Here is a 72,089-nt window from a genome sequence, read left to right on the forward strand (position 1 = left end):
GAGGCTGATAAACTCTGCTGGCCTTTCCCTGAAAACTCTCTAAGACCCAACCCACCAGAAGGTCTGTGGGCACTCTAGGTGTCAGCTAGACTTGGGGTACCCTGGAATTCGGCTGAGTTGCCTCAACCCAACACTGGGATCAAGTTTGAACCTATAATAATCTGGTGAACACTACTTGCCCCTATCTGGTGACTCACTGAGAACGTACCCCTTGCAACTTGAGTACTGCCAGAGGCTTTTTCAGTGACTGAGCCTCACATGAAGGCAGGCTGGAGGCCTTGGGCCTTTAGCTCACCTTCCCCTGGTGCCTGTGGAAGCAAAACTTGACACACAGCTTGCTCTTTCCCACATAACCCAGGCCCAGCAAAGACAGCCAAAAACAGTGGATTGCCTTGTACATCTAAACAAGTTTCCCAAAGCGAATCATAGTCAGTTTCTGATTTTGACCTGCACCAGAGATCCTCCCCAAAGTCTCTGAAACCAACACACCCAATTGCCAGTTTCAGAAAACATCAGAGCAGGATCCAATTAGTTTAACAAGCAACATTCCAAAGAGTGATCTCAGCAGGCACAGAACCCTGTGAAAGGCAAAATAGGCTCTGTGTAGTCAGCACTTGCACAGCAACTCATACACTGCCGTGAAAGCCAGTCCTCACAATCAGCCAGCCTAAGCTAAGGGTCCTCTTCACACACGAACAAGCCAATAGCAATAGAGACTCAATTACAACAGGAAGGCTCACATAATCCACACAAGGGATGTTCTCGGAGCACCCAGCTTAGGTGATCAAAGAAGAGTGTGGCATAGGGTCCCACAAGACACTACATAAGACAAACCTACCAAGACCTGGAGACATGGCAAATATATCTAATACATAGAAAGAAATAGAAAGAAGCAATACAAATAGGGAGACAAAGAAACATGCCCCAAATGAAATAGCAGGAGAAATCTCTGGAAAAAGAGCTAAATGAAAGGAAGACAAACAATTTACCAAATATAGAGTTCAAAAAATGTTTATAAGATTGCTCAAGGAACTTAGTGAGAACTTCAACAACTTAAACAGGACATAGAATCCATAAAAAATAACCAATCAGAAGTGAATACTACACTAATCAATGGGATTTTTATGTAACTGCAGTCTTGAATTCTGTGTCATAATTTACATCACATATTTCCATGTGTTCCAGTTTGCTTTAGGAGATTTTTCATTTTCTTTTCGAGCTGCTTCACTGCCATAGTTATTCATGGCATTTGCTGGTCTCCTCTGTGTAGGCATCTATTTATAACTGGCCCTTCTCTAGCAGCTTTCTCTGAAGAGGTCTTGCTACTATTTTCCACTAGATGACACTGGATCACAAGATTTTTTACCTCTGCGACCTCCCACCCTTGGCCTCCTTGGCTGCCATCAGACCATACAGCCACACTGCTTGGGGTAGGGTTTCTTTTTGCCCTCACCATAATGGTGACCCTGGACCTCCACAGGTTCCCCCTCCCCATGTGCCTCAAAGGAGGATTAGTCACAGAGGGAAGCAGGGGCTCTGCTGCATTATCTCTCAGTTTGCAGATAATGTGCTCCTCAACCTGACACCAAGAGGGACAGGAGGTGAGTTTTGGGAGTTCAAGGAGGCAGCAGGGCTGTGTGGCTCCATTTCTTTGTCTGAAACACCTACCACCCAACAGTGGACAGCCACAGCAGAGCCCCTGCGCTGTGTCCTTGGCCCAGTCTCTCAGCTGGCTCGGCCACTGTTTGCCGTGTTCACCTTGCTGGAGTGCCCACCAGCACTCTCTATACACCCAGTGGAAGGACCCGCTGGCTCCCACTGGCTTACTCCACTCACCAGGCTGAGCTGGCCATGGGCTCCCACTGCAGGGCTGCAGAGTAGCCAAGGTTACTTTTTTTCTTGCCTCCCCCTTTCTTCCCATGCCCCGCTCCAGCCTTGCCACTCCCCCCCCCCCCTCCCCACCCCCATAGGTGCTTCAATGCCCAGGTCTCTCAGATGTGCCTCTATATTGAGCAAGGACTCCTTTGTTGAGTTATAGTTGATCATCTTATTAATGTTTCAAGGGAATCGCTCATGCCACCATTCCTCTGACTGCTAAAGAAGATGAAGAATATTTTAATCAAAGGGTGTATTCCCTTGTGTCACTCACTTTCCTGGCCTAGGCAATCACAGGGCCTGTAGTTCTCTTTCACTGTGTTGTCTTTATCTGGTTTTGGTATTAGGGTAATGTTGGCTTCATAGAATAACCTTGAAAGTGTTCTTTCCTCTTGAATTTTTTGGGATAGTCTGAGGAAGATAGGTTTTAGTTCTTCCTTGAATGTTTGGTAAAACTCCCTTGTGAAGCTGCCTGGCCCCGGGCTTTTGTTTGCTGGAAGCTTTTTGATGACCGCTTCAATTTCTTCCATAGTTATCAGCCTACTCAGATTTTTTGAGTCTTCCTGATTGAGTTTTGGAAGGTTGTATTTTTCTAGGAATATGTTCATTTCCTACAGGTTGTCTAGTTTGTTGGAATAGAGTTGTTCTTAGACTTTTTAAGAATCCTTTGTATTTCTGTAGGGTCGGTTGTTATTTCGCCTCTTTCATTTCTGATTTTGTTTATTTGGGTCCTCTCTCTTTGCTTCTTGGTAAGCCTGGATAGAGGTTCATCAATCTTGTTTATCCTTTCAAAGAACCAGCTCTTGGTCTCATTGATCTTTTGTATTGTTTTTTGGTCTCTATGTCATTTATTTCTTGCCATTTTTTCTTGGTTTTTTTTTGTTTGTTTGTTTGTTTGTTTTCTTTTTTTGAGGTAGACCTGTAGAGCTATAATCTTCCCTCTCAGGTCTGCTTTCATTGTGTCCCATAGGTTTTGGATTGTTGTGTTTTTATAGTCATTAGTTTCCAGGATGTTTTTAATTTCTTCTTTGATCTCATTGGTAACCCAATCAATATTTAATAACATGCTATTCAGCTTCCAAGTGTTTGAGTATTTTAGGTTGTTTTTATTGTAGTTTATTTCTAATATTATGCCATCGTGGTCTGAGAAGATGCTTGGTATGATTTCAATCTTCTTGAATTTGGAGAGACTTTGCTTGTGACCCAATATGTGGTCTATCTTTGAAATGTCCCATGTGCACTTGAGAAGAAGGTATATTCCATGGATTTGGGGTGAAATGTTCTGAAGATGTCAATTAAGTCCATCTGGTCTAGTGAGTCATTTAGGACTGCTGTTTCTTTACTGATTTTTTTTTTTTGTCTACAGGATTTATCCAGTGATGTCAGTGGTATATTAAAGTCCCCTACTATGATTGTGTTGTTGTCATTGATCTCTCCCTTGTTATCTTCTAGGAGTTTTTTTTATGTATTTGGGTGCTCCTGCATTGGGAGCGTATGTGTTTATCAGGGTTATATCCTCTTGTTGTATCAATCCCTTTAGTATTATGAAGTGGCCTTATCTCTTGTTATGGCCTTCACTCTGAAGTCTATTTTGTCAGATGTAAGTATTGCTACCCCAGCTTTTTTTTTTTTTTTTCATTTCAATTTTTTGAAAGATATTTTTCCATCCCTTCACTTTCAGTCTGTGTGAGTCCCTTCTTCTGAGGTGGGTCTCTTGTAGACAGTATATATATGGGTCATGTTTTTTTAATCCATTCTGACACTTGATGTCTTTTGATTGGAGCATTTAGTCCATTTATGTTTAAAGTTATTATTGATATGTACTTGTTTGTAGCCATTTTTATTTTTTGTGCTTGTGTTCCTTCTTCCCTTTATATTTCTTCTTTTTACACCAGTCCATTTAGCATTTCTTGCATTGTTGGCTTGGTAGTGATAAACTCCCTTAGCCTTTTTTGTTTGGTCTGTGAAGCTCCTTATTTCCCCTTCAATTTTGAATGATAGCCTTGCTGGACAGAGTATTCTTGGATTAAGACCCTTGCTTTGCATCACTTTGTAAATTTCCTTCCATTATTTTCTGGCCTGATGTGTTTCTGTTGAGAAATCATTTGATAGTCTAATGGGAGATCCCTTGTATGTAACTTTCTGTCTCTCTCTTGTAGCCTTTAAGATTTTCTCTTTGTCTTGAACATTTACCATAGTAATTATGACATGTCTTGGTGTGGGTCTTTTCAGTTCATCTTGTTTGGGACTCTCTGTGCTTGTGTGACTTTTTTCTTCCCCACATCAGGGAAGTTTTATGATATTAGTTCTTCAAATAGGTTTTCTAATTCTTATTCCTCTTCCTGTTGTTCTGGCACCCCTCTTATTCATATGTTGCTTTATTTCATGTTGTCCCAAAGCTCCCTTGGACTCTCTTCCAGTCTTTTAATTTTTTTCTCCAACTGAAGTTCAATTTGTGTGTGTTTTGCTTCCCTGACATCTAATTCGCTAATTTGATCCTTTGCTTCTCCTAGTCTTCTGTTGAAACTTTCCATGGTGTTTTTTATTGCAGCTATATCAGTCTTTATTTCTTCTTGATTTTTACATAATTTGTTGATTTTTTCACCCATCCAGTTTATGCACTGTATGACCCTTATTCTGAATTCTTTTCTGACATATTGCATGCCTCCATTTCACTTAGCTGCCTTTCTGGCAATTTCTCCTTTTCTTTCCTTTGGGGGTTTCTTTGTCTACCCATTTTTGCTCTCACCTGAGGACCTAGGTGTGGAGTCATGCAGGGGCTGCTCCTTGGGTGGCAATGCCTCCTCAGGTGGCGGCTGCTTCTCAGGTGGTCACAATATAGGCTGCTCCTTAGTTGGCAGCAGCTTCTCTGGTGGGTGCTATTTGCAGCAGTTCCTCTGGTTGGTGGTGGGAGGCTGCTGCTCCTGGGATGGGGGCAGGCTGCTCGCACAGCTGTTGCTCCTCAGACAGGGGTGGGCTGCTCATAAGGTTGCTGTTCCTCGGATGGGGATGGGCTGCGCACGAGGCTGGTACTCCTCATAGTGGGGAGGGGTGCTCGCAAAGCTGCTGCTCCTCAAATAGGGGCAAGCTGCTCATGCAGCTGCTGCTCCTCAGGTGGGTCTGGGCTGCAAGCGGCTATTGCTCCTTGAGTGGGGTTGGGCTGCTCCTTGGACCGGGGTAGGCTGCTCAAGCAGCTGCTGCTTCTCGTATGGCGGTGGGCTGTGCACACGGCTGCTGCTCCTTTGACGAGGGCAGGCTGCTTGCACGGCTGCTGCTCCTCGGATGGGGGGTGGGTCGCTCACACTGCTGCTGCTCCTTGAACAGGGGCAGGGCATGTGAGGCTGCCACTTCTTGGCCTGGGGTGGGCTGCTCTTGGGGTTGCTTTTCCTCAGACAGGAGCGGCTGCTCACGTGTCTGTGGCTTGTGTGGTTGCCATGCCCTGGGCTAAAGTGTTGGGCCAGTGAGAAGGGAATGCTCTCCAGAACTCACAGGAGCCTGCACCTGGGGTGGCTGGAGTCTCGGTGATTGTGGAACCACAGCTGAGGCAGCAGATCCCGGCGGGGGTGGCTGTAGAGTCCCGGGTGTTATCTGAGGGCACCCTTGGTGGAGGTGAGGCTTAGCTTCAAGTCACAGCAGCTCTCCCCTTCAAAAAGGTGAGGCCTCTGAGGAAGAACTGGCTCCTCTGGGAGTGTTTGCAATGATAGCAGAGGCTGGCTAGTTAGGTAAGCCTGTTCAGCCTGCCCCCAAGGGTCCTGCGGGATCTAAGTGTGACACACACACACACACACACACACACACACCATATGACCAGACATTCTTCATTTGCTCCCTCATTCACTCACTCTCTCTCCCTCACTGCTGCCTTCTTCCTGCCTCTGTAGTTGGGTCTGGAGTGTTATTGATCCGTTCGTGGATGGAATCTCTTCTCCGGGTGTCTGGTTCTCTAGAACATTGGCCAAATAGGATAAAATTCACCTCGACAAGACATGACATAAGGAGAACAAAACACAAATGTACTCATAACACTGATAACCCTAATATAAGTGACCACCAGAGAAAAGAGAATTAGGGGAGAGAAAAGAGCACAAATGATATCAAAGAGAGAAAAAATGGTATGAAAGAAAAGAAACAGAAGAAAGAAAAAGGAAAAAAATATATATATACTAGAGACCTGATGCATGAAATTCATGCACTCTGGGCGGGGGGCTCCCTCAGCCTGGATTGTGAGAGGGTGCAAGCTAGGCTGAGGGACACCACCAGTGCATGATCAGGGCTGGGGAGGGATGCGGGAGGTTGGCCAACTGGGGAGGGCTCCAGGACTTGTCTGGCCTGTCCCACTCAGTCCTAATCAGCTGGACCACAGCAGCAAGCTAACCTACCGTTTGGAGCATCTGCCCCCTGGTGGTCAGTGCACATAATAGCGACTGGTCAACTGGTCGACTCTCTGCCCCCTTGTGGTCAGTGCATGTCATAGCAACTGTTTGACTCGTCGACTGTATGCCCCCTGGTGGTCAGTGCATGTCATAGAGAGCTATTGAGTGGCCTTAGCATATCATTAGCATTTTACGCTTTGATTGGATGAATGGACGACTGGACACTTAGCATATTAGGCTTTTATTATATAGGACTAGAGGCCCGGTGCACAAAAATTTGTGCACTTGGGGAGGAGGGGGGGGGTCCCTCAGCCCGGCTTGTGCCCTCTCGCAGTCTGGGACCCCTCGGGAGATAACGACCTGCTGGCTTAGGCCTGCTCCCGGGTGGCAGAGGGCAGGCCCGATCCCTAGGTGCAGCCCCTGGTCGGGCTCAGAGCAGGGCCGATTGGGGAGTTTGGCACTGCCCCCTGTCATGCACAGAGCAGGGAGATTGGGAGGTTGTGATGCCACCCTCAGTCACGATCAGGGTAGGGCCGATTGGGGGGTTGGGGCACCGCCCCCTGTCACACTCAAGGCAGGGTCGATGGGGAGGTTGCGGCACCACCCCCTGTCATGCACAGGGCAGGGCCAATCTGGGGGTTGGGGCACTGCCCCCTCACTCACAGAGCAGGGCCCATCAGGGGGTTGGGGCTCTGTACCCTGTCACACACAGAGCAGGGCCAATCAGGGGGTTGGGGTGCTGCCCCCTGTCACACACAGAGCAGGGCCCATCAGGGGATTGGGGCGCTGCCACTCTCTCACTCAGGGCAGGGCCGATGGGGAGGTTATGGCTCTACCCCGTCACACACAGAGCAGGGCCCGTGGGGGGGGGGGGGTTGGGGAGCTCCCCCCTATCAGGCACAGAGCAGGGCTGATCAGGGGGTTGGGGTGCCTTCCCCTGTCACGAACAGAGCAGGGCAGATAGGGAGGTTGTGGCCCCGCCCCCTGTCACACACAGAGCCGCAGGGCGATCAGGGGGTTTGGGTGCTGCCCCCTGTCACGCTGATCCCGGTGCCGGGAGGCCTCTCAGCTCTGCTGATCCTGGTGCTGGGAGGCATATTACCCTTTTACTATATAGGGTAGAGGCCTGGTGCATGGGTGGGGCTGGTTGGTTTGCCCTGAAGGATGTCCTGGATCAGCGTGGGGGTCCCCACTGGGGTGCCTGGCCAGCCTGGGTGAGGGGATGATGGCTGTTTGCAGCTGGTCACACACCCTTCAGTGTAGGGGTCTCTACTGGGGTGCCTGGACAGTTTGGGTGAGGGGCTGAGGGCTGTTTTCAGGCTGGGGGTGACTGAAGCTCCCACCTGCTTCTTTTTTTCTTTTTTCTTTTTTTTTTATTCTGGGCCAGCTTTAGCTTTGAGGCTTGGCTCCAGCTCTTAGGCCTCCACGGCTGAAAGTAGGTTTCTGGCCTTTGCTTACAATGTTGCAATCCTGCTGGCTGAAGTCCGGTGGTATTGTTACATAGTTTCTTAAACTACAGGCTCAGAGGCCTGCAGCGACAGGTGGGGAACGTTGGAGTCCTCTGTCACTGAAGCAAGCAAGCCTCATGTTAGTTTCAAGCTGCCTGGCTGCCGGCCGCCATCTTGGCTGACAGTTAATTTGCATACCTTGCTGATTAGCCAATGAAAAGGGTAGCGGTTGTACACCAGTTACCATGTTTCTCTTTTATTAGTGTAGATATATAATAAAAGCCTATAATATATACACACACACACAAACACATATAGGCAGACCTCGGGTTACATCGGACTTGACGTACGTCGTTTTGTGGTTACATTGCCATCTCCCATCTACACTAATAAAAGGGAAACATGCAAATTGACCATCCTCTGCTATGCCCACCAGCCAATCAGGGCGAGTATGCAAATTAATCCAACAAAGATGGCGGCATCCATGGAGCTGGAGGCTTGGGTTTCCCTTGGCAATGGAGGAAGCCAAGCTTCCTGCCCACCCTGGCTGCTGCTGAAGGAGTGGCTGGGAGCCTGGGTTGCCGGGGGTCATGGCCAGCCTGAAAATGGCCCTCAGCCCCTCACCCAGGCTGGCCAGGCAGCCCAGTGGGACTCCCCACCCTGAAGGGGCTCTGGCCAGCCTGAAAACAGCCCTAAGCCCCTCACCCAAGTTGTCCATGCCCCCATGGGGTGAGGGTTCCCGCTGGGGGGCATGGCCTGCCTGCAAACAGCCATTAGCCCCTCACCCAGGCTGGCCACGCCCCCCCAGCAGGTACCCTCACTCCATGGTGGTGTGGCTGGCCTGAAAACCACCACAGGCCCCTCGCCCCAGCTACCCCATGCCCCAAGGGAACCCCACCCTGATCCGAGACACCCTTCAGGGAAACCAGCCGGCCCCTACCCGTGCACCAGGCCTCTATGCTAATAAAAGGGTAATATGATAATTAGACTGGGAGACATTCCAGGAGACCTTCCAGACTTTCTTCTGGACAAAGCCATGGTGGCGGGGCCAAGGTAGAGGTGCTTAGAGGCCAAGAGGGGAGGGCAGTTGTGGGTGATCAGGCCAGGATGGGATGGCAGTTGTGGGTGATCAGGCTGGTGGGGGGGGGGCGGTGGGGGTGATCAGGCCAGTTGGGGGGGCAGTTGGGGGTGAGCAGGCCGGCAGGGGTCAGTTGGGGGTGATCAGGCTGGCGGGGGGGCATTTGGGGGTGAGCAGTCCAGCGGTGGGGAGCAGTTGGGGGCGAGCTGCTGGCAGGCAGAGTGGTTAGGGGCAATTGGGCAGGCAGGCAGGTAAGTGGTTAGGAGCCAGCAGTCCTGGATTGTGAGAGGGATATCTGACTGCCAGTTTAGGCCCAATCCCTGTAAACCAGCAGTAGGACATCCTTCCAGGGGTCCCAGATTGGAGAGGGTGCAGGCCGGGCTGAGGGACATCCCCCCCCGCATGAATTTCATGCACCGGGCCACTAGTTTATTTATAAAAAATAAGTTCCATTATTTCAATGTATGTACATATGTTGAAACATATGTGCTTTATGTTTTTTATTATTTATTTACCACAAGTAAAGGTCAGGAATCATTATCTTTCTTAAAAAATTTTTTTTTCTGCTTCACTATGTTCTGCTGTGTATGTGCTCCATATGAGTGATGTACGTGCCTATGTAGGTGGGTTATGATGGCAAAAATCTTGTTATGTCACACCATAGGAACGGATCTATATGGAGAAAACACCAGAGAACAAATAGGTAAAGCAAACCTATAAACACCAAATTCCCAGTAAAGAGGGTGGGGGCAGAATCTTATATACAGAAAGTAAGGTTAAGAATTGGATGAATGTGAGAAGACCTCAGTTCAGTATAGTGGAAGTAGAAAGTGGATGAGTGGATAAGAAGAAAGAGAAAGAGAAGAAAATAGTAATAATTTAAAAATTTTTTAAATTGATTAAAAATAGGATAAAACAAATAAAAATAAATAATTTAGAATGATGGAAAATAATGAGAAAAGAAAAATAAACAAGTGAAAAAATGAAAAGAAAAAAGAAAAAAGAGATAACAAAATAATAATAAAATAGAATAAAATAAAAATGAAAAAGTGAAGTGTTCCTTTGGCTGGTTTAAGATCCCACTCTTCTGTACTGTCTGTGGCTTCTCAGTTTCCCGTTGCTGGGACTGAAGGCCTCTCTTTAGGCCAGTCCCTATGGACTCTCGGGGACTATTCAGATTTTTTTTCCTCTTTGTATCACTCAGGGTGTAGTCTCGGTGTGGCTGTATTGGTTGCCTGGAGACTGCAGGGAGGGACTATCTCTTCAGGAGAAAATGGCTACCCAGGTTCTGTGCATCAGGTATGACTCAGCGCCAGACTGGTGGCCACCTCTCCTGGGCCCTCTTCTCACCCCAGCCTCTCCCCAGACTCCACCAGTCCGCACTTCCTCCTGCACCCCAGCCATGGGTGAGTGTCCGTATCCGAAAGGTCCTATGAACTAGGTTCAGTGAAGAAAAGCAAAGACCACAAAGAGGGGGAAGAGCTGCGCCTCTGCGAGCCCCTCTCTTCCCGGCTCCTCGCTATCTGGGCAGCCGTTCTGAATGCCCCCTCTGGACTCAGTATGTCATGACTGTGGACCTCCTTTTCACAGTCCGACGCTGTGCCTGACCCAAGGGACGCGCCTCAGTGCCCTGCGGTTTTCCCCGACCCTCTGGGCTTGGAGGTTCCGCAGCCCAGATCCCTGAATTTACCATTCTCCAGGTGACCTCTGCCCTTCCCGGCTGCGAATTTTCTCACCAGCTGTGTCTACTTTGCCATTTTGGGATGGATGTTATTCGATTTAGTTGTTCTATCTGCTCTGGGACAAGGCTGGGGACACATCCCTCTATTCCGCTGCCATTTTGTCCCTTCTTTTCTTCCATTCTTTTTCCCTTTCCTCCCACTTCTGCCTTCTCTCCCTTCTTTTGCCTTAAGCTTAGAGAAGAGCATTTCCTCATCACCCTCTCCCATACGCTGTCCTGGACTCTGGGAAATTATACTCTGGCTCTTGCTGAACCTTCTCCAATTCTCTGATACCTTTTCTATTTTAGATGACCCTTTGTGTTCTAAATTCTTCTAAATTAAGATAGGTTTTGAAATTTTGATTAAAATATTCGAAAACTGAGCAACAAATGACCCGCCCAAAGTCACACAGTTACCGTGAAGCTAAGACCGAAAGGCAGCTCCTTTTGCAGGTGTATTCTTCTTGATTCTGCAGGAGGGAAGGTGATTATTCTAAATACATCCACAGCCTTTTGGGCCGCACATATGTGTCCTCCCCATGGTCAGGGCCACAACTGACAGACAGGCTGGAAGCCTGCCCTGAAACCAACGCAGACAGTTGTACTGTAAAATCCCGAGTGCATGTTTTTCCATGAAAAGATTATTCAGGGAGAAACCAAGATGGCGGCATAGGTTAACACCGGAAATTGCTGCCTCAAACAACCACTTCAGAGATATAACTAAAGGACAGAATGGACATCATCCAGAACCACAGGAAGGCTGGCTGAGTGGAAATTCTACAACTAGGAGGAAAGAGAATATCATACCCAGACTCAGAGGAGGCGCAGTGCTGAAGTGAAATACTCAGGTGCGGAGTGCGCGCGCGGAGCGGGCTGGCAGCGAGGGCGCGGTTGTTGTTTTCAATTGGGAGGGAGTTTCAGACTCTGAGCTCCAGATCCGGGCGAGTCTCTGGGGACCCAAACTCAAACGGGAGAAGCAGCACTGTCTGGCTTTGGTCGGAACTCAAAGGCAGCTTTTTCTCCGAGGTTTGCAGCGGTTGCTGGGACTCTGAGAGGCAGAGCACCTAGGGACTGAACTGAGAGCAGCCATAACTGCTTGCTCCTCCAGCCCTGTAGATCCCCGGGGACCCGCCCCGCCCAAGCCCTGCGCAGAGCCATTTGCCGGATAGGCTCAGGCAAATGCTAGATTAGCACCGCCCTAGAGATCCAGCACAGAAGCTCTCCCACTGCAGACACAGCTGACTCTCATAGCCAGTTAGCCTGGAGGTCAAATCACCCCTGGTATTGCCGACAACAATCAAGGCTTAATTACAACAAGACCGCGCACAAAGACCACTAGGGGGTGCACCAAGAAAAGATAAAAAAATGCGGAGACAAAGAAACCGGACCCAAATGTCAGAAATGGAAGATATAGAGCTCAAAACCACACTTTTAAGGTCTCTCAAGAACTGTCTAGAAGCTGCCGATAAACTTAGTAAGGCCCTCGAAAAGACTGGTGAGACCGCCGATAAATGTAGTGAGATCCTCAAGAAATCTAATGAGACCCTCGATGTTGTGATAAAGAACCAACTAGAAATTAAGCATACACTGACTGAAATAAAGAATATTATACAGACGCCCAACAGCAGACCAGAGGAGCGCAAGAATCAAGTCAAAGATTCGAAACGTGAAGAAGCAAAAAACACCCAACTGGAAAAGCAAAATGAAAAAAGAATCTGAAAATACGAAGATAGTGTAAGGAGCCTCTGGGACAGCTTCAAGCATACCAACATCAGAATTATAGGGGTGCCAGAAGATGAGAGAGAGCAAGATATTGAAAACCTATTTGAAGAAATAATGACAGAAAACTTCCCCCACCTGGTGAAAGAAATAGACTTACAGGTCCAGGAAGTGCAGAGAACCCCAAACAAAAGGAATCCAAAGAGGACCACACCAAGACACATCATAATTAAAATGCCAAGAGCAAAAGACAAAGAGAGAATCTTAAAAGCAGCAAGAGAAAGAAACCCAGTTACCTACAAGGGAATACCCATATGACTGTCAGCTGATTTCTCAACAGAAACTTTGCAGGCCAGGAGGGAGTGGCAAGAAATATTCAAAGTGATGAATAGCAAGAACCTACAACCAAGATTACTTTATCCAGCAAAGCTATCATTCAGAACGGAAGGTCAGATAAAGAGCTTCACAGATAAGGAAAAGCTAAAGGAGTTCATCACCACCAAACCAGTATTATATGAAATGCTGAAAGGTATCCTTTAAGAAGTGGAAGAAGAAGAAAAAGGTAAAGATACAAATTATGAACAACAAATATGCATCTATCAACAAGTGAATCTAAGAATCAAGTGAATAAATAATCTGGTGATCATAATAGAATCAGGGACATAGAAAGGGAATGGACTGACTATTCTTGGGGGGGAAAGGGGTGTGGGAGATGCGGGAAGAGACTGGACAAAAATCGTGCACCTATGGATGAGGACAGTGGGTGGGGAATGAGGGCGGCAGGTGGGGCGGGAACTGGGAGGAGGGGAGTTATGGGGGGAAAAAAGAGGAACAAATGTAATAATCTGAACAATAAAGATTTAATTTAAAAAAGAAAAAAAAAGAAAAAAAAAGAAGAAAAGATTATTCAAAGAGAAAACTGCAGGGGGCAGGAGTTGCTCTGAATTTGAGCATTTCATTGTAAAAACAATCTGGCGTTTTACTGAGTTGATTATCAGTGTGACCCAAATGGAGCCTGACACAGAAAGTCAATCAAACTCACGTTACATTAGCAAAGATGCAGGGTAGTAGTTCTGGACCGTCTTCTGAATGTGTCAGGAGGCAGGAGAGATGTGTGTCCACAGGGGAATGGGCTTTTAGGTAGAAATTAACAAAGTATCCTGGGAGAGTGACAGACTATCGATGTAGATGCTAAAATGAGTCACAGACAAAATATTAACAGAACTGAATAAAGCCTAGGAAAAGACTGGGGAAAGCATGGCAGACCTGCAGGAATCAGGTGCAGGTCAATCTCGGAGCAGGCAAAGGTGTCAGAGTAGGCAAAATGGGAGGATCAAGAATGGAGGCAGATTATTTCTCTAAAAGGAAAATTCTACTATTCTTCTCCAAAATGGGGCCAGGTATCACAAGAGAGTGGCAGGCAGTGTGCAAGCTGAAGTTGTAACAGCATTGGCAGGACAATAGGAGGGTCTAGTTCAGGCAGGGGGTTGAAGGAAATGAATAGAATTCATTTTACATGAGCCTGATTTTATCATGATGACACCTTATTGTATCAAACCATGAGAAAGCAGGCTCCCCTCTGCTGTTTTAGGAAAATCAAACTATTTATTGTCTGCCTTGCTCATAAGTGGCTCCTTCACTCAATGCCACAGTCCCCATATTTCCTGGCATTACAGTCCCTTGTTTTGTAGTTTAGTTATTGTGATTTCTGGATACTTCTCTCACATAAGATTCAGCAGACAGAGGGATTGTGCTGGTGCCTGAACGTGAGACTGTTTGCTATACAGACTCATAGCAAGTCCTCTGTCATGTCAGAGGAAAGGTGTGGGCTATTTGGGGGAGAATGGAGTAGTTTCCGGAAGGACAAGGTCATGAGACAATGTGTACTCAGGGGTCTCCTGTGGAACAGGTGCGCAATGGGGCGAAGTTAAGAAGTTAAGATGGACAAACTGAGAATCTCCCCTCCTCTCTCCAGCTGGGCCCCTGGGGAGGCTCAGTTTTCTCATCCATCAAGTGACATGAGAATTTTCCTGCAGCTGCATGAAACCTGTGAGACTCCAAGAAGATCCAATGGGCTAAGCAGTAGGCAATTAGCTGGAAAGCCCTGAGCACTGTGGAATGTGCTGGGCTGTGGGCTCAGGACTAGTGCTTCCTATACCTGTTCCCCTCACTATACACCTGATGTTGCCCCCAGCGCCACCATCATAGTCCCCTTTACTCCATGGGTGAGCCCAGAAGTAGGGTAACCCATGTGAGGTCACACCAGCAATGAGCAGCTGTAACTAGGCCTGTGTCCTCTTACCTGTAGTGGTTCTGTGGGTGTTGGGTGGCCTTGGGAAGGTATGCACTGGCCTCTGGAAGTATGAGCTTTCTGTACAGCTGGAACACAGGAAGCCCACTGGAGGCCTAATGTTCCAGGGCATGGGACTGCTGAGAAGGAAAAAGACAGGGGAGTGCCAAGCGGGCCCCGTGCACCACCTTCTGCAGATTGGGTTATACCTGGGGGTGGGCAGCAAAAGTGCTGCAAACAGGACCCAGAGATCAGCAGGGGGTGGTGCACTGTGTCCCATTAAAGGGAAGCTCCCTGTAAGAGCCTGCTGGCTGCCATGCCCCCTCCCATTTCCTTTGTATGACTTGTTAAAATAAGCAATATTTAGGGGAAGAGGCTATGCAGGTAGTAATGGGCCCCCCAGATTTAGAAACAGCCTCTGTGTCACAAGAAAGTTCCTATGACAACAGCCACCCCCCTCAGCACCCATTCCAGAAGCACTTCCCTAGCTCTACTCCCCAGGACCCTTCTCCAGGCTCTGCTTCTAGAATGTTCCTGCTCACTCGGTATAGATAGGCACTGCTGGTCCACAGAAGGCCTGGCAGACAAACTCAAAGGACATGACTTTGATGGGCTCCCCAGCTGTGGGTGCTGGCTGCCCCTTCTCTACCATCTGACAGACCAGCCCTGTGGAACTTAGAGGCAGTGGAGCATTATGTGTCAGTTTATTGTGGTGGCAGGTCTATAGTTTCTCCACTTGTCAACTGGCTGCACATTTAAGGCTGGAGCAGTGAACATAGAACAATTACATTGCAAAGCAAGATGAGGAACACAATATGGGCTTAGGCCCCCACATTGTGTTGGTCAATTCTAATAGTTTTATTTGGTATGTGTGCAAATCAAGGAGGTTCTTATAGGTGGTGGTGCTGTTTTATACTCATTAAACATAAAATTGATTTATTTTGTCATAGCATCCAATTTAAATAAGTGAGGTCATAGGGCCTAACCTTGAAGTCAAGGGGGAAAGTACTTTAAGACACAGCCTAAAATAACACTTTACTAGATAGAGTGGTGGATTGCAGCTATTTTATAATAAGAAGACACTGATGCTAGAATGTTCCTGCAATGGTCAGAAATCCATAATTAGGAATCTTGTATATAGAGGGGTATGGGTAGGTCAATGTCATCATTCATTTCCACACATTTGTTGATCCTATTTTACATGTCAGGCACTGTGTTTTCTAAAGGGGACAAAGGCAAAAAGGTCAGAAGCAAAGTTTCTGAAAAAGAAAATCACTGAAGAAATGCTCTTGACCATGAGGAGAAACTATTAAACCTCTCTAAGCATATATGCTTCAAATTATTGAGAGCACAGTGTGAGAATCAGATTGGAGATGTCATACGACATTTAGTCCCTCTCTTTGCATTTTATGTAAACACCTGCCATCATCATTATGATATTTTCACAGGAATAATAATCAAGCACCCAGATTTGACTCTCCTTCCCAGACAACTGACAAACTACCGGGTATTTGATGCCATTCTTTGTGCAATTGCCATCCTATCATGAAGCTCTCTGAGAATATTCTGTAAATGGTTGAACACCAAAATATTGAATAACTCAACAATTTGAAGAGACAGGTACCATAGTCATCTTTGTATTATCAAGTGTGCTGAAAAGACATGAACTCTCCAGAGCTAAAGTTTTGGTAAATTAGTCTTGCAGCCTCTGATTATTTGGATTTAAAAAATCTTATTTTATAAATATGTATTTTCAAAATAGAACTTCATCTCTGAGACCTGTACATTTTTCAGACCTAACATAGTATCTTAGTCAATCAATGTGAGGCTCAAGCAGGGACATTTCAAGGTGTAATTCAAAATGCTCTTGGAATTCAGTTAATTCAACATGACCTTGTTCATGGCATTATACTCTCAAAGACTTCATCAGAAAGTGTCTTAATTTAAAAAATATAAGATATTTTAAACTATGTCATTTCATTTTGGAACTGATCAAAGTAGTTTATTTTGTCTTAGGAGAGTGATATCACCATATTCTCAAAGAGTTGTTATGACAGTTGAGGACATATATGTAGAGTAAAATGGATAGACAGATGAATAAAGAAACAGTTTACATTGGATGGAAAGCTTAGCTTGGTGAAAATGCCCAAAGGGGCTATTAAGAAAAATAAATTCCAGCTCTGATTTTGTCATCTTTTTTTTTTTCTTAAGAAATCACTCAACTCACAGTAGGTTATTTGTCTCTTCAAATCAGAGGAAATTCATGATGATTATCTCTCAGACCTCATGAAGTGTTTTTCATCAGATAATATTAAGAATCATCTGTCCCCCCACCACAATGCCAGCTTTTACCTGGCCTCTCAGGACCTCCAGAGAACCCCTTCCAGGCTGAGCACCTGTGTGGACCCAACATGGCTGCTGAGGATGCTAAAAATTGGAATTAACAATGGACATTTTTCTAGTCATTCTTCACAGATCCTAACTCACTGCAGCTCACTCTAACCCAGCAGCCCACCAAGAGCCTCCCTGGGCCCTTAACCCCTATTGACCTCAAAGCTAAGCACATAGTCCCATGCTCTGAATGGCTGGTATAGAGACGATGGCTTTCTTTAATGTGTTCTGTCACATTTAGAAATAGAAATAAAAAACATTTATTTATGTACTTATATATGTATGTATGTATCATGTGTGTATTATTGCTAACACAACTCAAGGATGTCATCCGGTTTTCCAATAGTGTGGCCTTGAAAAATGTTTGTGTGCTGGCCCATCCCCTGTCAAACCTGATGGTACAGCCACTAGCCTCACCTTGGTGCTCTGCAGCTTCTTCCAAAGCTCCAGCCACTCCCTCACTTCTCCAAGAGCAGAGAGGAGCTCTTTTTCTTTTTTTGAATAAGAACCCAGACAGAAGACTTTACATGTGATTTTCCCCAAATTCTATTTCATTTTGGAAAGACATAAACAATAATGAATGCCAGAACATTGAAAACTGTGCTACTTTCAATATTGTTTAATTTATCTCTTTTGTAGTAAGTCACTGTAGTAATAAATAAACTGATGCATCAGAAGTCAACAATGACATGTATGACCCTGACATCTCTTTCATGGATGATAAAAATCTACAAGGATCACAAAAGGAAATACCTACCCTTTGTGATAACTAGAAAAGTATTAATGTGGGTCAGTGTCTGCTGTGATTTGAATGTCTGTCTGTGTCTATCCAAAATTCAAACATTGAAAACCTAACACCCATGATTGTGGTGTAGGTAAATTCCTGTACTTGCCATCTCCCACAAAACATCCAAATTACAGCTAAAATACAGAACATACATCATTCAGAACTGTCTGAAATCTGCCTGAATGGAAGTCCTACAACTAGTGGAGTGCAGAATGGGCTGGTCCGATACCCATGTGCAGCATTTTTTCATCAGGGGTGTTATGTCCAAGTCTTCCAGTGAGAAACACAGGGTCCCAGCTGAATACCAGACCTACATCCCAGTGTTTCAGAGCTGGAAGGAGAACTTCCCTTAACTTCGGGCTGTAAAAACTAGCAGGGATTGTGTCTGAGTGATATGTAGGCTGCTGGAGTCCCAGGTGTTCCTGTGTTTGGACCACCCCATCACAGAGCTGACTGATAGCCATATCTGAGTTTCCATCAGTGTGACCCATACCGTTCCATCCACCCTGGTGATTCCTCGAGACCCCGCCCTATCTAATTTATAGCCTCACCCAAGCTGTTTGCAGCAACTTTTCCATATGAATGGCCTGTCTTGTCACAGGCTTCAGACTTTGCTAAAGTTTGTTATACAAGCAGCAACCTATCAGTAAAAGGCCCAAGACCTGGCACTAGCACCGGTTTGCCTTGCTTCACAGCTGGCCCTTGCCTGGGCATTTCCTAGCCCATTACAAGTAGCAGCCATCAGCAGATCTCTCTGTAGCTGCTGCTGGGTGGCCCCAGGCTGTGGCTGACTGTGCGCCTCCTGGGAGGAATCAAAGCCAATGCACCTGGTGGAGAGCTTCAGACATACCAGGCTACAACTCTATGCATCCACAAGTGACACACTCAAGGGGCAGACTCAGTGAGCACCAAAGCCCCACTGAAGCAGGTCCTGCTCCTTAGGGATGTCTCCTGAACAGCATCTCTTCCACTGTCATTGTAGCAGGTCCTCACAGCAAATTGGCCTGGAGTTCAATTCCACCCAGTGATGCCAACAGCAATCAAGGTTCAACTATTGCAAGACTGTGCGCACAGTCCACATAGGGGCACACCTAGAGTGCCCAGCTCAGGTAACCTGGGAGACTGTGCTACTGGGCCTACAGGACACCTAATACATAGGGCAATCCCAGAAGACATAACAGCTCTACCTAATATATAAAAACAAATACAAGGAAGCAGCCAAAATGTGGAGACAAACATGTTTAAAAAAAGAAAAAAGAAAAAAAAAGAAATGGAAGCAAGCAAACTAGTTGAAAACAATGTTTATGAGATTACTCAAGGATCTTAATAAGAGTTTCAAGGAACTTTATGAGAACTTCAAAGAAATTGATGAGAGTTCCAAGGGACATAGTGAACTTTTAAGGATGTTAGTGAGAATATCAAAGATATGAAAATGACCAGTCAGAAATTAAGCATATACTAACTGAAATAAAGAATTATTTACAGGGATTCATTAGTAGAGTAGAAGATTCTTAGAATCAAATCAATGATTTGGAATATAAAGAAGAAAAATGCACCCAATAAGAAGAGCAAAAAGAAGAATCCAAAAATATGAAGAAAGTGTAAGGAGCCTCTGGGACAACTTCAAGTGTACCTACATTCCCATTATGGGGGTGCCAGAAGGAGAAGAGAGCGAGAGAGAGCAAGATATTGAAAACCTATTTGAAGAAATAATGACAGAAAACTTCCCCTACCTGGTGAAAGAAATAGACTTATAAGTCCAGGAAATGCAGAGAGTTCTAAACAAGAAGAACCCAAAGAGGCCCACACCAAGACATCATAATTAAAATGCCAAGAGCGAAAGACAAAGAGAATCTTAAAAGCAGCAAGAGAAAAACAATTAGTTACCTACAAGGGAGCACCCCATATAGCTGTCAGCTGATTTCTCAACAGAAACTTTGCAGGCCAGAAGGGAATGGCAAGAAATACTCAAAGTGATGAATAGCAAGGACCTGCAACCACGATTAGTCTACCCAGCAAAGCTCTCATTTAGAATTGAAGGACAGATAAAGAGCCTCAGAGACAAGAAAAAGCTAAAGGAGTTCATCAAACCAGTATTTCATGAAATATTGAAGGGTATTCTTTAAGAAAAGAAAGAAAAAGTAGAAGAAAAAGAGATAAAAAAATATGAGCAATAAAATGGCAATAAATACATATCTATCAATAATTGAATCTATAAGTCATAATAAACAAACCATAAATCTAATGAACAAAATAAACTGATGCATAAAATAGAACCAGAGGCATGGAACAGAGTGAGGAATCTCAGAGTTAAGGGGAGTAGGGGGCTGGAAGAGATTAACCACAGATCTTATACACATACTAGAGGCCCGGTGCACAAAAATTTGTGCATTCAGTGGGGAGGGGGAGTCCCTCAGCCCGGCCTGTGCCCTCTCACAGTCTGGGACCCCTTGGGAGATAACGACCTGCTGGCTTAGGCCCGCTCCCGGGTGGCAGAGGGCAGGCCCAATCCCTAGTGCAGCCCCTGTTCGGGCTCAGAGCAGGGCCGATTGGGGAGTTGGGGCACCGCCCCCTGTCATGCACAGAGCAGGGCGGATCGGGAGGTTGCGATGCCACCCTCAGTCACGCTCAGGGTAGGGCCGATTGGGGGGTTAGGGCACTGCCCCCTGTCACACTCAAGGCAGGGTCGATGGGGAGGTTGTGGCGCCACCCCCTGTCAGGCACAGAGCAGGGTCAATCGGGGTTGGGGCGCTGCCCCCTGTCACTCAGAGAGCAGGGCCCATCAGGGGGGTTGGGGCTCCATACCCTGTCACGCACAGAGCAGGGCCTATCAGGGGGTTGGGGAGCTCCCCCCTGTCACGCACAGAGCAGTGCCGATAGGGGAGTTGGGGCACCGCCCCCTATCACACACAGAGCAGGGCGGATCAGGTGGTTGGGGTGCCTCACCCTGTCACACTCAGGGTAGGGCCGATGGGAAGGTTATGGCTCTACCCTGGCACAGAGCAGGGCCCGTGAGGGGCGATTGGGGCGCCACCCTCTATCACCCACAGAGCAGGGCCGATCAGGGGGTTGGGGCGCCGCCACTGTCACACTCAGGGCAGGACCGATGGGGAGGTTATGGCTCTACCCCATCATACACAGAGCAGGGCACGTGGGGGGTGGGGGGGCTTGAGGCGCCGCACCCTGTCACACACAGAGCAGGGCTGATCAGGGGGTTGGGGTGCCGCACCCTGTCACACACAGAGCCGCAGGGCGATGAGGGGGTTGGGGAGCTCCCCCCTATCAGGCACAGAGCAGGGCTGATCAGGGGGTTGGGGTGCCTTCCCCTGTCACAAACAGAGCAGGGCGGATAGGGAGGTTGTGGCCCCGCCCCCTGTCACACACAGAGCTGCAGGACGATCAGGGGGTTTGGGCGCTGCCCCCTGTCACACTGATCCCGGTGCCGGGAGGCCTCTTGGCTCCGCTGATCCCGGTGCTGGGAGGCATATTACCCTTTTACTATATAGGATAGAGGCCTGGTGCACGGGTGGGGGCCGGCTGGTTTGCCCTGAAGGGTGTCCTGGATCATGGTAGGGGTCCCGCTTGGGTGCCTGTCCAGCCTGGGTGAGGGGCTGAGGGCTGTTTTCAGGCTGGCGGGTGACTGAAGCTCCCAACTGTTCCTTTTTTTCTTTTTCTTTTTTATTCTGGGCCAGCTTTAGCTCTGAGGCTTGGCTCCAGCTCTTAGGCCTCGGCTGCTGAAAGCAGGTATCTGGTTTGTTTGGGTTCTATAATCGAAACACTGTTTCAACTCTAGCTCTGAGATCCAGGCTGGCTGAAAGCAGGTTTCTGGGGTTTTGTTTAGCTTCTATATTTGTAACAATGTTTCAAACTGCATGCTCAGAGGCCGGCACCGGCAGGCGGGGAACGTTGGGAGTCCTCCGTCACTGAAGCAAGCAAGCCTCATGTTCACTTCAACCTGCCTGGCTGCTGGCCGCCATCTCGGCTGGCAGTTAATTTGCATATCGCCCTGATTATCCAATTGGAAGGGTAGCAGAGTGAAGCCAATTTGCATATTTCTCTTTTATTAGTGTAGATATGCATTCTTATGGACACAGATGATGGGGTGATGAAGGCCTCGGATGGGGTGGGAACCAGGTAGAAGGGGACAGTGAGGGAAGGAAGGGGAACATCTGTAATACTCTTAAAAATAAAGATTTTTTATTAAAAAATAAATAAAAAACCTAATGCCCAGAGGATGTTATTAGGAGGATACCATTGGGAGGTTCTTCGTTACTGAGATCCGTGCCCTTGTAAAGAGGCCCCAGAGAGCTGGCTCATCCCTTCTACTGAGGACACAAATGGAAGTTGTCAGTCTGCAACCCCAGGAGATCCCTCACCAGAACCTATGAGGCAACCTTATCCTGAGCTTTTAACCTCCAGAGGGTGAAAGACACATTTCTGTTCCTTTTAAGCCTCTTTGCCTGTGATATTAATATTTTTTAGAAGCCCTAATGGACTAAGACAATGTCCAAATTTTTTTAAAAAGCTCAAAATAAAAATGGTTATTTTCCCTTTGTGATGAATTCACTTTCTACTTAAAACTACCAGCCATTTCACTATTTTTCAAGAGAGGAAAGATGCATGGACAATACTAAAAGGTTTTAAGCATATTTTATAATTAGACAAATTTATTTTAAAACTGTGTACCTCTAGTGTCAAACATGAGAATTAAAAACTTAAAAAAGTGAACTTTGGGTCTTTACAAAGTTGATAGTGTTCAGTTTTCTATGTCATTGAAACTGTGTCTGAAGCTACAGGATCCCTTAACGAATGAGGTTTTATTTCTGCTTAGCTGCACGATTCCTTTCCTGCCAGGTTACCTGCCTTGTAGACCTGCACTGTGGGGCCTGAGCCTGGGAGCAGCAGGCAGAGCAGGACCAGGGCCTCCAGCAGCGGGGCCACACACCATCCACTCTGCAGCCGGCCCAGCAGTCCCAGGCCCTGCTGTGCCTGTGCTTGGCCCTCAGGTATTTGGTCAGTAGGTGCCACGGCTCCACCTGGCAGAGGAAGCCTCAGACTTACCTACAGATCATACATTTGAAAGGGAAAGAGAAGAGGGGGCTGGTTAGACAGAGATCTTCAGGTCTGACTAAGCCTATGCCAACTCAGCAGAGAGTTCTGGGGGCAAAGACTGACCCATAGCCACGTCCCGCTGGGGCAGACACTGGGAGTTCTGCTGAGCGGGGCCTGGGGAGGGCATGGCTTTGGCTCAAAAGCTAAGGTGGGTTCTGACAGTGTTGTCGCTGGAGGCTGTGAGCCAACTGCACAAAAAGCCAAATTGTCTTTTCTTCCTTTGCTTTTTGTGCTGTACATTCGATTCCTAGAAGGACACTAACTACTAAAAGTGACTCAAACAGAAATAAAACCTGAATATACATATAACAAGCAGGTACATTAGTAATTAAAATAAAATATTACCATCAAAGTAAAAGTCCAGTACCAGATGGCTTCACTGGTGAATTCCACTAAAAATTTAAGGAATTAACACCAATACATTGTAAACACTTTAAAAAAAATAAGAAAGATAGAAGTACTTCACCATTCATTCCATGAGGTCAGTATCCATCGAAGATATTACTGGAAAAGAAAACTTCAATCAATATCCTTTATGAATATAGACATAATAGTCCTCAACAAAATACTAGCAACTTGAATATGGTAACTTATAAATGGAAGAACATATGTAAGAAGTATGTATCATATATAAGTATAGATATCTGGGATTTATAATATAGTTTACTTATTGAATTACACCCCAATATCCGATATGTCCAAGGCCCACAATATATAATTTGTCAGTTGCATGTTAGTTGAGTGTCCCCTACTCCTTGATGACTTGGTGAAATTGGTCCAAACTATCATTACACAGCCTGGAAGACTTCACAGTCCTCCCCTCTGTTTCTAAGAGTTCCCCTTCCTTTCTCTGAGCATCTCCTCTTTCCTCATTCCTCTGACATTGTGCACTGTTTCTACTTTAGGCTGTGACTCTGAAGGCCCCAAATGCAGTTTTACTTTTTTTAAAAAAAACTTGCATTCCTGCACAATTATTTCTCTTTTAAATCTTTATTGTTGAAGTATTACATAGGTCCTCCTTTTTGCCCATTAACCTCTTCAGCCCGCTTTGACCCCCACCCCCAGGCCCTCACCACCCCATTGTCAGTGTCCACAGGTTATGCACATATGTATTCAGGTTCATTGGTTGATCTCTTCCCACCCATCCTCCCCTGCCTTCCCTTTGAGGTTCGACAATCTGTTCATGCTTCCAGTTTTTACTTTATTATTTTTTGTCTGTTTTTTTTTTAATTGCTTAAATTATTACAAAGAGTAGTACATTTGTCTCCTTTTTTCCCCCTGACCTTCCCCCAGCCTACCCTACCTCCCACTGTCTTATGTCCATTGGTTATGCTTATATGAATGCACACAAGTCCTTTGGTTGATCTCTTACCAACCCCAACCATCCCCAACCTTCCTGCTGCAGTTTGACGTCTGTTTAACTCTGCTCTGCCTCTGTATCTATTTTTGTTCATCAGTTTATAATGGTCTTTATTATCCATAAATGAGTGAGATCATGTGGTATTTTTCTTTCACTGACTGGCTTATTTCACTTAGCATAATGCTCTCCAGTTCCATCCATGATGTTGCAAATGGTAAGAATTCCTTCTTTTTTACAGCAGCATAGTATTCCATTGTGTATATGTACCACAGTTTTCTAATCTATTCATCCGTCAATGGGCACTTAGGCTGTTTTCAATTCTTAGCTATGGTGAATTGTGCTGTTATAAACATAGGGGTGCATATATCCTTTCTGATTGGTGTTTCTGGTTTCTCAGGATATATTCCTAGCAGTGGGATAAATGAGTCAAATGGGAGTTCCATTTTTAACTTTTTGAGGAAACTCCATACTGTCTTCCATAGTGGCAGCACTAGTCTGCATTGCTACCAGCAGTGCACGAGTGTTCCTTTTTCTCCGCGAATGAGAAAATGCATATATATGTTAGCAGCACAGTGCTGAATTCTCTTCTGTAGGGTTTGGACTGTTTTTCCATTCTCACCATCCATGCAGGAGAAGGCCTGCTTCCCTCATACCTTTACTAACAGATTATGCTGGCAAACATTTGGAATTTGCCAAACCTGGAGGTGTCAAATAGTATCTCACCTCAGAAATAGAGGTGTAATTTAATTAATATTTTTAGTGATTTTTATTTTTTGTTTTGATTTATTTTTCTGAGTGTATATTAATGTCTTTTGATATATTCAAGGTACATTTAAATTCGTTTTTCTCTGAATATTTATTTTCACCTCTTGCTCCATTTTCTATCAAGTTGCTATTATTACTCTCTGTACTTTTAAGTTTTCTGTGTATAACAGGAATATTTACCCCCTTTGTTGTAAGCTGAAAAATATTACTGACCCTAATTTGACACTGTTGTTTTAATTTTTGAAAGGTTTCTTTTGTCCCACATTATCTGTGATATTTTTTTTTTAATCACTTATTCATCCTTTTCCTTACTCTATTTCAAATCTTAGAAATATTTTCTTTACCCCCAGGTTACAAATAAGTTACCCATGGTTTTTCCTTTTATTTATATGCCTTTTTATTTACATTTAAACTTCTATTCTGCTTGCAATTTGAATGGCATGAGGCAATGGATGCAATTTTATCTTTTTTTTCTGTATGGTTATACAGTTACTAGAGGCCTAGTGCACGAAAGTCGTGCACGGGAGCAGGGGGTCCCTCAGCCTGGACTGCACCCTCTCCAATCTGGGACTCCTCGGGGCTGCTGGCACCTAACTGCTCACCTGCCCGCTGGCCTGATCCCCCTAACTGCTCTCCCCTGCTGGCCTGACCCCTCTAACTGCTCTCCCCTGATGATCTGATACCCTTAACTGCTCTCCACTGCCGTCCTGATCCTCCTAACTGCTCTGCCCTGCCTGTGTGATTGCCTCTAACCGCCTCTGCCTCAGCCCTGCCACCATGGCTTTGTTCAGAAGGACATCCAGACGGTCGTCTGGAAGAGGTTCAATCTGATTAGCATATTACCTTTTTATTAGTATAGTTGCCACCTTGCCTAAAAATGCAGGTTGTTAGCAGGTTTTCCTATCATGGAAGGGGAGCCCGCAGTAGCATCCTGGGTTCTGACCAGGGCTTAGGCACTCGTGCTTTATCTCAGCAGATGAGATTCCTAGAAGAAGACTCTTGGATGTACCTTGAACGTTTCTATTGATTTTGCCAAGTCATCCTCCAAAAGTGTTGAACCACTTTAAACTCCCACCAGCAACCATGCGTGTGCCCTCTGTCTTACTTTGATGCCAGTATCATTGATTTCCCCCTGGAAGCTTCCCTCCCCTCAGGAGGGACTGCTTGGCACTTGAGCCAAACTCACTGTTCAGCCCGGGACTTGATTTCCCGAGATAGAATTATGGAGGAGGAAAAATAGTTTTCCTCTACCCTTCTGAGTTCTTAGCGGAGGCCCTTGTAATGAAAGACAAATTACCAAGAGAAAAACTAAAGTTCATTAACATGTGTTCCTCGTGTATATGTGGGAGATCCCAGGGAAAAATGAATAACTCCCTAAGGTGGCTTAGAATCCAGATTTAAATACCTTCTTCCTAGGGAAAGGGGATGGGATATGTAGGCCCCTTAGAGGAGAGTACATGATTTTTAGGAAAGATGAATGGGGTGGGGGAGATAGTTTGTAACAAAGTTTGGCTGTGATGTCAACTTCTAGTCTCCTGTCCTGTGACAGGAGTCAGTCTTCACTGGCTGATGGCATTTTCCCATCGAGGGAACCTTTTGGGGGGTCCGATTTTAGGCAGAACAGGAGACTTCAGTGAAAACCTGTCTTTGCATTGCTGTTTTTCAAGCATCTGCAGGTCAAGATCATCAGTATAACAACACAGCATATGTTGGGGTGGCCTGTTCTCTGACCTTCAGAATAAACCCAACAAAAGCTTGTTTCCTCTCTTAGATGACTTGCCACAGTAGTGTTATTCCCTGGAAACAGTATTCTGACCAGACCTTCCTGGGAGTGGTCATAACATACCCTGTGCTTGTAGAAAGGTGTGGGCCATATCACTAAATAAATCAGGGTCAGTTTTCTCATCTTGTGGAAAGGGAGATAAAGTTATGACAGTTTATCTCCCTTTCCAGAGGTTTCCTGCTGGTTTGTGTCTCTGCTGCAGCCCCAGTGGCCCCAGCGCCTCTGTGACCTTGGGGCTAGGGGTTGCTGGGGGCCGGCCCCCCCTACAGGCTGTGTCTCTTCTCTTACAGCCCCAACGCCCCTGTGGGGCTTGGGGCTGCTGGGTGTCGGGCCCCCCTGAAGGCTTGTGTCTCTGCTCCTCTGACCCCAGCAGCTCTAGTGCCTCTGTGGCTGTTGGGCTTGGGGCTGCTGGGTACCAGGCCTCCTTGAAGGCTTGTGTCTCTGCTTCTCCAACCTGGGTGCTGAGGTGGGGCTTGGGGCTTCTGGGTGCCAGCCCCCCTGCAGGCTGTGCCTCTGCTCCTCCAACCCCAGCACTGAGGCAGGGCTTGGGGCGGCTGGGTGCCAGCCCCCCTGCGGGCTGTGTCTCTACTACTCTGACCCCAGTGGCCCCAGCGCCTCTGGGGCCATGGGGCTTGGGGTTGCTGGTGCCCGCCCCCCTGCGGGCTGTGTCTCTGCTCCTCCAACCCCGCCGCCGAGGTGGGTTTGGGGCTTCTGGGTGCTGGCCCCCTTGCGGGCTCTGTCTCTGCTCATCCCCCCGGCAGTGCTGACCAAGCAGGCCCAGAGGCCCTCCACCAGCGGGTTGGGGCAGAACGCCTGTGTCGTCGCCAGGCTTCACTCTGCCACTTGTAGCCTATGTATGCAAATTAGCCGCCATCTTTGCTGGCGGTTAATTTGCATATTGTGCTGATTAGCCAATGGGAGGCATAGCGAAGGTACGGTCAACTACCCTGTTTGTCTATTATTAGATAGGATTCCAAAATTGCTTGATTGCAACATCTTTGGCCTCTTTGATGTGTTGTGCTGCCATATTGAATTTAACTGTAACATAGTGTAATTGAATTGAATATAAATAAATAATTTATGATTAATTTGGTCTCTTTATGAATATTCTGTTCGTGTTTCACTGTTCTCTCTATTCGTACAACATCACAATTTGTAATCATAGAAACTACAGTGCTTGACTCATGGTAGAGCTAGTCCTTCCACCTTGTTCTTTTTCTTGATGGTGCTAAATAACTTACTTTTTTCTACATCAAAATGAACTTTATAATCCACTATTTAACTTTATAATCCACTATATTTCACCTGCATGAAAAAAAATGGTGATCAGTTGTAACCGGTTTGGCTTAGTGGATAGAGCGTCGGCCTGCGAACTGAGAGGTCCCAGGTTCGATTCTGGTCAAGGGCATGTACCTTGGTTGCGGGCACATCCCCAGTAGGGGGTGTGCAGGAGGCAGCTGATTGATGTTTCTCTCACATGGATGTTTCTAACTCTCTATCCCTCTCCCTTCCTCTCTGTAAAAAACAAACAAAAATTAATAAGATATATTTTAAAAAAAATGGTGATGACAAAAATTTAAATTTACAGTTATCCTGTATAATAAAAGGCTAATATTCAAATTGACCAAATGGCAGAATGACCAGTCATTATGACTTGCAATGACCATCAGGGGACAGATGCTCAACACAGAAGCTGCCCACTGGTAGTCAGTGTGCTCCCACAGGGGGAGCACTGCTCAGCCAGAAGTCGGGCTCACAGCTGGGGATCGGACCTAAGCAGGCAGGTAGACATCCCCTGAGAGGTCCTGGACTGGGAGAGGGCACAGGCTTGGCTGTGGGATCCCCCCCTCCAGTGCACAGATGTTGTGCACTGGGCCTCTAGTATAAAATAATGTTAGAGAAGTATCTAATTTTTCTTCATCCCAAAACTTTATAACCCATTATTTTAACTTTACAATCCACTCTTTCTCAGATACTGGGAAAAAAGTGATAATAAAAAATTTATAGTTATATAAGATCATGTTAGATAATTATCTATTAATTATAATGTATAAAATGCTTTAAACATGGATCAGTTTTGAATTCGGTCAAATGTCTTGACTGCACTAGGTAATTTTCTACATCATCTTTCAATAAGATGTGTTATAACAACAAATTTTGGTATGAATATTTCCAAATGAGACATATCTGTAGCTTTATTTATTGGTCAAATCTCTGTTAGCCTTTAGGATCAATATCACACTTGATTCAGAGAAAGAACTGAATGATTTCCCTTTTGTTATGATCAGGAAAAGCTCACATAACATTGAAATGATCAGATTTGTAGAGGTTTAGGTGAATTCACCTGTGAAAGCACCCTCCTCCTGGCCGGCCCTTCCCTTATTCCCCCACTCTCATCAGGGCAGGGCTGGCTGGCCAACTCCCATGACCCCTCCCCCTGGCTGGCCTTGCCCCCGATTGGTGCCCCCATCCCAATCGGCTGGACCCCACCTATGGATGAATTGATGCACTAGGCCTCTAGTGGTTAATAATCCTGTATTATGTACTTGAATGTTGCTAAGAGAATAGATCTTAATGTTCTTACCACAGAAAAGATATAGTCATTATGGTACCTAATGCAGGTGTTAGCAAACACTATGGTAGTGATTATTTTAAAATATATAAATGTATCAAATCAACGCATTGTATACTTTAAACTTATACAATGGCACATGTCAATTATATCTCAGTAAAGCTGATGGGGGAAATCTAGGTGGAGTTCAGTGACAGTTGGTTCTTCACTAGAGATAAGGAGCTGGCAAGAATGGGTGAAAATCAGACCTCAGGGGATTAACGTCACATTAAGTGAAACCCCTCACTATATATGAACAAAGTCAACTCAGAGAGTGTGAGTGAGTTAGGCATGGCCACATCCTTGTTAATGACCTAACCAGGTCAGGCCCCCTATCAGCGTAATCCTGTTGTAGCCCCACTTCCTCCCTCCACGCAGTGACTGGCTATTTTCCCCACCTTTCCCATGACCCTCTCAGGGGAGAGACCTACAGAGATAGCTAGAGTAGGCCCTGAAGGAAAGTTTTCACTCTCTCCCTGCTGTTCCATTTTTGATAGTTGGAGAAGCTTTCCTTTCCTTTGAGAAAGATGAGATTTTCATGTGATATCCTGGCACTAGGACCACCTTGGTGGCACTGTCCCAGGGAAGGAGGCTCTCAAGAGGCCAGTTTATAGGTAAAGATCTAAAAGCAAAAGGAATTAAAATTAGTGATCCAGGCTAAAAGTGAAAACAGGCCTCAGAAACCTAAACTGCTATTCTCCCATGAGGTTATAGCCCCTGTGGGGGACAAGCTGTTGTGTCACAGAGACCTTCTAAGGACATCACCTCAGCCAAAAGTAGTGTTTCACAGTGGGAACTTCCCATTCTAATGCCTCAGTGGTGAGTGTTGCCATCTCTTTAAATTGTCACTCCCGGGCCCTACCCCTTGAGGCATCCAGAGAGATAAGACACTTCCCTGTGTGCTGGGAAGTAGGTCAGGGGCTTCTGGGCCAGCCTCAGAGCCTGTCACTGATTCTGCAGGAAAGGTGAGCACCAACAGAGGAAGGGTGCGGGCCATAGAGGAGGAGCTGTGAGGACCTGGAAGAATTCAGTGCCTGTAAGAAGCTTGCTGAGTGTGCACCTTGGTTCTAGTAGGTACCAGGAAGGGGAGCGGGATCTAGCAAGAGTAACTCCACACTCCCAGGTGTGTAAGGATGTCTGTGTTTCACACACAGTAGCTCAGGAGCAGCAGCAAGTATCTCCTGCAGCCTGGATGCCCACCTTCTTACTTGGGCCTGTGCACTGCACACAGGGACTCGGTGAGCACAGAAAGTTCCATTGTGTTAAACGATGACTGATTGGCTGGAACCACTTTACCTGGAGAAGTCTCAGCTTGGGGGCAGGATGTCAGGAGTTGGAGGGGAGTGTCCCAGTCTCTCCAGGACACTGATCATATTTAGACACATTGAGACAGGACAGTGAGTTTACTTCCCAAAAGCATTGTCAGAGGCTCCAGATCACCTGGGACATATGTTTCCTTTCCAATTTCCAAGACAAAAATTCCAGTTCTGTTCTTGTACCTCTCCCAGGTAACCCACCCTAACTGGATCCCTAGTTCACTGAACAAATTTTCAAGTTCTTGTGGTTTTCAAAAGTCTCCCCTGGCTTCTGAAGCTCCTGGGAAATTGAAGTATCTACAGATTTTATCACATAGAATTACTAGGGAAAATTTAATGTCTAAAACTTTCTCATTGACATGAGTCTTAAAATTTCCCTTCTGCCCTTTGGATTTTATGTCCCTGAAAAAACAAAGTCAAGCTCATGAAATGTTCTCACAATATCATTCCAACCCCAGCCCAGCCCTTCCAGTGTTTTTTCCTTCAATTCTGAAGTTCAGGGGAAGCAGGAATAATGACTTTGTCACTGTGTTGTCACCAGCTCTTTGGAGTTGAGTTGACACATCATAGGTAGTTATACCTATTTGAAGAATGAATGAATGGTGTTTGGGACTCTTTCAGGTAAACATGGTAGAACAGAAGATGGCAAGAGATGAAGAAAGTGTCTATGGTAAGGACATGTGTACTGCATACTTGCTTCCAGGTATGAGCCCTGGATAATAATGGAAATGGGCAAACTCAGGACTGATCAGGTAACCCTTGAGATGTCTCGGGTAAAACAACAAGAGCCCTAAGATGTGCATATTAGTTGGGTCCCTGCCTCTGTCAAGCTGGGAGAATATGAACTTCCTTGACTAGCCTGGACCTCCATTCCCCAAGTGTAAAATGAGGATAATAACCTACTGTGATCTCCACAGAAAAAGATGTAGAGGGTGTTAGATCATGCACTAGAGGGAGTGTGATCCACCAGGTAGAATGTTAGAGAACATGGAAGGTTAAACATGAGTTTTATATCATGCAGCAGGATTACGAGGGAGGGGAGGCAAGAGGAGAGAGAGAGGGAGAGAAGGAAGAAAGAGGTGATTTCATTCAATCCTCTCAACAGCCCCAGGAGAAACAACTCTACTATTATTTCTATTTTTGCACAGAGGTTTAACACTTGATTGGCAACTTCCAAGATGGCATAACTGACCCATGAAAGAGCAGTGAATGAAACCCAGTGTGTCTGGGACTCCAGACAGCCTTTCACCCCCAGGCCTACTGCCTTCTCCTGCCCATCTTCCATGGCATCTGGGAGAAGTATGACAGAGGCCACTGAAGCCTCAAATAGGGACAGCTCACAGGTTGTGGGGGACCAGGGATAATGGGTGAGACCATACCTGGAGTTAGGAAGGGGCATCCTCTGGAGCAAAGTTGGAGAACATCTTGCACTCAGGCTGTTTAAGGCCCGCTGAATCATTTGATCTGGCCCTGCCAAGGCAACAGTAGGCAGGACTCAAAATTCAATAAATCTAGGTGCTTTTTTCATAGCAACATAAATTTATATTAAGTAAATTATATTAACCAAATCCTATACAATGAAGAGCTAATATGCTAATTAGACTGAACAGCAGAATGACCATCTGGATCTTCTGGATGAAGCTGGGGCTGTGAGGGCCAGCTGAGGCAGCCAGGGCTGTGAGGGAAGAGATCCTTGCATGAATTTCATGCATCGGGCCTCTAGTTATGTTATAAATATGCAAATAGCCCTTGGCAGAAAAAAGGTTCCCCACCCCTGCTCTAGAGTAAAGCCCAGCAGGTGTTGAGCATCTACAGATGCATGTGGTGAAACCAGAGATGACAGGAATAGGTGCTGAAGATCCCCTGGAGTTCAGAAAGCTCTGACCAATGACCTCAGTAAGGCTTTGGTGGGAAAGCAGAGTTGAGACATTGTTGTTCTTGTTCAAAGGCCTCAGGGGATCCAGGTAACCAGGATACGTTGCTTTAAGATTTGGAAGCTCACAGATCCCTTGTCCTCCAGGTTCGGAAGACACCATGCAGGCCCTGCAGAAGCCCCAGCTGAGGCTCATCTTGGTGGGGAAGACAGGGGCTGGGAAGAGTGCCACCGAGAGCAGAATCCTGAGCCACAGGTGCTTCCTCTCCAGACTCACAGCCACTTCAGTGATCAGAACCTTTGAGGTGGGGCGTTGCAGTTGGGACAGGTGGCACATGGAAGTCATGGACACCCCAGACCTTTTTAGCTCCCTAAGACCCAAGACAGACCCGGGGGGCCGGGAGTGAGCCCACTGCTACCTGCTGTCAGCGCCTGGGCCCCACGCTCTGCTCCTGGTCACTCAGCTGGGCTGCTTCACTGAGCAGGATCAGCAGGCCATGAGCTAGCTCAAGGTCCTGTTTGGGGACAACGTGGTGGTTCGCACCATCGTGCTGTTCACGCACAAGGAGGACCTGGGTGGGGACTCTGCAGGATTTCGTGTGCCACACTGACAACCCTGCTCTGCGGGCTCTGGTGGCTGAGTGCGCGGGCTGAGTGTGCTTCTTTGACAACAGGGCAGTGGGCAGGGAGCAGGAGGCCCAAGTGCAGGAGCTGGTGGTGCTGGTAGAGCGCCTGCTGCAGGATCATGCGGGTGCCCTCTACTCCAATGAAGTGTATCACCTGGCACAGACACCAGCCTTCTCAACCCCTGACGAACAACTGTGATGGGTGGCAGAGGGGCTGGTGGGCTGCATGTGGAGGCGACGAAGGCGGGGCCTGCTGGGCGCACTGTGGGACTGGGTGATGGCTTGAAAGCTGCGCACGTCCCCGCTGCTGGGCGTCCTGTTCAAGCCTGGAGACTGCTCTCCAGAGACTGGTTCCAGGCTGTGGAGGAGATCTCTCCTGAGTCACGGAATGTATCTAGGTAGGACTTGGACTCATTACCTGACAACCACATTCTTCCCTGGTGTCTGTGCCTCTGAGACCCACAGGTTTTCCTTGTGTCCCTCACCTGGCAGTAACCTACCAACCCAAAGACAAAAATCCTGTCCACTCCCATCTCCTCTCCCCCCACAAAAATAAACAACCCCAAAACAAACCAGCCCATGGGACCTGGCCCTCCCGGAGTTCTTTCCTGAGCTCTTCACTTACTGAAGCCTAAACTGTTGATGCTCTTGCCTGTTTTCCACTGACCTCAGGCTGCTGTGGGGGTCCTGAAATCATCCCTGGTCTTCCCAGGGGATCAAAGGCCAGAGCCAACACAAAGCCTCAGTCCAGACCCATTTATTTCAATTGAATATGAATTGTATGAATAAATGCCTTGGACATTCATGTTGTGTTAACGGAAATCAATATTTGCAGATGTTTGTTTATCTGCCTTATATGCCCCTTGAACAAAGACACTGCTCTGCCATTCCTAACCCCTTCTGCAAAAACCACACGCCCAAGTGCAGACACACACACACACACACACACACACACACACACACACACACACACACATTGGGGTGTGTGCCCATAGGAATACAAAGCACTTAAGAACTGTGCTTGTCCCAGAAAGGCCATCTTCCTTTGCGTCCCCATTCAGACCCTTCAGCAACTTGAATGCAGAGGGTTCTACAAGTTCAAGGAAAATTGAACTAGAGACTCAAGTTCCTAGGAGCCACTGAGGCCTCCAGAAAGTCTACTTCCAAAGAGGAGTCTTCTCACTGGCTGACACACTGACAGGGTGAGCACGGGCTTTTCAAGTCCCAGGTAAATATAAAGAAACGGAGCGGTTTTGACATTTTTGTTTCAATATCAAAGTAAAGGGCAAACAGGTCTTAGTGGGCTGCGAATTGGTGATACAAGATGCGGTAAAGAGTCATTCCTCTGTTGCATGCAGGTCTGGGGGAGTCAGCTCTCTGGTCCAGATTAAATGAGCCAGGTTAGCACGGCTCTCCTGTCCACCCACACTTGCACTGCCCTCAGTGTCTCTACGCTCACAAACAAACTCAAGCTCACCTCCAATTCTGCTGGGTAATCCAAAATGTCTTCCCTACAGTATCCTCTCCCTTGTGTCTGCACAGACAAACTCTCCCAGGGGCCTTCACATCACTAAAGAGACAGGTAAAAGGGGGAAATCATCTGCAACAGCAGAGTGCATATGGGGGTGAGGCCCACAGCCCTGCCTGGAAACCATTGGGAACACAAAGGGGAAAGCCAGTGACAAATGCTGAGACTGGACATTTCCTCTGCTGCCAAGGGCATTGTGGTTCGAGGGTTGTGCACAGATGCCAGGGAGGCACTGAGAGGAATTTGGGCTTGTCCACTTTTCTGATGAGTTCTTGTCCTGAGGACTTTTTACCCTTTTATTTTTCTGATCAGCTTTCCAGGTGCATTTTTAATGTGCTGATGCATCAAGGTAAGTGTATAGGGGAGTTTTGGGTTATGCTTTGGTCTGTTTTACTGTTTTGTTTTATCTTTGTTGTGTCTGGCTTTAATGGCTTTTTGTTATTTTCCCCTGACTTCATCTGCCCTTGGGTTTAGCTGGCACAAATCACATGAATTGGTTCTTTGTGCTCTACCTCCCAGACCAGAGTGATTAAACTATGTATTCTCTGGTGAGGGAGGAGACCTACAAAACCATTTGCTCTCAAATGCTCTTGTTTGGGGAAGATAAGGTCTTGTGATTAACAAGCTGGCTACAAGCTTCCCAAACAGTTAATTTTCTCATCTCAGTTTCTCTAATCCATTTTTCCAGGAGTTTTTCTTGCCTCTTACTATCCTGCCTCACACGGACCACAGAACCATCTTGTTGGAGAAGCCTGCTGCTTCACCATCACGGTGCTCAGAGACGTGGACTGAAAAAAATGTGCATCACCAGTGGTGCTAACACTTGACACAGGCAGGAATTCTCATTTGAACTTTCCTAAGTTGAGTCTGTGGACTCTTCATAATGTGTTATTGCCTGATTATACCAATTCTGTAACTTCTTTAGTTTGTTAGCATTGTGGGTATTGGTGATGAGTGAGCCAGGAAGATGCTAGTGGTTGCTATCACAGTATAACAAACCATCCCAAAGCCTAGTGGTTTAAACCAACAACACTCTTTATTTTTCTCATGAATCTGAAATCTGGGCAGGATGCAGGGGGGTGGCCCATCTTTGCTCTTTGCTGCTTCATCTGAGGTGGCTCAGTTGGCAGCTGGAGAATCTGCTTCCATGTTGCCTCATTTGCATGGCTGGCAAGTTGGTTCTGCTGTAGATGAAAGACCAGCCAGGGGAGTGGGCCAGTGACTTCAAGTCCTCTTCATGTGGCCTCTCGATGGGCAACCTGGGCTTCCTCACCACATGGTGGCCAAGAGCCAAGCCCACAAATCCTAGGGAGCAAAGAGGCATTTTCCCTATCTCACTAGTTGTCAAAGCAATTGCAAAGTTCTTTGAATTTCACGGTAGAGGAAAAATCCTATCATTCAATAGAAGGAAAAATAAACTCAGATTACAAGGAGAATGGGTGGGATAGAATAGATTGTTCTAGTCATCTTTGGAAAATAGAATTCACCACATTAACAAATCATAGTAAATTAAGAGACAAAAATAAAATTTACATCATTTCCAAAACATATTCCATATTTTTGAAAGTGTATTCCGAACCATATCTACAACATCTTGAAATATATTCCTTTCAGCTTCTTTCTCAATATTTTTAATACGTTCATTATAGCTCTCCAATAAGGAATTTTTTTTCTCCTTCGCTTTTTGCTCTGGTATTTTTCCCTGAGCACATTGCTCTTCAACTAGTTTAGTTTCCTTCTTCAATTGCTCAGCATAGATTTTCTTCAAGGCTTCTGCCTTGTTTTTCAGCTTTTTGTCTATGTCCTTATAGATGGCATCAGAAAAGTGGGCCCCTCCGTTCTTCCCCACCATTTCCTCTATCAGATCCACCAGCTCTTGCAGTTGAGCTTCCTTCTCAGCCTCATCTACACTTCGGTTATTGAAGGCACAGCAGCGGTTCCCACACTCCTTGATGATGTTTTGCAGGTTTACGTCTGAACCTTCCATAAACTCAGGCAGTGTCTGATCACCCAAATCATCTTTGCGAGTGAACAAGACGATCATGTGCTTCATGACCTCCTTCCCAAAGATGACCTTGATCAACGCAACTGTTCTCTGCTCCTCCTCCGTGTAGCGGCCCAGCTGTAGAACCAGGATGATGGCGTGAGGCCCAGGGAGGGAGAGGAGGACACACCTGCTGATTTCCTCACAGGTGCTCTTCAGTTTCTCCTTGGTGTCAAAGAGCCCTGGGGTGTCCACGACACAAAGGTCCTTCCCCTTCCAGTGTCGCTCTTTTCTCTGACATTCCTTGGTAACAGAGTAAGGAGCAACTTTAGATTTAAATTCTTCTCTCCCAATGATGGTGTTTGCTGTTGCACTTTTTCCACTTCCAGTTTTCCCCACCAGAACAATCCTCAGATCGTTGTCCTGAAGGCCAGCCATGTTCTTTCAAGAGGCTCTGGGTGCAGGTACCAACAAGACCTTAAGGAAGGAAATAAGAAGGGGAAAGGGTACTTAGGTAAGTGGGGACCATTCCCAAACCTCTTTTCTTCAGTCTTGTCCTCCCTGAAAATTTGTAATGGTATATTATTCATATGGAAGAAATAACAAATTTTTCCCACAAAGGAGTACAATGTCCAGGTGCTTTCACAGGAGAACTCACTTAAACCTCTATAAAGCTGATCATCTCAATGTTATGTGAATTATTCCTGATCATATAAAAAAGGGGGAAATCTTTCCATTCTTTCTCTGAATCAAATGTGATATTGATCCTAAAGCTAACAGAGATTTAACCAATAAATAAAGCTACAGGTGCATCTCATTTGGAAATATTCATACGAAAATTTGTTGTTACAACACATCTTATTAATAGATGAAGTAAAAAATTATCTAGTGCAGTCAAGACATTTGACTGAATTCAAAACTAATCCATGTGTAAAGCATTTTATATATTGAAAATAATTATCGAACGTCATCTTATATAACTATAAATTTAAATTTTTTATCATCACTTTCTCCCTATAGCTGAGAAAGAGTGGATAATAAAGTTAAAATAGCAGGTTATAAAGTTTTTGCATGAAGAAAAAGTAGGTACTTCTCTAACATTATTTTATATAACTGTAAAGTTAAAATTTTTGTCATCACAATTTTTTTTTATGCAGGTGAAAAATAGTGGAGTATAAAGTTCATTTGGATGAAGAAAAAAAGAAGGTTACTCAGCACCATCGAGAAAAATTTTGAGGAAGGACTACCTCTACCAGGAGTCAAGCATTACAGTGTCTATGATTACAGAAGTGTGATGTTGTTGTACGGATAGAGAGAACAGAGAACCAAAAGCAGAAAATTCAGAAACAGACCAAATTAATCAAACTCTTTATATTCAATTCACTTACAATATTCTACATTTAGATTCAATATGGCAGCATACCACATCAAAGGGACCAAAGATGTTGTAATAAAGTAACTTTGGGGTAATCATATAACTATATAGAAAAAAAACCCACATAAAATTGCATCCATTGTCTCATGCCAATCAAATTGCAAGCAGATTAGAAGTTTAAATGTAAAAAAAAATGCATAAAAAGAAAAGAAAAAAATATGGATAAATTATTGTAACCTGGAAGTAAGCAAAATATTTCTAAGATTTGAAATTGAGTAAGGAAAATAAATAATAAGTGTGATTACATAAAAATATTATAGATAATGTGAGACAAAAGATATCTTTGAAAAATTAAAGCAAAAATGTCAAATTCAGGAAAGTAATATTTTTCAGTTTAAAACAAAAGAGGTAAATGTTCCTGTTATACAAAAAAAATTAAAAAGTACAGAAACAAAATACCAGCAACTTGACAGAAAAAGGAGCAAGAGATGGGAATAAACATTCAGAGGAAAATGAATTTAAATGAACCTTAAATATATCAAAAGACATTAACATACACTCAGAGAAAAATGAAAAAACACAAAAAATAAAGTCACTAAAATATTAATTAAATTACACTTCTATTTCTGAGGTGAGATACTATTTGACACCTCCAGGTTTGGCAAAAGTCCAAAGGTTTGCCAGCATAATCTGTTGGCAAAGGTATGAGGGAAGCAGGTCCTCTCCTGCATGGCTGGTGAGAATGGAAAAACAGTCCAAACCCTACAGAAGGGAATTCAGCACTGTGCTGCAAAAGTACATATGCATTTTCTCATTCATTGTCAATCCCCCATTTTAATATTTATCCCTTAATTACACTGACAAAAATGTAGAAAGATGACACATAGTGTATTTATTGCATCATTATTTGTATTAGCAAAAGACCAAAAACCTATCAAATGGCCATTAGTAAGGACTGGTTGAATTACCTAAGACAAATTCACACATTGAGGGACTATTCAACTGTGAAAAGGAATGCGTCTCTCTATACAAGCATGGAAAGGTCTCCTGGATACATCATTAAGTGGGAAAAAAAAGTGGAGAAAATAATATAGAGTTGACCTACGATTCTTATAATAAGGAGGAATATGAGCTACATATATAAAATACAGGACATATATTTTTCATATATATGAAAAGGCAATAGCAGGATACTCTAAAATCTAAACCAACAAAAATTTACTTACCTGGGATGGGAGAAGCAGGGTGTAGGGAACAAGGACAGAAGCTGGAAACTGGATTTCTTGGTTACACTAAGATTTCATAGATTTGAATTTGAGACCATGTAGGTAGCTTACATAATTATACAAAAAACTATATTCCAAAATACTAAACCAAAATGAAATGACAAACAAACTTATTTGTATATTGTGGGGTGGATGAACCATATAAGGAATTGGTCCAAGACACTTAAAAAAGCAATAATTTCATTGGCCATATTTAGTGTTATTAACATAAGTTTAACAAAAAGAAATAACCTGAAAAAATAAAATTGTTTTCAAAAATCCTATTCTTGTGTGTGTGCAGTTTTGAAGTCCATTGAAAACGAATAGATATGATAATGAGCCCAGTGACAATGACCACCCTGTGGTTTTCAAATGCCGTTTCCCACCAAAAAAATAGGGTTTTATAAGTAAACTACTGACTCTAGGAATCAATTGCTGCCTTGGGAGTGTGCTAGGAAAGCATCTTCTTTTTATGAACATTAACGAATAAAGGGAAAGAATTGAGCATTTATCTTGTCTTTCAGATACCACTGTACTTCATGGAAATGAGAGAATGATTGTACGGAACTTTCTTTTTATACGATTTTTCTATCTAATAACAAAGGGAAGAATGATAGAATTTGATATCACCACTGTTAGGTTTGATTCAGCAATTGCATCAATACCCCTCCCCCAGTAACTGGCTTTTCAGGCTATTTCACTATGGACTTTCCCTTTGCTGAGACCACATTTCACTTGCAGTGACCACATTCCATTATCTCCCCTCTGGGTATGCGTAAAGAAGTCTCTGTCCAGAAAATGCCTGCCAAAAGTTCTTTAAAAGCCCCTGACTCCTGTCACTGGGGGCTGGAGCCATCCAGGCTCAGCCACCTGGTGTGAGGATGAACCAATAAATTCCTAATCCCTCACCATGCTGGCCTCCTGCATTCCTTCTTCGGTGACCTAACAATCACTTCTGACCCTTAATGAAATTTAGGCCATCATTAATGTCGATTACTGTCAAAGAAAGTGAGACAACTAAATATTATATGCCTTCTGAGGGAAATTTCAGCTGAACCTATGATGTATTTCCGACCAAATAGTCAAACCTGAGTCAGATCAAGACTCACCTTAAATATAACTTCACCCAAAACACTGGAACTAGAAGAGCAGGTGAAATGACACCATGAGAATGTTAATCAACAAAATGTAAACTGCCCGGTTCTTTTGGGATAAAGACTTCCTCCTTCTTACACAGAGAAATTTTCCAGAAAGAAACAGGGAAGGTGAGAAAGCTATATATTAAATTAAATATAAGAGAAACCAAACAATTGCAATTTATAAATATTAATTAGATTCAACTTCAAACAGTTTTTAAATTTATGAAACAATCGGAAATCTGAAGGCAACTGGCAACTTTGTAAAAAATTCTATCTGCTTTTGAAGTCTGATTACGGTCATATTTTTAAATGGTTTCAAATATTTACTGATAAAATGAAACAATGATATTTGCTTCAAAATAATGCAGGATGGCTGGGGAGTGGTGAGTATAGAGATGAAGCAACATTGGCATCACTTAATAATTGTGGAAGCTTGGTCTAGGTACATGGAAGTTCCTTGTATTGTTCATTTATCTTTGAGTAAATTAACATTTTTCAACAATAAAAATTTGATATGTGTGTAATATAACCACGGCTGACATTCTATACCAAGCACCCTGATAATTTTTTGTATATTATCTCACCTACTCCCCCATAGCCTGCAAAAAGGTCATTTTATTATTCTAACTTTTTATTTTTTTTTAATTTTTTTTTAACATATTTTATTGATTTTTTACAGAGAGGAAGGGAGAGAGATAGAGAGAAACATCGATGAGCGAGAAACATCGATCAGCTGCCTCCTGCACATCCCCCACTGGGGATATGCCCGAAACCCAGGTACATGCCCTTGACCGGAATCGAACTTGGGACCCCTCAGTCCGCAGGCCGACGCTCTATCCACTGAGCCAAACCGGTTTCGGCTATTCTAACTTTTTAAATAAAGACATTGATATGGCTTGAAAATGCTGAGACACTTGTCAAGATCGCAGTGCTAACAGATATAGGGCAGAACAAGGCATCAAGTTCAAAGTCTATCTGACCACGACCTTCCCTCCTAACCACTGCACACAATGGCCTCCTCTCAGTGTCTTCTCAGACCCAGGATTCTAAAATTACATTGATTCAAAGCTAGATCAAGAGAGGGCAGGGAAGAGAGTCCACACTCTTTCCAGACAGAACACTTTTAGGAAGCCTGCAACTAGGTCCATTAAGTGGAGGGTTTCATATACATTGTTCCTGCAGAATAGCCATCCTCTAGCCATGAAAAGGATTCTGCAAACTGCAGTCCAGATTTCCTCTGGCCTTAGTGATGTGGGCAAGCCCTAGAGTTACCACACTCTCTGGGACCCTGCTTCTTTTTCAGTAAAAAGAGGGAGTTAGACAGGGTGTTGTCTAAATTGCCTTAAAGCTCTAAAGGCCTGCCTTGGGGACACTCAATTTACTGTCCAGGGAAAAGGAAGGCTTGCCAGGCAGCCCTCAGTGTCTATCAGTGCAGCAAATGCATGAAGGTGCACCAGTCAGCACAAATGTGTCCTGTTCAATATGAGACATGTAACATCTATAATAATAAAACTGTAATATGCTAATTAGACCGAATGATGTTCAGACTACCTTGTGGATGAAGCTGGGGTTGTGAGGTTCCAGGCAAGCCTCCCTGGCTGGGAGGGCCGGCCGAGGCAAACAGCCCGGGGTCGGGGCGGGGGGCTGCGAGGGCCAGCCAAAGCAGGTAACCTGGCCTGCGAGGACCAAGACCCTTGCACAAATTTTGTGCATCAGGCCTCTAGTTGTACTAATAAAGCTCCTGACTCCCCTCCCTACCCTCCTTCACTACCCTCTGACAGCACCCTCCTCCCCCCACCCCTCCACCCCCTGCTGTGCTGCTGGCACAGAACCTGGTCCTTCCTGGGACCAGAACCCATACCGTGAACACGCCATGGACCTGCTGCCCAAACAATGCTAGTGCTCAGGGCTGCTTCTCAGCCAGACTCACCTTCTTTTCAACCTGTGGATGAGTTCTCAAATGTTCTCCAAAGACACTCTTCCAGCTGCTGCTTTTGTTTTAACTGTGAAGGAAAAGTGTTTACAGTCTCTTAAACCACTGAGCCAGGAAGCTCAGATTGGGTGGAGCCAGTAGAGGAACTGTTTTCTTTTAAAGAGACAGTAATATTCCCCTAATTTGGTGGGTGCTTTCATTTTGCCAAGTTGAAAATTTTCCTCCATCTGCTTGCTCTTGAACCAAAATTACCAAAGCTATATTTGGTGTTTTGAGTTACAGTAGTGGATCCAAAGGCCCTTATTAAATGACATGAATCTTGCCCCCAAAAAGCCAGGCACAGTGTCTATCACCTTCCCTGGTGCGTTGGGAGACTGCGGGGTCATTCTGGAAGAAGAAAGTTGGACATAGGACTTGGTGTATCCTAGAATCTTGCTGGTGATGGTATAAAATGGGTTTTGAGTCTACTCTTTCAGGAGGGTCCCAAGTTACTCATTCAGAAATTAACGAAACTCAGGTACAAAGCCCAAGGTATTAAACCATTGGGCACCAAGTAGAAATGAGGAAGGAGAGGCCTGGAGAAAGTTTTCCAATGATCACAATCTCTTTATTTTTGTTTGTTTGTTTTTTCATATGTTTCTTGCACAGTTGAAAGTCTACATTACATATAAAGATGCACCCAGGGAGTAGATGCTTCCTTCTCTCCCAGTCTTCCTACCTTCTCCCTCTCCAGGCCCAGAGAGAGGCAGCTTATCCTAGATTTACCAGTGGATGGATCCAAAAGGATCTAGAAATTGTTTTCAGGTGAGAGACAGGCTGTTGAATCTCTCATGGTTGACAAGATGTTCTAGTTCTCTGTTGCATCACCACAAACAGATTAAATTTTGATTACACATTTTGCTTCACTAGATTGAGAAAGTGGGTTAGTCAATGTTTAAGCTTGAGGATAGGTACTAAGTGGACCAGATGTGCCAGGAAGTAGAGGACAATATGGTTACTACCCATGGAGGGAAGCAGATAGATTTGGAAATGATGGTGTAAATGGCCATATTATTGGACCAATTATTGGTATTGACTTTGCTCCCCTTGAAGGAACCCAGGTAACAGTTTTTCTATTTCCATTAAAGACACAGATCAGGACCAACTACATAGTTCATAAAGTCTAGCAAAAAAGGGAAAATACCAAGCCCATTGTTTAAAAATCATGAAGAATTTGAAGATGACATTACAGAGTTTTAAACCCTCTAAGCACAGATCCTTGAGCAAACCTACAAGTCACACATCCATGAAGCTCACCTTGACAGGCTGCATATATATGAGACCAGAGGAGAGTCAAAACTGCATCTCCTGATCAAAATGCCTCCACCACTACCCCAATTTTGCTTCATTCTCCATATTCCCTGAATGAAATTTGTCCTGCCAGAAGCTGCCTTTTATGTTTTCTTGGACAACAAATTGCTCTTCTAAGCACACTCATAGGTTCCCAAAAGGGACGAGGGATGTGATTGAAATGGAATCCATAGATGCTATAGGGAATAGAATTCAGGTCTTGAGTGGTCCTAACCTTGAGGTCCTTGACCATGGAGGAGCATCTGGAACACAGCTCCCATCCCTGAACTCTCTCTTAGGACTGACCTCCCTCTAAGAGACATTGGATACAAGGGATTTTGCCTCATGTCTCTCCTGTGCTGTTCACTTGGCCATGCTACTCATGATTAGGAGCTCCTTTCCACATCCAGCTCTGCTGTGAGCCACCTGTCTCTCTGCTGTGGGTCCCCACCTGCAACTCCATGAAGGTGCCCTTCCCCCTCCAAGGATGCTGCTCCTTCCACATAGTCAGAAGGAAAGAGATGAATGTAGAGAAAGACATGGCTTCCTAATTTAAATTTTCCTATTATTCTTTTCCCCCTTTATGTTTTACATCATAGACATACATGTCAACGTGGAAATATGTGGATTTTTTTTTCAAGGTTGGGATTATTAAAATACATTTCTTTAACTTCTATCAGAGTCTGCCTTGTGGAGTACAAGGCTTTTTTTGCTGCTATGTTCTAGTTAAATTCAAAACTCAAAATTATTACAACTTTGCAAAAATAATAACAGGAGGTGAAAGGAATTGTTTCTTGAACTGTCCTGTCACTTCCATAATAAACAACTAACCTTGGTATATCAGTTGCCTATTGCTACCATAACAAATTACCAAACATTTAAAGTCCTGAGACAATGCAAATTAATTTTCTTACAGTTCCAGAGGTCAGAAGCCTGAAATTAGCCTTATGCAGGTAAAATGAAGGAATCCTCAGGGCTGTAGGTATCTCAAGGAGAGAATACATCACTTGCTTCTTCCAGCTTCTAGAAGCTTGCAGAATCCCTTGTTTTGTGATCACATCACTCCAATCTCTGCTGCCATCATCACATTGCCTTCTTCCTCCTCTGATCTTGCCTCCCTCTTCTTAGGGCCTTTGTGATTACATGTAGGACCCCCTCAGATAATCCAAGACAATCTCCCCATCTCAAAATCATTAACTTCATCACATCTGCAATAAGGTAACATTTATATGTTCTGGGGATTAGGAATGCTTATATAGGATTGGAAGGTGTAATTTTCAGCCTACCACATTTGGATAAGTTAACCTCTCTGTAACTGCCTTTTCTGATCTTTAAAATGGAGTATTGACTTCAAAGGATCAGTGTTTATACCCGGAAGTGGGGTCCTGCTATAAAAGAAATGCTCAAAATATGGATGTGGTTGTGGAATTAGGTAATTCACAGAGGCTGGGAGCATTCTGCGGCACTTGATAAAAAATGCCTAGATATCCTTGAAGAGTCTGTTGCTGGAAATTTGAATATTAAAGGTGAGATCTCAGTACAAAGTGAGGACCATGATATTGGACATTGGAAGAAACGTGATTTTGATACAACGTGGGAGAGAAGTCACTGAGTTACATTCTACTGCTGGGTGGAAAGAAGAGCCTGAAAGCAATACACTTGCATTTCCAAAGACAGTTTGGAGGGTATAGCTGGTTTCCCCTTGTAAAATGCAACAGTCAAGAAATGAGAGCAATGCATCTACAAGCCAAGGACCTCCAAGGGTTGCCAGCAGCCACAAGGATCTGGGAACCAGCAAGGATCCTCTCCAGCACCTTCAGAGAGAGCGTGGCTCTACCAACCTTTTGATGCTAGACCCCTAGAACTATGGGCCATACATTTATGTGGCTTTAAGCTACACCGTTAGCTTCGTCACATCAGCCCTAGGAATCTCATACAACACCTTTCTCCTTCCTCCAACTTTTTTCCTGCCTTCTTCATGTTCCATCCGCTCAGCATCCCAGAGATTTTCCCTTATGTCTGAGGTTATGATTACTAGAATAAATCTTCCCACAGCCACCCCCACATCTGGCCCAGGTGGACCACAGGGACTGCTGATGAGTGAAGTTATGGCTTTCTCAGAAAAACCTTTAAACTCTGCCTGACCCTGTCTCTCAGCAATGCCTCACTGCCCAGGGCTCCCTACCCTATAATCAGCTCCACCACATTCCCTTTAGTTTTACAGTTTTTGAACTCAGGCCCTTTATTGAAGAATTTAGTGGTTCTGAAAAGTATATGCAGCACCAACGCCCCCCCGCCCCCCCCCCCTCCGAATTCTTTCTCTTTGAGAGAGAAAGTGGAAATGAAGGGCTCCTGGACTCTTAAGAGAGTGGGCAGGCTACCAGGCTGGTATGAGCAAAGCAGGTACCGAGACCAACTCTTCCTGAGAGCATGTCTCAGGCCCACTGGCAGGAGCTCCCAAAAAACAACATATTCACAGAAAAGAATAAATAGTTTTACGAAAACTCACAGACAAAGACAACAGTATGGTGGCTACTAGCAGAAAGGAGGATGGGGGAGTGTAGGTGGTAAATGGAGTCAAATATATGGTGATCAAAAGAGACCAGAATTTTGGTGGTGGGAACACCATGTAATATACAGATAATGTACCATATGCTTTCACACTAGAAATACACATAATATTAATAACCATTGTCACCCCAATAAATTTTAATTTTAAAAAGTATAAATAGTTTCATCTAAAAAACAAAGTAGGGTCTCATTCTTTGCAAAGTAAAACAAAAAGAGCATTTGGGCATTTAAATAGGAGCCACCTCAAAGAGAAAGAATTTGGTTTTTTTTTTTTTTGGTGCTGCATATACTTTACAGAACCACTAAATCCTTCATTTAAACAGGAGCCACCTTCCTCAGCCGGCAGCACACAATGCTAATGTATCTGACAGTGCGTCCCCTTCTGTTAACATCAGTGACACTGGTTTTGTTCCATGAGCGACAGAGCAGATTGTCACATTAGCACATCAGCACTAGTGTCTGCCATTAATACGTGAAATGCAGTCAGGAAAGCTATGTGGGTCTGGTTCTGCCACTAGTAGCATCTACGGTTTTGGACAAAATACTAACCCCTCTGAGGCCTGGAATCTCTACAGATAAGAAGATAGATTAGTGTCAGATCATCTCAGTCTGATGCCTTCTAAGGAATTAAACCCTACACCAATATGTGGGCCTTGCCCCATGAGAACAAGTCCTCAGACTCTCCCACTGGTTTGAATCCTGAACCCTGGCTGTTTACCAACACTTTCTCTCAGATGTTCAGATGTTCATTGATTATAGTGATAAACCTGTGACAGGGAACAGATTTCCTCATGGAAGACCACTTGGAGGGACCAGTCCTGGAACTCTTGGCTTGTGGGGTATGTGTGAAGGAGCAATACCACTGTGGGCCTGTGCTCCCATGCTTTGAGTGCCTGGGGTCATCAGAGTCATGTATAGTTATAGACAGTGACAGATCCCAGGCCCATCATTATGTGGCATCAACGGCTGGGAAGGCAGGAAGCAGGGAAGCAAGTGTGCTTTTCCCACACTCTCTGCCACTCTCAGCACACCCTCCACTCCCTTCCTTACTCATATGAAAAGACTTTTTAATCCTCTTTCTCCAAAACTCATTCGTTTGCCTGGACAACCCTGAATTCTTAACCCTTCCATCACCCTAGAGGCAGAAGAAGAGGCTCCTTAGAACAGGAATCCAGAAAGAATTCAGAGGCTGCTGGATCCATCTGTTAACATTCAGTCACTTGCCTCTTTTCTGGGATTTTCAGTTTGGTTTCCACAATTTCTGATGTTATCTGCATTTCTTCCTATTGGGTTTAGTTTGATGTCCTTACGTGCTTTCTTACTACAGATAAATGCTGTAAGTACATCTTTACCAAGGGGCAAAGGTGCAATTTTAATGTATATAGAAGTATATCACAGCACAATTTTCTTTTTTGCTTCTCATAATCCAATTAATTTCTAAGAAATGAGCTACAGGATGTTATTGTAAATGCACTTGTGCACTGGAAAGCACGCATCCTGCCTCCATCACACACTTTCCAGTCCTCGCTTCTTCCTTGTTCTGTTTAAGTCATCTCTTAAAGTTTTTGACACAGCACAGGCTAGAAAGGCTAGGTTGCAGGGCCCATATCCCTGTATCTGTACCTGCTGAAGTGTTTAGAGGGGTGAGAGGGTAAGGCTTGGCCAAGAAGAAACCTCACCATAGTGATCACCCTGAACAGTGTTTAGGATCTATTCGTAACCCTTCTGGGGTGGTGCTGGCCTGAAGATGAAATGGAGGAGTTCCCCTGTGAGTCTCCAAACCCTCACCTGTTCCTCCTCCAGAGCAGACACAACACCTAGTACTTTGACTCTGACATGAGCCAAACAAAATAGATTCTACTCTGTATTGAACCGGTGCTCATGGATATTGCCATCTTTCAAGTTCTAATTACTGGGAGCCGGTCCATCCTTGCTGTTTCAAGGGACCTGGCATATATGGCATACTGTCCTTAATGTGTTTGCTCACCTTGGCACTATGTGTTTTAACCAAGGTCACCTCTCTGAGAAAGGTTATTTCCCCAGGTAGGGATTTCCCCCTGAAGTTAGGGAGGGAATAAAACCCCTTAACTAAGTGCCAGGCGGGTAATTAATCACTTTAACTACGAACAATCATGCTTAAGCTACATAATCTTTACTCCCTGGAATGGAGATAAGAAATGCCCTAACCTTTGGAATAGAGATTGATAGGATTGGAATCAACTGGTATAAATACAGATGTAACAAGACAACAGGACACAGAACCTAGACACAGAACCTACACAGAACCTAGAGACAGAAGAACTTCGCTGGAGAGAACATGGCAAAAGATCCTGGACAGAAACTGGCAACAGAACCTAGAGACAGAACCTAGCGAGAGAACATGGCTGAAGAACCTAGAGGCAGAACCTGGCTACAGAACCTGGATAGAACATGGCAAGAGAACCTGACTAGAACCTGGTGACTGAACCTGGCTGGAGAACCTGGACAGAACCTGGCTGGAGAACCTAGTGAGGGAACATGGCTACAGAACCTGGCTGGAGAACCTGGAGAACATGGCAAAAGATCCTGGACAGAAACTGGCCACAGAACCTAGAGACAGAACCTAGCGAGAGAACATGGCTGAAGAACCTGGTTACAGAACTTGGCTAGAGAACCTAGACAGAACATGGCAGGAGAACCTGGATAGAACCTGGCGACCGAACATGGTGACCGAACATGGCTGGAGAACCTGGACAGAACCAGTCTGGAGAACCTAGCTACAGAACCTGGCTATGATGATCACCTGAACGCTGCCTCCATGTCATTCCTTCTTCGCCGACTCCGTCCACACCTATGGGGAACCCCTGGACCTGTTGGAGTCGGACCCCAGAACTAATGATGACATTCTCAAAACTTAACATCTGAATAAACACCTAATGCAGCCTCATCGTTTTTGAATATTTCTTGAAGAAATATCACTTGAAAATAGACATAGGGGACTCATTTCTGAAGTGAGAAAGACCATAAATGACTATTTGGAAATATAAGGAGACACTAGCATTTCTCCTGTCCTCTGCAAGAATAACACCTCTGCATTGATTGGAAAGCCAAGGACTCCAGATAAACATAGCAACCTGGAAGGCTAGGGAGCTGTCATCTAGGCCCCATTTATCAGTAGTTCATTGAACCCCACTGAACAAACACAAAAGAAAACTAAACTATACAAAATCCATGCACTCAGCAGGAAGGAAGATGAGGGGAACTAGCAGAGTAACCACCATTTAAGCTGAAACTACTGAGTGGGTTTCCATTTTCAGACAGGATTGTGAGGGGCCCTGCAGAGTTATAGCTGGTGGAACAACCATATCTGGTGAAATTTTTTACAATTAAAGTCTCTAAAACTGCCCTAAGGTAATATAGCAAATGAAGAAATGTTAATTTTTTACAATGGACCAAATTTTAGTAACAAGCGTATACTAATAATGGTTTATCAAAAAGATAAATTTAAAAATAATTCCATTTACTATAACATCATAAAGAATAAAATACCTAGCAGTTAATTTTACCCAAGAGTTGAAAGACCTAGATATTGAAAACTAAAAGTACTGATGAAAGAAATTGAAGAAGGCACAAATACATGGAAAGATATTTTGTGCTTATGTATTGGAAGAATTAATCTTTTTCAAATGTCCATACTACTTGAAGTGATCTACAGATTCAAGGCAATTTCTATCAAAATTCAAAGGCAGACAACAGGAGACTGTGTACATGAGGGGGACGGGCAATGGAGGGATAAGGACACATATGTAATACCTTAATCAATAAAGAAATTTAAAAAAATCAAATGGCAATTTCCACAGGAATAGAAAACAAATCCTAAAATTTTTATAGAAACACAAAAGTTCCTGAATAGCCAAAGCAGTCTTAAAACAGAATAACAAAACTGGAGGCATCACACATCCTGATTTAAACTACATGACAAAGCCATACTAATCAAAAGAATATGGTATCAGCATACAAACGACACATTAATCAATGGGAGAAAACAAAGACCCCAGAAATAAATGGTCAATTAATTTACAATGGGAAAAGGATAGTCTCTTCAATAAATGGTGCTGGGAAAACTGGATAGCTATGTGTAAAAGAATGAAATTGGACTCCAATTTTACACTATACACAAAAATCAACTCCAAGGGGATTAAGACTTGAACACATGACCTGAAACCATAAATTCCTAGAAGAAAACAAAGGGGGTGAGCTCCTTGACATTGGTCTTGGCAATGATTGTTTGAATTTGACACCAAAAGCAAGGAAACAAAAGCAAAAGTAAGTGGGATTACATCAAATTAAAAACCTTTTGCACAGCAGAGGAAACTATCAACAAAGTGAAATGGAAATCTATAGAATGGGAGCAAACCATATCTGATAAGGGGTTAATATCTACACTAATGAAAGAGAAATATGTGAATTGGCCATCACTCCACTATGCTCACCAGCCAATCAGGATGGGCATGCAAATTAACCCAACAAAGATGGCGGTTAATTTGCATACACAGGCATGGGGCGAAGACTGAAGACGACTGAAGATGGCGGTGGCCATGGAGCAGGAGCAAGCAGGAGGCTTGGGTTGCTCCTGGTAATGGAGGAAGTCAAGCTTCCCACTGGCCCTGGCCTCTGCTCAAGGAAGAGCTGGAAAAAAAAGGAGGAGCTGGCCTCCGCTCAAGGAGGGGATGGAAAAAAAAAGGAGGAGCCTGGTTGCCAGAGTGTGTGGCCAGCCCGAAAATGGCCCTCATCCCCTTACCCAGGCTGGGCAGGCACCCCAGTGTGGACCCCCCTTGAAGGGGGTATGGCCAGCTGGAAAGCAGCCCTCAACCCCTCACTCAGGCTGGCCACACCCCCATGGGGTGAGGGTCCCCACTGGGAGGCTTGGCCAGCCTGCAAACAGACATCAGCCCTTCACCCATGCTGCCTAGCACCCCAGTGGGGACTTCCCTTGAAGGGGGCATTGAGTGCCTGAAAAATGCCCTCAGTCCCTCACCAGGCTGGCCAGGCCCCCATGGGTGAAGGTCCCCTCTGGGGGCATGGCCAGCCTGCAAACAGCCTTCTCAGCCAGGCTGACCATGCCCCCATAGTGGGGACCCTTCCCCCATGGGGGCGTGGCCAGCCTTCAAACCACCGCAGGCCCCTTGCCTAGGCCACCCCATGCCCTAATGGAACCCCCACCCTCATCTGGGACACCCTTCAGGGAAAACCAGCAGGCCCCTACCCATGTACTAGGCCTATATCTATACTAATAAAAGGGTAATATGATAATTAGACTGGGAGACCTTCCAGGAGACCTTCTGGACGCTCTTCTGGACAAAGCTACAGTGGCTGGCCTGAGGTAGAGGCAGTTAGAGGCCAAGAGGTGAAGCCAGTTGTGGGTGATCAGGCCAGAATGGGACAGCAGTTGTGGGTGATCAGGCCATTGGGGGAGGGCCGTTGGGGTGATTAGGCTGGTGGGGGGGGGCAGTTGGGGGTGAGCAGACCAGCAAGGGTGCCAGTTAGAAGTGAGCAGACCATCAGTGGGGGTCAGTTGGGGGTGATCAGGACTGTGGGGGGGACAGTTTGGAGTGAGCAGGCCAGCAGGGGGACAGTGGGGGCAAGCAGACCAGTGGGGAGGGTAGGTAGGGGCAAGTAGGCCAGAAGGGGGAGCAGCTGGGGGCAAGAACACTGGCATGGGGGGAAGTTGGGGTGATCAGGCTGGCGGAGGGGCATTTGGGGGCAAGCAGACTGGTGGCAGAGGTAGTTAGGGGCGAGCAAGCTGGCAGGCAGGGTGGTTAGGGGTAATCAGGTGAGCGGTTAGGATCCAACAGTCCTGGATTGCATGAGGGATGTCTGACTGCCGGTTTAGGCCCAATCCCTATAAACGGGCAGTCGGACATCCTTGGAGGGGACCCAGATTGGAGAAAGTGCAGGCTGGGCTGAGGGACAACCCCTCCCCATCCACAAATTTTGTGCACTGGGCCACTAGTACAAAATATACAGGGAAATCATATAATTCTGTAGCAACCCTAACCAATCCAATTTTTAAAATTAGGCAGAGGAACTGCATAGACATTTTTATTAAGAAGACATATTAATGGCCAACAGGAAAAAGTGCGAAACATCACAAATTATGAGGGAAATACAAATCAAAACTTCAACGAGATATCACCTCACACATGTTAGAATAGCTATTATAAAAGAAATAAATATAATCCGTGTTGGTGAGGATTTGGAGAAAAGGAAACCTTGTACACTATTGCTGGGAATGTAAATTTGTTCAGTCACTATGAAAGACAGTATGGAGAATTATCAAAAAATAAAAATAGCACTACCATATGATCCTTATGGAAAGCTATCCAAAGGCAATGAAAAGAGCATCTCAGCCCTGACTGATTTGGCTCAGTGGATAGAGCATCGTCCTGCGGGCTGAAGGGTCCAGGTTCAATTCAGGCCAAGGGCATGTACCTTGGTTGTGGGCACATCCCCAGTCAGGGGTATGCAAGAGGCAGTTGATTGATTTTCTGTCTCATCGATATTTCTAACTCTCTATCCCTCTCCCTTCCTCTCAATAAAATATATTTTTTTCCAAATATATATAGAGACATTTGTACTCCCATGTTCATTGCAGCATTATTCACAATATGCAAGATAGGGAGACAACCTGAGGGTATGTCTACGGATGAATAATTGAAGATTATGTGAAATTATATATATATATATATATATATATATATATATATATATATATATATATATCTCCTATCTAATAATAGACAAACATGGTAATTAACCATACCACCGACATGCTTCCCATTAGCTAATCAGGGCGATATGCAAATTAACTGCCAACCAAGATGGCAGAAGGCAGCCAGGCAGCTGAAGCTAACAGGAGGCTTGCTTGCTCCAGTGATGGAGGAAGCCAAGGTTCCCCGCCTGCTGCTGCCAGCATCTGAGCTGCAGTCTAAGAAATAATGTTGCAATTATAGAAGCTAAACAAACACCAAAAACCTGTTTTCAGCCAGCCGAGCTTCAGAGCTGGAGCTGCAACAGGGTTTCAATTATAGAAGCCAAACAAACCTAGATACCTGCTTTCACAGCTGAGGTCTCAGAGCTGGAGCTGAGCCTCAGAGCTAAAGCTGGCTCTCAGTTCTAGTGACAGCCATAGAAGGTAAATAAATCCCAGAATAAAAAAAAAGAAAAAAAGGAGAGATTGGGAGTTTCAGTCACCCGCCAGCCTGAAAACAGCCCTCAGCCCCTCACCCAGACTGACCAGGCACCCCAGTGGGGACCCCACCCCGAAGGGGGTGTGAACAGCTGAAAACAGCCATCATCCCCTCATCCAGGCTGGCCAGGCACCCAAGCGGGACCCCCACCCTGATCCAGGACACCCTTCAGGGCAAACCAGTCGGCCCCCACCCGTGCACCAGGCCTCTATCCTATATAGTAAAAGGGTAATATGCAAACTGACCCTAACAACAGAATGACTGGGAATGATTGGTCACTATGACACACACTGACCACCAGGAGGCAGACGCTCAATGCAGGAGTGGCCCTCTGGTGGTCAGGGCACTCTCACATGGGAGGAGCTCTGCTCAGCCACAAGCCAGGCTGATGGCTGCCAGTACAGCGGTGGTGGTAGGAGCCTCTACTGCCTCCTCAGCAGCACTAAGGATGTCTGACTAGTTTAGGCCTGTTCCCTGCTGGCAAGTGGACATCTCCCGAGGGCTGCCAGGCTGCCAGAGGGATGTCTGAATGCCATCTTAGGCCCAATCCCTTGGGGAGTGGGCGTAAGCCAGCAGGTGGTCATCCTCTGAGGGGTCCCAGACTGCGAGAGGGCACAGGCCAGGCTGAGGGACCCCGTCCCCCCAAGTGCACAAATTTTTGTTCACTGGGCCTCTAGTATATATATATAGAGGTGGGTTTACAGTTGTGAGTACAAGAAATAAATAATACAATAAACAATAAATAAGCATACAAGAATAAACTCTGTCTTTGAATACTCACAACTATAAACCTTCTTTTCCCCATCGTGTGTGTGCGTGTGTGTGTGTATGTATTTTGCCATGAGATAAGAAAAACATGTTTACATTTGCAAATGGACCTTGAGAGCATTTGCTAAGTACTATGTGATAGCACTTTTTAAAAACATATTTTTCTTGATTTCAGAGAGGAATGGAGAGAGAGAGAGAGATAGAGGAACATCAATGATGAGAAAGAATCATTAATTGGCTGCCTCCTGCATGCTGCCTACTGGGGATTGAGCCCACAACCCTGGCATATACCCTGACTGGGAATCAAACCCTGATTACCAGTGGCTAGAGGATGGGGGAAATGGGAAGATGTTAGTTAAACAGTACAAACTTCTAATTAGAGATGCATAGGTTCTGGAGATTGAAAACACATCATCATAATTATAGTTAATAATCCTGTATTATGTACTTGAATGTTGATAAGAGAATAGATCTTAAATGTTCTCACCACAGAAAAGATATACTAATTATGGGACCTGATGCAGGTATTAGCAAATACTAAGGTGGTGATAATTTTTCCAATATATAAACATGTCAGATCAACACATCATATACTTTAAGTTTGCACAATGTCACATGTAAATTATATCTCAACTAGAGGCCTGGTGCACAAAATTTGTGCACTGGGGGGTGGGGTTCCCTCAGCCCAGCCTGCCCCTCTCACAGTCTGGAAGCCCTCAGTGGATGTCCTACTGATGGCACAGTCTGGCAGCAGAGACTCGGAGCAGGCGTCCCGTGTGTGTGTGTGTGTGTGTGTGTGTGTCTGCTGGGGCCTGCCCCCAGCCACGCCATGTAGGCTCAAAGCAGTTGCTGTGTGTGTGTGTGTGTGTGTGTGTGTGTGTGTGTGTGTTCCCACTAGGGATCTTCCCCCAGCCACATTGGAGGCTCAGAGCAGGCACTGTGTGTGTGTGTGTGTGTCTCTGCTGGGGCCTGCCCCCAGTCACACCATGGAGGCTTGGAGCAGGAGCCCCTCTGTGTTGATCTCTCAGGCTCCTGGCCTCCACTGCATGTTGAGAACTCCCTTGAGCTATGGCCAGAATGGGGGTGCTGCTTGCAAACCAGGCTTTCCTGCTCCTGGATCGCCATGGCAACCAGAGATTCTGGGCCTGTTTGGCGTCTATAATTGAAACTCTGTTGCCATCACAGCAGCTCTAAGCTCTGAGGCCGAAGTTGGCTGAAAGCAGGTCTCTGGAGCTTGCTTAGCTTCTATAATTGCAACATAGTTGCTTAGAGTGCAGCTCAGAAGCTGGCAGCAGCAGGCAGGGAAGGTTGGCTTCCTCCATCACTGGAGCAAGCAAGCCTCCTGTTAGCTTCAGCTGCCTGGCTGCCTTCTGCCATCTTGGTTGGCAGTTAATTTGCATATCCTGCTGATTAGCCAATGGGAAGACTGTCGGGGTTATGGTCAATTTGCATGTTTTACTTTTATTAGATAGGATAAAGCCGGGGGAAAACCAGGTGGAGTTAGTGGGAGTTGCATTCTTCACTAGAGATAAGGAGCTGGCATGAGTGGGTGAAATTAAACCCTAGCCCATTAGTCACATTAAGTGAAACCCCATCACTATATTGGGGGCAAAGTCAACTCAGAGAGTTTGAGTGAGTTAGGCATGGTCACATCCTTGTTAATGACCTAACCAGGCCAAGCCCCCTATCAGCATAATCCTGTTGTAGCCTCCCCCGCTCCCTTCATGCAGTGACTGGCTATTTTCCCCACCTTTCTCATGACCCTCCGGGGGGAGGAGGCAGGGGGAGAGAACTACAGAGATGCCTGGAGTAAGCCCTGAAGGAAAGTGTTCATCGTCTCCCTGTTCTCCCATTTTTAATAGTGAAAAGGCCTTCCTTTCCTATGAGGACCAGGAGACTTTGCAGATGACTCCTGGCACCAGGACCACCTTGGTGGCACTAAAGAGCCCATTTTATAGGAAAAGACCTAAAAGGCAAAAGGAGTTAAGATTCGTGATCAAGGTTAGAAGTGAAAACAGGCCTCACAAACCTAAAATGCTCTTCTCCCCTAAGGTTATAGCCCCTGGTGGGGGACAAGTGCTGGTGTCACAGGGACCTTCTGAGAACATCACCACAGTCCAAGGCTGTGTTTCCCAGTGGAAATTTCCCATCCCACTGCCTCAGTGGTCAATGTCCCTTGTGCAGTGCTGACTGGAGAAAACAGTCACCTGTGGTGACCAGGTGGACAACGTGAAGAGATGGAAATAGAAATGGAAGGTGAAACACAGAGAGGACTCAGACAGCATGTGGGGGAGGCTGGGACAGTTACAGGCCTGAGGGCACAAGGCAGCTGGAAAGGCTCAACGTCTGCTCTCTGGGGAGCTTGTAAGTGAGGGGCTTCGTTGTCCTGAGGCTGGAGAGGCAGACCGAGGACAGACTGCACTGTGCACAGGGACTCAGTGAACACAGAATGTTTGATTGTGTTAAATACTGACTGGTAGGCTGGAGTCCCTGTCTCTTCTTTAAGTTGTCACCCCTAGGAATCCCCTTCCTGTGCTTCCTGCCCTCTGAGGTCTGAGAGGCAGGACACTTACCCATGTGCTGGAGGAAGAGTCTGCTGCATTCACAACCGGAGGACAGCAGTAGGTCAGGTCCTTCTGGGCCAGACTCAGAGCCTGTCACTGATTCTTCAGGAAAGGTGAGGGCCAGCAGGGGAAGGGAGGAAGCCAGGGAGTGGGACCTTTGAGGACATGGAAGAATTCTGTGCCTGCAAGAAGCTCGCTGAGTGAGCACCTCCATTGTACTAGGTACCAGGAAGGGCAGTGGGGTCTAGAAAGAGTAACTCCACACTCCCAGTGCTGAGTTTCACACACAGCAGCTTCAGGAGCAGTGGCAAGCATCTTCTCCAGCCTAGATGCCCAGGCTCTTGCTTGAGTTAAGCTCTCTCCTAACCCACTCCCTAACAAGGAAGGAAGGGGTCTGCTCTCTCTCCTGCAGAGATCAAAACATGCTTTATAAGTCAGCAAAGATTCCCCTTGTGCATATCCAGCAAAGCAATTTCTGAGGACATATAAGTGAGTCTAAACTCAGAACACATTAAAGTGAAAATCCTGTGTGTATCTGGGCTGAACCGCCTAAAACACCCACTCTCCTCCAAGTGTCCAGAAAGCAACTTGCCAAAGACGGCAAAGGTCGTGACCATAGTCTTCCAACACTTGCCCTACCTGTGCCCTTAAACAACTGCTCCCCAACACAAGCTGCCCAGGACTGTGTGGGTGATTGTGCCCTCTGAACTCCCTCCCCTCCTATGCACGATGAAGGGGTTGGACTAGGAAATCTGATCCAGACACTGAGATCAGGAACTGAGTGCATCACAATCATTGGCCAGTGTGTGGGGATGCTTATATTCTGAAAGTACAGGTATGTGAACCAAAATCTCTGAGAAATACACATTTGGCAGAATCCCCTATAATTCCCAGAGACAGTAGATTCAGGAAGCCCCTGACTAGGTGAATAGACTCAGTCCCTTGGAGGTTTAACATGTAAGATCCCACACGTTTCCCATTCCTCTATGACAGTGTGTGTTTGTAACCCCAGATTGCAGCTTTCTGGGAAAGTTCAGGAACTTTCTGAACCCCAGCTTACCCACGGTACTGTTCCCGGACCCTTCTCATCTCCACTTTGGCCAGGACTCCTTGCATTAGCACAATTCCTGGCCTTTGCATCTGTGGCTCCTTCTCCATTTCTGCTCTGGTGTCAGTCATGGGAGTGTATTGATTTCCATGGGCGTGAACATTATGAAGGCTTTGGGGTTGGGGGAGTTCCTGCAGAAATATGAATGCCTTTGGATTGAGGAACAGGCCAGCCCATCATCTGAGTCATTTGCCCAGAGTCAAGGTAGTCAGCCTTCCTATCCCTTGGCTTCTCCTTGTGCAGTGCTGACTGGAGAAAACAGTCACCTGTGGTGACCAGGTGGACAACGTGAAGAGACGGAAATAGAAATGGAAGGTGAAACACAGAGAGGACTCAGACAGCATGTGGGGGAGGCTGGGACAGTTACAGGCCTGAGGGCACAAGGCAGCTGGAAAGGCTCAACGTCTGCTCTCTGGGGAGCTTGTAAGTGAGGGGCTTCGTTGTCCTGAGGCTGGAGAGGCAGACCGAGGACAGACTACACTGTGCACAGGGACTCAGTGAGCACAGAATGTTTGATTGTGTTAAATACTGACTGGTAGGCTGGAGCCACTTTACTTGGAGAAGCCTCAGCTTTGGGGCAGGATGTCAGAAGTTGGAGGGGAGTGCCCCAGTCTCTCCAGGACACTGATCATACTTAGACACATTGAGACAGGAGGAACTGGGTCAGAACTCTTTGCAGGATTTTGTGTGCCACAGGGACAACCTTGCGCTGTGGGCTCTGGTGGCTGAGCTTGTGAGCCTTGGACAACTGAGAGGCAGGTAGGGACCTGGAGGCCCAGGTGCAGGAGCTGCTTGTGCTGATGGAGTGCCTGGTGCTGGATCACTCGGGTGCCCCCTACTCCAAGGACATGTACTGACTGGTGCAGGCAGTGGCCTTCTGGAGCCCCAAAGGAACAGCTGAGAAGGGTGGCAGAGAGGCTGGTGGGCTGCACGTGGGGGTGATGAGGTCGCTGGCTTCTGTGGTGGTAAAACTGTGCACAACTGCGCTGCTGGGCTTCCTCGTCCTATATTGCCAGCTGGAGGCCAGAGGCCATAGTTCAGATACATCCTGATTGACAGAGTATATATAAGTAGGACTTGGAACCATCACCTGACAATCACATTCTTCCCTAGTGTCTGTGCATCCAAGGCCCACAGGCTTTCCTTGTGTCCCGCACTGGCAGTAACCTACCAACCCAAAGACAAAAATCCTGCCCTCTCCCATCTCTTCCCAAACCTGCCCATGGGACCTGGCTTTCCCTGACCTCTTCTTACTGGAGCCCAACAAGTATTGCTCTTGCCTGTTTTCTACTGATCTCAGGCTGTTGTCCCATATCCTGGAATCATCTCTGTTTGCCCCAGGGGTCCAAGGGACAGAGCCAACACAAAGCCTCAGTCCAGACCCATTTGTTGCAATTGAATCTGAATTGCCCTGGATGTTCACGTTGTGTTAACAGAAATCAATATTTGTTCATTCATCTGCTTTATATGATCATTGAACAAAGACACTGTTCTGTCATTCCTAACCCCTTTTTCAAAAACCATGCACCCAAGTGCAGAGACACCCCCACACGCCCTCCCCCTCCACAGGTAAACATTGAAGTAAGTGCCCATCTATACTAATAAAAGAGAAACATGGTTATTGGCTTACCACCACTACCCTTTTCATTGGCTAATCAGCGAGATATGCAAATTAACTGTACGCCAAGATGGCGGCTGGCAGCCAGGCAGCTGAGAACAGGAGGTTTGGTTGCCCCAGCATGGAGAAAGCCAAGGATCCCCGTCTGCAGCTGCGGGGCTCTGAGCTCCTAAAGCATCAACTCCAAAAGATACAATGTTTTAATTATAGAAGCTAAAAGATGGCGGTTAATTTGCATACTCAGGCTCCAAGCAGAGCGAAGCCAAACAGCCCTGAAGCAGCAGGGCAGAGAGGCCTCAGGGCCTGGGATCAGCAGAGTCCAGAGGCCTCCCGGCCCTGGGATCAGCGGAGCCGAGAGGCCTCCCGGCCCCAGTGATCAGCGGAGCTGAGAGGCCTCCCAGCCCCGGTGATCAGCGGAGTCGAGAGGCCTCCCAGCCCCGGTGATCAGCAGAGAGGCCACCCGGCCCGGTGATCAGCGGAGCCGAGAGGCCTCAGGAACCTGGGATCAGCGGAGCTGAGAGGCCTCCCGGCCACGGTTATCAGCAGCCGTGAGTCCTCCTGGCCAGAGATCAGCGGAGCCGAGAGGCCTCCAGGCCCCAGTTATCAGCGGAGCCGAGAGGCCTACAGGCCATGGTTATCAGCAGCCGAGAGGCCTCCCGGCCAGGGATCAGGGGAGCCAAGAGGCGTCCTGGCCCTGGGATCAGTGGAGCAGCGAGGCCTCCCAGCACCGGGATCAGTGTGACAGGGTGCGGAGCCCCAACCCTCTGATTGGCCCTGCTCTGTGTGTGACAGGGGGGAGCTCCCCAACCCCCTTATGGGCCCTGCTCTGTGTGTGACAGGGTACGGAGCCCCAACCCCCCTGATGGGCCCTGCTCTGTGCATGACAGGGAGTGGCACTGCAACCTCCCTATGGACCCTGCCTTGAGTGTGACAGGGGGCGGTGCCCCAACCCCCCAATCAGCCCTACCCTGAGCGTGACTGAGGGTGGCATCGCAACCTCCCAATCCGCCCTGCTCTGTGCATGACAGGGGGCGGTGCCCCAACTTCCCAATCGGCCCTGCTCTGAGCCCGACCAGGGGTTACACCTAGGATTAGGCCTGCCCTCTGCCCCCCGGGAGCAGGCGTAAGCCAGCAGGTCCTTATCTCCTGATGGGTTTCAGACTGCAAGAGGGCACAGGCCAGGCTGAGGGACCTCCTCTCCCAACCCCGAGTGCACAAATTTTTGTGCACTGGGCCTCTAGTAAGAAGATAAAACACTGAACCACCCATATGTCTCAGGAATGGACATCTCCTCCCTGGTCTCCATTCAGACCCCTTAGCAGTTTTAATGCAGAGGCTTCTACAAGTCCAAGAAAATTTTAACCAGAGACTTGAGTCTCTAGGAGCCACTGAGACCATGGCTCATCTGGCCACCCACACTTGCTCTGTCCTGAGCATCTCCATCTTCACACACAAACTCAAGCCCACCTCCAATACTGCTGGGTAATTTCAGATCACTTCCCCACAGTATCCTCCACCCAGTGCCTTCACAGACAGAGATTGCCAGGTCACTGATGCCCTTACATCACTAAACAAACATGTAAAAATAGAAAATAATCTGCAACAGTTGAGTGAATATTGGAGCCAGAGGCCCACAAGCCCTGCTTGCAAACCACTGGGACCAAGAATGAAACCACCAGTGCCAAATGCAGATTTGTTATTCCCTCTGCTGCCAAGGCATTGTGGTTCAAGGGTTGTGCACAGATCCCAGCAGAGGCACTGATAGGGAATCTTGAGTTTTGTCTTGTCCACTTGTCAATATCCTTTTTCAAGAAAACTCTACAATTGTCGCTTTGCTGAGGAAGGAGATGGTCACTGATGAAAATAAATGAGAAAAAAATAATAGCAAATGTCTAGTGTGATGAAATACTTGATTATTGCTGTTTAGGTGGGAGGAGTGGAGCTCAGAGAGTCCCCAAGGAGCATTGATTGATCTGGTGGAAATCTAGGAAGGGGCACCCAGGAGTTCCAGGGGACGTGCACACCCCACTATGGCTGTAATCCAGTTGACTAGGGAAGAGAGTATTTGTTTCTGTCTACACATCAGTGAAAAGACAGAGATTGGCAGAGTAGATTAAAACTCATGACCCAACCATATGCTGCTTACAGAAAAGTCCATTGGAATATTATGCTAGAAACAGGCTAGAAATTAAAGGACAGAAAAGATGAGTGGTACAAGTATTACTCATGTAAAAGGAAGAAGGAATGGCTGTATTGATAGCAAATAAATTAGATCTCAGAACAAAGAAAATTACCAGAAACAGAGAGAAACATCATAAAGTTATAAATAGGTGACTCATCCAAGAAGACAGAGCAATCCTAAATGTATTTCCCAAACAACAGAGATGTGAAATATGTGAAGCAGAAACTGACAACTGAAAGGAGAAACGGACCAATCCACAATTATAGTTAGAAACTTCACCTCCCCCTCAACAATTGACAGAACAGCTACATAGAACCAGAATTAGAAGAATTCCATAACATCCCCAATGAATGGATGTTTGTAAAAGTTAATATTTGCTGAGGACATGTTTTTTCAGGTGCACATGGAACATATACCAAGACAGGTCATAATATCCTGATCCATAAAAAAAAAATCACAACATTTGAGAGAATTGAAATCATATGGAATATGTTCTCGGACCAAAATGGAATTGAGCTGGAACTACATAATGGAAAGGTAGCAGAAATATCTTTTGCCCTGCCTTATCAACAGCATCATGACTCCTAAACCTTCATCAGAATCTGAGAGAAGACCCTGTTGATTGTCTTCCAAAGTCAAACTCTATGTCTGAATAGGAATTTTTCTGGGTATGGAAGACACTCAGGACACTGTCACTGAAGGATCCCAGAGTAAGGGGTAAGAGGCCATTTCCCCCTTTTTTGCTACCCATTGCTGAAGCAAATCTCCTTTGTTATTGGGAAGAGCAGATAATGTTCCCTACCCCATGCCTGTCCCCTTGTCCCAACACTCACTCCCTCCTTTTCCACTAAGAGGACAGATGACCTTGCTCAAGAAGGGACAACTTCAGTCTCTGCTCACCCCTGGCCAGTCCTTGCTCACCAGTTATGACATGCTAACTCTGTGAGCATAATCAGCCTGGTGTAATTTAGCCTCTTCATACAAGTTCTGAGAGCAGCAGCCTGGTCAGGAGAAGATATCATCCTGTCTGAGTTGAGAATAAACCTCATAGAACACTGGATACATCAAGGGTCATATCTCTACAAGGCTGTGAACAGCCTCCTCCTCAGTCTGCTCACATTGGTTATGGGAGATCTTTAAACAGGAGAGACTGTCTATTTCTTTCTCATTTTTTTCCCTAAAATATCTTCATTGATTTTAGAGAGGAAGGGAGAGGGAAAGAGAGATAGAAACATCAATGATGAGAGAGAATCATTGATTGGCTGCCTCCTGCATGCCCCCTACGTGGCATCAAGCCCTCAACCCAGGCATGTGCCCTTGATCGGAATCAAACCTGGGACCCTTCATTCCGCAGGCTAAGAGTTTAAATGTAGCAGAATATTTTGCAAGCATAGCTCCAGGGACAATGAACTTCACAGGAACCCATCTCAACACCACAATTGTAGCCAACTGCCAAGAAGAAATCAATGTTTAATTGAACAAATAGTGTGCCAAAGCACTGGCTATGCCTCCGTTTGGAGAGGAGGAGCTTTGGATGTGAATCGCCCCTTCTCTTTTACTTGCTAAAGAAAATAAACTACCTTGTGACAACCACTTTTTGTTCTTAAATGAAATATCCCAAGCGTGAAACCCTTGAGTTCAGTAACATCGTGAAACTTCAGCTACAAAAGTGTTGAGGGCCAGGACAGATTCAGAGATATAGGGTGGAAGATTTGCTGCTGAGTTAACAGCAGTTAGTACAGATGTCAACAAACAATGGTTTCCTGCTGTGGAGGACAAACACTCTTCTACTTGCAACAAATGAAGAAAATGCTATAGTTCAAGGACTAAAATGACCCCATTTATGATGAGTTTGGCCTTGTAGACAAACTCTTTTCAAGGAAACAATTTGCTTGTTGCTTCTTACTATGTGATCTTAAATTTAAGATAAAGAGAGGTATTGAGTGTTAAGAAACAAACTTACTTCCAAAAGAGTAGCCTCTAATTTTACATACATTTCTTGGTGCCCAGGTGAGCAGGAGCTAAATGTAACTGTTACATGTGCCACCAAGCTATCTAATCAAACAAAAGAGAAAAATTCAAATTGACCACACCTCCGGTACACTCCAACCCTTGCCCACCAGCCAATCAGAGTGACTATATGCAAATTAACCCAACCAATATGGCGGCTGGCAGCCACGGACTGGAGCATGCAGTAGGCTTGGTTGCCCAGGTGAAGGAGGAAGCCAAGTTTCCCACCAGCCCTGGCTGCTGTGGCCTCCACAAAAGGCAACAAAATATCAACTATAGAAGATAAATAAATCCCAGATACCTGCTTCCAGCCAGCCTCCACTGGGAGCTTGGGTGGCTGGGGGCCTAGGCCAGCCTGCAAATAGCCATCAACCCCTTACTTAGGCTGGCCACACCCTCATGGGGTGAGAGTCCCCACTGGGGGCCTTGGCTAGTCTGCAAACAGCCATCAGCCCCTCACCCAGGCTGGTCAGGCACCTCAGCGGGACCCCCCACCCTGATCCAGGACATGTTTCAGGGCAAACCAGCCAGCCTCCACCCATGCAGCAGGCATATAATAAAAGGGTAATGTGCAAATTGACCTTAACAGCAGAACGACTAGGAATGACTGGTCACTATGACACACACTGACCACCAGGGGCAGACACTCAATGCAAGAGCTGCATCCTGATGGTCAGTGTGCTTCCACAGGGGGAGCTTTGCTCAGCCACAAGCCAGTCTGATGGCTGCCAGCACAGCAGTGAATGTGGGAGCCTCTCTCGCCTCCTCAGCATCACTAAGGATGTCCGACTGCAGCTTAGCCCTGGTCCCCTGGGGAGCGGGCCTAAGTCAGCAGGTGGACATCCCCTGAGGGGTCCCAGACTGTGAGAGGCACAGGCCGGGCTGAGGGATCCCCCCAAGTGCACAAATTTTTGTGCACCGGGCCTCTAGTCTAATCTAATAAAAGAGAAACATGCAAATTGATTGCACCTCCGCTATGCTCCGATGCATTCCAACCAGCCAATCAGAGCGACTATATGCAAATTAACCCAACCAAGATGGTGGCCAGCAGCCATGCAGCTTGAGCAAACAGGAGGCTTGGTTGCCCTGGCAATGGAGGAAGCCAGGCTTCCCACATGACCTGGCCAGTTGTGGCCTCCACTAAAGGCAACAAAGTTTCAATTATTGAAGATAAATAAATCCCAGATACTTGCTTCCAGCCAGCCTCCACTGGGAGCTTGGATGGCTGGGGGCTTGGCCAGCCTGCAAACAGCCATCAGCCCCTCACCCAGGCTGGCCAGGCACCCAAGCAGGGACCCCCACACTGAGGGGGCTGCTGCCAGCCTGCAAACAGCCATCACCCCTCGCCCAGGCTGGCCAGGCACCCTAGAGAGGACCCCTATCCTGAAGGGGCTGTGGCCAGTCTTCAAGCAGCCATCAGCCACTCACCCAGGCTGGCCAGGCACCCCAGGGGGGACTCTCACCCTGAAGGGGGTGTGGCCAGTCTGAAAACGGCCCTCAGCCTCTCACCCAGGCTGGCCATGTCCTCCAGCAGGAACCCAACCCTGATCCAGGACACCCTTCAGGGCAAACCAGCAGACCCCCACCCATGCACTAGGCCTCTATTCTATATAATAAAAGGGTAATATGCAAATTGATCCTAACAGCAGAATTACTGGGAATTACTGGTCACTGACACACACTGATCATCAGGGGGAAGACACTCAAAGCAGAAGCTGCCCCTTGGTGGTCTGTGTGCTCTCACAGGGGGAGCTCTGCTCAGCCACAAGCCAGGCTGATGGCTGCTAGTACAGCGGTGGTGGTGGGAGCCTCTCCCGCCTCCTCAGCAGCACTAAGGATGTCTGACTGCAGTTTAGGCCTGCTCCCCACTGGCAAATGAACCTCCCCCTAGGGCCAGAAGGATGTCTGACTGCCAGCTTAGGCCCAATCCCCCGGGGAGCGGGCCTAAGCCAGCAGGTGGACATCCCCCGAGGGATCCCAGACTGTGAGAGGGCACAGGCAGGGCTGAGGGACCCCCCTGAGTGCACAAATTTTTTGTGCACTGGGCCTCTAGTGTCAATAAGAGGTATAAGGTTCTGCATTATGGTGGCTTTTTCCTGCAGGCATTTTCTCACAGTATTTCCAATGGACTTGATCAGTTATCCTGCAGTTGTTAGTGAAGTGACCTGCAAGGAACCCATATTGGAACAAACTTTAGACTCAAAAACTCTGAGCAACAAACAAGTGTGTTGTCTCAAGCTGCACCAGAAGCCACCCAGAGTGTGAAACCACAACATCAAAGTCTAAGCCAGTCTCAAATACAGTCACCTAGAAAACAAAGGATGATGAGGCCAAAAGCTGCAAAACAGGAAGCACAGCACAAAACCGCTTTTCTCAGCCAACATCATGAGACAGTGAGATAGAGAAAATCAAGAATGAAAAAGAAAGAGAAACAATCAGACAACTGAAATAACAGGCAGCAGCCAGCAAACAGATGGGAAAACCAGTTGGAGAAAATTCAAAAGGAGACAGCCCTTTTCCTGCAGCTAGGAGATTTTACTTGAGTCTTTTACTCAATGAAAACAAATGGATACCAGAAATAAGCACAAACATGTCTTCTTTTAAATCTGATGGGGGTAACATAAATGGTTTTTTTAAATTCAAACTTGATATTTGTCTATAATGTATCCAATATTCCAAATATGTAAGGAATATAAATATTTGTTAAATTGACTTTTCTGGCCTTTCAATATAAAGTGGGGAAGAGGGAGATTAAGGTGTTTTTTGATTTGTTGTTTATTAAGTAAAAGCTGGACAGTCTAAAAAAGACATGTCATTTTTATCCGTTCAGGGACAGAATCTCATATACACAAATAAAAGCATATTAGACTAGAGGGAGAGCCCTAACCGGTTTGGCTCAGTGGAAAGAGTGTAAGCCTGTGGACTGAAGGTCCCAGGTTTGATTCCGGTCAAGGGCATGTACCTTGGTTGTGGGCATATCCCCAATAGGGGGTTGTGCAGGAGGCAGCTGATCGATGTTTCTCTCTCATCAATGTTTCTAACTCTCTAACCCTCTCCCTTCCTCTCTGTAAAAAAAAATCAATAAAATATATTTTAAAAAAATTAGAGGGAGAAAAGAGTTGTTAGTGAAGTGTCCAGCAAGAAACTCATATTGGAAGGACATTTAGAGCAAAGTGAAAGGAGTCATCAAAATGAGAGAGAAAGTCTGTGTGCTGATTCTTGTTTTCTGCAGCATCTCCAGTAAGGTTTCTAAAACTAAAAAAGAAAGAAAGATATAGGTGAGTATGAATAGTTCTCCATAAATGCCAGGTTTTTTTTTTTTTTAAGAAACAGTAAAAGTGGTGCATTTGGGCTTTCAGAGTCATAGACTGAGGTAGAAACAGTGCACAATGTCACAGGAATGAGGAAACAGGAGAGGCAGAGGAAAAGGAAGGAGAACTCTGAGAAACAGAGGGGAGGACTGTGAAGCCTTCCATGCTGTGTAATGGTAGTTTGGACCAGTTTCACCAAGTCATCAAGGAGTAGGAGACACTCAACTCACATACGACTGACAAATCATATGTTGAGGGCCTTGGACATATCAGATATTGGGATCCAATTCAATAAGTAAACTATATTATAAATCCCAGATACCTATAGTTATATATGGTACATACTTCTCACATATGTACTTGTATTTATAAGTTACCACATTCAATTTGCTATTATTTTGGTGAGGATTTTTATGTCTATATTCATAAAGGATATTGGTCTGTAGTGGTTTTATTTTTTGAAATTTAGAAAACGTTCTTATAATTCAATTAGAAGACAAATGACACAATTTGAAAAAGAAGATATACCGATGGCATTTAGGTTCATGAAATGATACTAAATAGTCATCAGGAAATGCAAATTAAAACCACAAGGAGAAACTGCCACCACCCACTAGGATGGCAAAAATTAAAAAGACTAGCTTACAAAATGTTGGCAAAAATGTGGGGAAATTGAAACTGTCATACACTGCAGTTAGGAATCTAAAATGGTAAAAACACTTTGGAAAATATTTCAGCAATTTCTTACATGGTTAAATATACACCTACCCAACCATATAACCTAGTAACCATTTGACTCCTGGGTAGAAAAATATAATCATATAACCACACAAAGATTGGTGGATCATAATATTCATAATAGTTTTCTTTGTAATAGCCCAAACTAGAAACACTTCAAGTGTCCACCTGTGGTATAGTCTATTTCTACAGTGGTGTCCTGAACAACAGTAAGAATGAATGGACTATTTTTTTTATTGCTTAAAGTATTACAAAGAGTATTACATATGTCTCCTGTTTTTTCCCCCCATCCTTGACAATCCCCTGGCCTCCCCTACCCCCCAGTGTCTTGTGTCCATTGGTTATGCTTATATGCATGCATACAAGTCCTTCGGTTGATCTCATACCTCCTCCCTGCCCCCCCCTCACCCTCCCCGGCCTTCCTGCTATAGTTTGACAGTTTGTTCGAGGCAGCTCTGCCTCTGTATCTATTTTTGTTCATAAGTTTATAATGGTCTTTATTATCCATGAATGAGTGAGATCGTGCGGTATTTTACCTTCATTGACTGGCTTATTTCACTTAGCACAATGCTCTCCAGTTTCATCCATGCTGTTGCAAATGGTAAGAGTTCCTTCTTTTTTACAGCAGCATAGTATTCCATCATGTAGATGTGCCACAGTTTTCTAATCCATTCATCTGCAGATGGGCACTTAGGCTGTTTCCAGATCTTAGCTATGGTGAATTGTGCTGCTATGAACATAAGGGTGCATATATCCTTTCTGATTGGTGTTTCTGGTTTCTTGGGATATATTCTTAGAAGATGGATCACAGGGTCAAATGGGAGTTCCATTTTTAGTTTTTTGAGGAAACTCCATACTGTCTTCCATAGTGGCTGCACCAGTCTGCATTCCCACCAGCAGTGCACGAGTGTTCCTTTTTCTCCACATCCTCTCCAACACTTGTCGTTTGTTGATTTGTTGATGATAGCCAGTCTGACAGGTGTGAGATGGTACCTCATTGTTGTTTTGATTTGCATCTCTCGGATGATTAGCGACTTTGAGCATGTTTTCATATGTCTCTTGGCTTTCTGAATGTCCTCTTTTAAAAGGTGTCTATTTAGGTCCTTTGCCCATTTTTTGATTGGATTGTTTATCTTCCTTTTGTTGATCATACCTCAACATTATAAAAGCCATATATGACAAACCCACAGCCAACATCATACTTAATGGACAACAACTAACACCATTTCCCCTAAGAACAGGAACAAGACAGGGATGCCCACTCTCACCACTCCTGTTTGACATAGTACTGGAAGTATTAGCCATTGCAATTAGACAATATGAAGAAATAAAAGGCATCCAAATTGGAAAAGAAGAAGTAAAACTGTCCTTATTTGCAGATGGCGTGATATTATACTTAAAAAACCCTAAAGACTCCATCAAAAACTATTAGACTTAATAAAAGAATTCGGCAATGTAGCAGGATACAAAATTAACGCCAAGAAATCTATGTGGTGGTATCACTATACACCAATAGTGAACTTGCAGAAAGAGAGACTAAAAAAGCAATCCCATTTACCATTGCACCAAAAAAATTAAGCTACCTAGGAATAAACTTAACTAAAGAGGTAAAAGACCTCTACTCAGAAAACTACAGGATGTTGAAAAAAGAGATAGAGGAAGACATAAACAGATGGAAGAACACACCATGTTCTTGGATTGGTAGAATCAACATCATTAAAATGTCCATGCTGCCCAAAGCAATCTATAAATTCAACGCACTTCCCATTAAAATACCAATGGCATATTTCACAGATCTAGAACGAACTCTCTAAAAATTCATCTGGAATAAATAACGACCCCGAATAGCTGCAGCAATCCTGAGAAAGAAGAACAAAGTAGGTGGGATCTCAATACCAGATATCAAGCTGTATTACAAAGCCACTGTTCTCAAAACTTCCTGGTACTGGCACAAGAACAGGCATATAGATCAATGGAATAGAATAGAGAGCCCAGAAATCAGCCCGAACCAATACACTCAATTAATATTTGACAAAGGAGGCAAGAACATACAATGGAGTCAAGATAGTCTCTTCAATAAATGGTGTTGGGAAAATTGGACAGATACATGCGAGAAAATGAAACTAGACCACCAACTTACACCATACACAAAAATAAACTCAAAATGGATAAAGGACTTAAATATACGACGGGAAACCATAAAAATACTAGAAGAATCCAAAGGCAACAAAATCTCAGACATATGCCGAAGCAATTTCTTCACCGATACAGATCCTAGGGCATTGGAAACTAAAGAGAAAATAAACAAATGGGACTACATCAAAATAAAAAGCTTCTGCACAGCAAAAGAAACCATCAACAAAACAACAAGAAAGCCCACTACATGGGAGAACATATTTGCCAATGTTATCACTGATAAGGGTTTAACCTCCAACGTTTATAAGGAACTCATACAACTCAAAAAAAGGAAGATAAACAATCCAATGTAGTGTGTTTTTTTTTTTTTTCTTGTAATGTATTTGAAGGATCCTGACCTCATGAAATGAATGGGGAAGTACTTCCTCCTCGCCTGGTTTTTGAAAAAGTGTCTGCAATGTTTGCTGTTAATTCTTTAAATGTTTAATGCAGTCACCAGTGAAACCATCTGGTACTGGGCTTTTCTTTGGTTGTAGGTTTTTATTTCAATTTAACCTCTTTCGTTTTATAGGTATATTCAGATTTTATTTTGGCTGGAGTCACTTTGCGTAGTTAGTGTCCTTCTAGGAATCTAATGTGCAGCATAAAAAAGCAAAAGCAGCAAAGACAATTAGGTTTATTCCGCAGTTAGCTGACAGCCTCCAGCTGCCACACTGTCAGGACCCACCTTAGCTTTTGAGCCAAAGCCATGCCCTTCCCAGGCCACACTCAGCAGAGCTCCCAGTGGAATTGAGCTGGAACTCCATAATGGAAGGAAACAGCAATATCTTCTGCACGGCCCTATCAGCAGCGTCATGACTCCCTAAATGGTCATCAGAATCTGGGGAAAGACCTTGTAGATGTCCCTCCAAGGAATGGAATATACACGGTAAATGGTCATTTTCCCCTGTTTTTACTACACATTGCTGAAACAAATCTCCCTTGTTGAAAAGAGCGGTTCATGTTCCCACCCCAAGTCCATCTCCTGGTCCCAACACTCACTCACCCCTTTTACACTAAGAGGACAGATGACCTTGCTCAAGAAGGGACTACTTTAGTCTGTGCTCACCCTTGAATAGTCCTTCCCCATCATTTATGGCATGCTAGCTCTGAGCATGATCAGCCTGGTATAATTTAGCTCTTTATACAGGTTTTGAGAGCAGCAGCCTGGTCAGGGAAGACATGTTCCCAGCTGAGTTGACGATCAGGCTCACAGAACACTCTCAACACCAGCACTGTGAACAGTCTCCTCCTCAGTCCACTCACAGTGGATTCAGGAGATCTTTAAACAGGAGAGACCACTGTCTATTTATGACAAAGGAGGAAACAGGGGCCTAGAAAGTGTAGATGGCACACACCAAGCCTCACACTGTCCAGGTTCAGGAACCAAATCTAAGTCTTAGAGTTCCTCTGTCCCTCAGGTAACTCTTCAGATAAAACTGGGAAATGTGGTAATGAAACCACAAGTCAGAGTTGGGTGGGGAGATATCTGAACTAGAAAACCAAGTTTCTCTTCCCTTGTCTGTGCTCAATTTAGGAAAAAGGGAAAATAAGTCCAGTATTGAGAGAGGAGTGTTGAAATCTCCAACTGTAAATGTGCATTTGACTATTTCTCTATTTTTTTTGAATTTACTTCTTGAATTTTGAAGCTCTCTCTCTTTATTTTTTTTGAAGCTCAGTTATTTATGAGGTACATAAAAATTCAGTATTATTGTCTTATTGATGAATTAACCTATTTATCATTATGAAATGTCCTTCCTTACCAGGGTGTGAAGATGATATCATTCTGAAGCCTGCTTTGTCTGATATTAATACAGCCCCTGCAGGTTTCATGTGCCTAATCTGTGCATGGTGTATCCCTTTCATGGTATATCTTTTTGAATCCTTTCCTTTTAATCTGTCTATGTCCCTATATTTAAAGTGGGATTTCCTTTAGACAGCATTCAGTTGGGTCTTGCTTTTTCCAAATCCAATCTGACTGTCCAATTAGAGCATTGGGAAAACTTACATCTAATATGATTATTGATAAGATTGTGTTTAAATTCATCCTCTTGGTGTTTGTTTCAGTTTGTCCCATCTATCCTTTTTTTTTTTTGCTTTTTTCTGCTTTTTGTACATTTTTAAAATTCTGTTTT

At 45.3% G+C, this 72,089-nt stretch overlaps 1 protein-coding gene, 1 long non-coding RNA gene and 1 pseudogene across 3 annotated transcripts; 2 read left to right on the top strand and 1 right to left on the bottom strand.

Moving 5' to 3' along the window:
- The first annotated feature begins 31,238 nt into the window (after positions 1–31,238).
- On the top strand, positions 31,239–34,273 carry LOC118659661 (annotated as a pseudogene).
- Positions 34,274–34,375: 102 nt separating this feature from the next.
- On the bottom strand, positions 34,376–42,454 carry LOC118659662 (GTPase IMAP family member 7-like). Of its 2 annotated transcripts, XM_036315915.1 has the most exons (3): positions 42,349–42,406; positions 39,241–39,306; positions 34,376–37,116 (listed from the first exon to the last, which is right to left on the bottom strand). In XM_036315915.1, the coding sequence occupies exon 3, from the start codon at positions 37,075–37,077 to the stop codon at positions 36,190–36,192; it is 888 nt and encodes a 295-aa protein (XP_036171808.1). In that variant the 5' UTR covers positions 37,078–37,116; positions 39,241–39,306; positions 42,349–42,406; the 3' UTR covers positions 34,376–36,189. The 2 variants fall into 2 exon arrangements, with proteins under 2 accessions (XP_036171808.1, XP_036171807.1); XM_036315914.1 differs by lacking the exon at positions 39,241–39,306 and having other exon boundaries at positions 42,349–42,454.
- On the top strand, positions 37,029–39,560 carry LOC118659663. The gene is made up of 2 exons (XR_004968654.1): positions 37,029–37,153; positions 37,797–39,560. It is a non-coding gene; the product is annotated as an uncharacterized LOC118659663 (long non-coding RNA).
- Positions 42,455–72,089: the final 29,635 nt, after the last annotated feature.

Source organism: Myotis myotis, unplaced genomic scaffold (assembly GCF_014108235.1).
Source record: "Myotis myotis isolate mMyoMyo1 unplaced genomic scaffold, mMyoMyo1.p scaffold_m19_p_65, whole genome shotgun sequence".
Taxonomy (NCBI): Eukaryota; Metazoa; Chordata; class Mammalia; order Chiroptera; family Vespertilionidae; genus Myotis; species Myotis myotis.

Coding starts and splice junctions, on each gene's coding strand:
- LOC118659662 (XM_036315914.1), bottom strand. CDS start 37,077: ATGGCTGGCCTTCAGGACAACGATCTGAGGATTGTTCTGGTGGGGAAA.